General features: G+C 40.3%; 4 protein-coding genes and 1 non-coding gene across 9 annotated transcripts; 2 read left to right on the forward strand and 3 right to left on the reverse strand.

The window, feature by feature from the left end:
- Positions 1-19,547: 19,547 nt before the first annotated feature.
- Positions 19,548-23,044, reverse strand: LOC140554566 (hydroxycarboxylic acid receptor 3-like). Its single transcript, XM_072677705.1, has 2 exons — positions 22,697-23,044; positions 19,548-22,358 (listed from the first exon to the last, which is right to left on the reverse strand). Exon 2 carries the CDS (start codon positions 22,290-22,292, stop codon positions 21,318-21,320), a length of 975 nt encoding a protein of 324 aa, XP_072533806.1. The 5' UTR covers positions 22,293-22,358; positions 22,697-23,044; the 3' UTR covers positions 19,548-21,317.
- Positions 23,045-25,663: 2,619 nt separating this feature from the next.
- On the reverse strand, positions 25,664-32,386 carry LOC140554565 (hydroxycarboxylic acid receptor 3-like). 5 transcript variants are annotated; one of them, XM_072677704.1, is made up of 3 exons: positions 29,427-29,515; positions 26,798-27,662; positions 25,664-25,811 (listed from the first exon to the last, which is right to left on the reverse strand). In XM_072677704.1, the coding sequence occupies exons 2-3, from the start codon at positions 27,597-27,599 to the stop codon at positions 25,783-25,785; spliced, it is 831 nt and encodes a 276-aa protein (XP_072533805.1). In that variant the 5' UTR covers positions 27,600-27,662; positions 29,427-29,515; the 3' UTR covers positions 25,664-25,782. The 5 variants fall into 5 exon arrangements, with proteins under 5 accessions (XP_072533805.1, XP_072533804.1, XP_072533803.1 ...); XM_072677700.1 differs by lacking the exon at positions 25,664-25,811 and adding an exon at positions 31,905-32,386 and having other exon boundaries at positions 27,573-27,662; positions 29,427-30,545; XM_072677703.1 differs by lacking the exon at positions 25,664-25,811 and having other exon boundaries at positions 26,265-27,662; positions 28,796-29,443.
- A 7,747-nt stretch (positions 32,387-40,133) lies between these two features.
- LOC140554568 (transmembrane protein 229B-like) lies at positions 40,134-44,437 on the forward strand. The gene is made up of 2 exons (XM_072677707.1): positions 40,134-40,230; positions 42,345-44,437. The coding sequence occupies exons 1-2, from the start codon at positions 40,149-40,151 to the stop codon at positions 42,845-42,847; spliced, it is 585 nt and encodes a 194-aa protein (XP_072533808.1). The 5' UTR covers positions 40,134-40,148; the 3' UTR covers positions 42,848-44,437.
- Positions 43,824-57,955, reverse strand: haao (3-hydroxyanthranilate 3,4-dioxygenase). The gene is made up of 10 exons (XM_072677706.1): positions 57,809-57,955; positions 57,650-57,728; positions 54,639-54,722; positions 54,333-54,439; positions 50,292-50,381; positions 50,166-50,209; positions 49,572-49,717; positions 44,967-45,035; positions 44,760-44,842; positions 43,824-44,637 (listed from the first exon to the last, which is right to left on the reverse strand). Exons 1-10 carry the CDS (start codon positions 57,895-57,897, stop codon positions 44,562-44,564), a joined length of 867 nt encoding a protein of 288 aa, XP_072533807.1. The 5' UTR covers positions 57,898-57,955; the 3' UTR covers positions 43,824-44,561.
- Positions 57,956-58,874: 919 nt separating this feature from the next.
- On the forward strand, positions 58,875-58,968 carry trnai-uau (transfer RNA isoleucine (anticodon UAU)). The gene is made up of 2 exons: positions 58,875-58,912; positions 58,933-58,968. It is a non-coding gene; the product is annotated as a tRNA-Ile (tRNA).
- The last annotated feature ends 13,121 nt before the right edge of the window (positions 58,969-72,089 follow it).

Here is a 72,089-nt window from a genome sequence, read left to right on the forward strand (position 1 = left end):
GTTACCTGTGTAGATAATTGTACACAGCTCTCTCTTCCTGCCCTTTCACACACACTTCTACAACACGCAGGCCGACAGACACATACAGTGTGCGTTCATACGTATGTGTGTCTAGGTGTTTATGAAGCATTGCGGTAGCAGCTGTGTTTAGTGTTATCCGTGCAGCTGTAACCTCGAGGCAGGGAGGTTCACGATGCTCATTGTCTCTGACACTGTGTGCTTCCACGGATTTCTCGGGGAGGGGATGATTTCTGTGCACAAGGCCATTATCCGGGTTTCACAGTGCTGTTCTTGTCAAGAGCCATCACTGCGATTTCTCTCTCCGAGCACAGATAAGAAAGGCTCTTTCACAGCTAGCTTATTTCCACGCTTACGCTGAGGACAGACTTGCTGATAGTGTCCTGAAGAGAAGGGGATGAAACGAACCAGCCCCACTCACACACAGGCTGCCTGAGAAACCCACAAGCTGGTCATTCAAAGCTGTTCTAAAATTGTAGAATGGAGATTGCTATTGGTAGTGACTTGGTAGTGGTAGCTGCACAGAAGGCCTGTTTCAATTGCTTTGGTTATGTAGGATGAAGGCAAAACTATAGTAACATCATACGTTAAAACATTTTCATGCTATACTATATTTGACATTTTATTTTTGAGGTTTATTAATGGATCAATTAAATAATTATTATTGGATCAAGTTTAAAGCAATAGTCTGTAAGTTTAGGGGATTTGTGGGGATTTGGAGACCTCTCTGGTGAGAATGTGTAATTGCACAGCATTTGCAAGAGTACTTTTGAAATGTGCATTGTGGTGTGGTCTCCTTTCTGATGATTGTAAGTTCATTCATTCAGTCAGTGGAGTAGTTCGAAGTGGAGTGTTCAGAGAGAGCTCAAAATTAAAGGAAGGAAGAAAATGTCTTTAGAGGATGTTGAAGAATAATTTACGCTTGACATTCTGATCAGCATAATAGCTGTGTATAAACTGTATATCCACAATAGTAACATTTTAGTTTAAGGTAAAGGCATTTTTACTTTTAATGCAGGTTAAAGTAAAGAAATGTCCATGTGAAACTGCATTGTGGGTTTTTGATTATATTGTCTTGCTCATTTTTTTGAAATACTGTCACAAGGTTGAAAGTAATTACGTCTATTGGCATCTGAAAGCTTTCTTTGCTGTGTAGTCTAGTAGCTATGCAAGGCATCCATTCAGTCAGGTGTCTATTTGAGGGGCTGTATAGGTTCTGTTTACAAAACGACAGTAAGGATAGCACTTAAAATTGTCGGAGAATAGTGACTATCTCTGTTTTATCAAACAACAAAATCAATGTTTGTAAGCTAATCAGCTAAGTTGCCATACTGGTGATAAAAAAACAGTACTGTACTACACTGTAATGCAGGTCCACACAAAATCCACAGCGATGATAGCCTTGCAGCCTGTTTCAATAGATAGTCGTAAAAAAAAAAATCACACTGATTCAGCAAAAAAGGAACTGCATCACTCACAAAGTTCTCAGGTATGCTACTGCTTTCAATTTAAACAAACAAATCTCGAGAACTGTCATTTTAACAGTAATGGCACCTTTTAAAAATATCAGACTATGGGTAGGAAAGAGTAGGATAAGAGAACCCACTGGGTCTGGATCTAGGGATCAGTGCAGAGTTTGTACTGTTAGCATATACTTTTGCTTTAAGTAGACTGTAAATGTAAATGCCCCTAGGTTTTAAGACCTATATAGTACAATTTGATTACACATAAAGACCCTGTCCACAACTATCTAGATATTTTTGAAAAATTATTTCTCTCCCTCTGTTTTTGAAAATATTTTTGTTCATACAGAAACGACAAAGCTTTCATGAGCATGCCAGCTCTGCATGGAGCAATAGTATCTCATAAAGGGAGAAGAAAGAAGGCTGTGCCATAAACCACTGAACTATGCAAATCACTGAATTATGGAATCTGAAACTGTACTAAAACAGTGTTTAAAATGTTTCATATGCCAAATGATATATATAGGAAGTAAGGAGGTATTTGAGATTTAGCCAAAAAACATGCAGGCGTTATGACGTCAGCCTTTTTAAAAAAGCTCAGTTTTTAGTGACCAGAAACTATTTTATTTTAGTTTATTTATAAATATTTATTATATATTTTTAAACTATTTTGGAGATGTGTGGACGGGGCTACAGTGATTTACCCTACTGAAGTCTCAGAACCACTTAAGCAGAATGTGGTGGTGTTATGGCCTATTCCCTACAACATCATCAAAACTACAAAATCAATCAGAGGCTGTTTAAGTGGTCAAATGATCAAAACCCATACCAAGAGCACTATGCTATTCAAGCAGGGCTTGGCTTGGCCCACCATCCACCATCAAGATGTATGCATCTAGTGTTAGAAGTACAAGCATCTTGTCTTGTCAAAGTGGTGCAATTACTTCAACTGAGTGGTCAAACGGCAGAGTCGCTTCCTGTCTTCAATCGCTATCTCTTTCAAGAGCACTTGCATAACTTATTTAAGGCTTGTGCACTCAGTCAGACAGAGTGTAGTGTATGTATGCAGCTGTTAAGTATCGTGTATCTTTTGTATCTCGGTAACTATACTGACTTTTATATTTGCAAGTATATAAACAGAGATGTATCTTTGCACTCAAGCCTATTCACACTAGCTAGGGATGGTTTCTGAGTGGACAACTAAGCACTACTGTAAGTCACTCAGGATAGGAGTGTCTACTAAATGCTATAAATGCAAATGTAGGCTTTTTCTGATTCATTGGCTTGTGTTGTAAAAAATGGACCATGCTGGAACGGGGAGGCAAACTCCCCAGAGGCTATTTGGCTGGATTTCAGGGTGGCTTTGAGGTGGCTGCGTGAGGCCAAGCTTCCCCTTAGCTGAGGTGAGCAATGGAGAGGAAGAAGGGAGGAGATGGGAGGTGGTGTCACAGAGGTGGGGGGAGAGAGGAGGGTTTATATAGGGAAAAGGTGTTGGGGCATGGTCCATCTCTCAAAATGTAGTTGTGTCATAACTCCATGAAATCTATAAAAGCAAATAATTTCTAACTAGGGGCAAATGGAGACACAACATTGGCTCATATGACCCCACTGTGCCCTACCCTGATTTTATGAGTCACTTCATATGAATTAAATGTTTCATGTACTGCACTTAATTGCATCCACCTAAGCATGATGTATTCTGCAGTATGGACGCTCTGCATAATTGGGATTTGAACTTGTGACCTGCAGACAAATTACAATTTTTAAATCTCTGATTTCGTGCAGGTGGTCCAGTCTCTTTAGGTACAGACAATATGAAGAATATGCCTAGATACGCGTCTACTGGTAACCATGATAAATATGGCTGACAAATGTATCTACTAATCTACTTTTCAGTACGTTTCTTTCTAGTGTTGGTTCTGGATACATGGCCTGGCTTCAGTTCTCAGGAGCCACACTACTGTGAGACATGAGGTGTTCATGCCTTGCTAATTCTGGCTGTGTGCTCAGTCATGATGCCAGTCGCTTTAATCAAGTGCGAGCCCACTGGGCACGTCTCTGGCACAGGGAGTGGAACACCTTTCTCTCGCACTCTCTAACCGTGATTATTTTTACTCCTGTGTGCCATGGCTGGGGTAATGGCAGGGTGGTAATTAGTTACAGCAGATGAGATTAATCCAGTGCATTCAGAGCAATGGGAGAACGACACCCCGGAGCCACACTTGGAGACGTGCATTAACGCTCGCTACCCTGAAGCACACTTCCCCAAAAACATATACACACACCTCCCCAATTATCACATCTACTCCTACACCTGTCTGAGGCTGTGAACAATTAAGCAACGTCTAATCCACATTTATCATTAACAGGTTGACACCAATGATATGACAACTGGGAAATATCACCTCTATGCAGATGAACCAGTTTTTACTCTATTTCACTCTCAAAACCTTTATTATCCCTGAAAGCTAGACGCTGTTAAAAAAAGACAACTTCACTCTTTCGATTGGCCGTCTAATCTAGGCCACATTGTTCTACGAGTCAGATCTGTGTCAGAAATGGACAGATATTGGCATTCATTAGTCTGGCCTTCGCTGAGCGTGGTTGTTAAGTCGGCCACATATTCAGAAGTGACAGACTTTCTAGAGGTAGACACCCCAGCTCAAGGGCATGGATTTAATGAGCCACCGTAACTTCATGTCAGAGTGAGGTCAATGAAATAGTAGCACTGCTTAAGGAATTAAACAGGTTTGTTAATTGTGAGAAGCAGTTGCCTATTAGATGTTAATTCAGTACTGAGACTGATAAAACAGCCTTCTTAAGAACGTTTAGTGAATGAGGCCTATTGCTCATAAAGGTGCTCCATTGCCCACATACAGCTTGTCATCTAAAACAGAGGACAGACATGCTGATAGTGTCCTGAAGAGAAAGGGATGAAACGAGCTGCTCATTCAATGCTGTTTTAAAATTGTATATTTCATAAATCATATTTGTAAGCACATGAAGCTGGAAATGTCTGAAAATAAAGATGGGAATATAATAATGTGATACTTTGTGACATTAATGCCAAGTGATATTGGTCTTGACAGTTGTCTTTTGGTTTTCTGTAAGTTTTGTTAAATTGAGTCAATGCAGCAGTAAAAATATCAAACTATGAGTAGTAGAGAATGGGGTCCCAATGGGGCTGGAGCTAGGGATATGTGCATAAAATTGACTTTGTCAGCATATATTTATATGTGTATACACACAGCTGTTACAACAAAATTAGCTCTGATTGTCACCCTAGGCACTTTAACAGTAAACCCTAAAACGGTAGCTGTGGGATATAATAAGATAAATGTTATAGGGTAAATTGAGTGATATAACTTACCCCATGTTGACAGAATGAATCATGGTGCTCAAGAGAAGCTGTAATGCCACAAAACTATATGAGCAAAATCAGTCTGACCAGAAAACATCCATCCATCAAGGTCGCAAGGATATATGATGTTTGATGATATATGATGTGTTTCTCCTTCTGTGCATTTTTCCCCCTATTTTCTCCAATGAACCGTATGTAAATTCCCCTTGTACTATCAATGCTCCCGACAATAGGTGGGTAAGGACTTAACACATGTCTCCTCCAATTCAGCAAAGCCAGCCACTGCATCTTCTCAAAATGTTGCCAATGCAGCGTTGGTGGGCAGCCGACACACTCAGAGGAAAGCTCTGGGTCCCCAGCTCCACCGCAACAGATGCCTGTGCTGGCTAACACTGCTTAAGAGAGATGAGGGGCAAGAGCGCTATCTACCCACCCGGATAGAGTGAGACAAATTTTGCTCTTTCGCACCTGGCTTGGGATATGAAATCATAACCCCCGGGCCATAGTGGTACAGCATTAGACTGCTGAGCCACTCTGAACCCCTTCCTTGCAGTTTAAAGAAACCAAAAGAAAGTATTAGTAGTTGAACCAAACTGTATTTATTCATTTGGGTCAACAAGTAAAAACAGTACCCTAAAAATTTAACAGACAGTGCTTTCATCATTGAAAAAGGTCAGGTTAGGCACAGGTTAAAACGCCAGCAGTGAAATTGCAAAGAGTGCCCTCATAATCCGACTTTATCAAAAGTTGCATCATAAAACATGAAATCCTTCTTGATCCTGGCTTGTGTCAACTTTTTGAAAAGCAAGCAAACATCACAGACATGACCCATGGCTTCTTTCTTGCTAAAATAAATTGCTATTATAGTTTGACCCAAAATAAAATTAAGTAAATTGTTTATATTTTGTTCTGGTAGAAATTTAAAAGCAAATAATAAAACCCATCTAAACAAGAAAGAAAAACTTCTTCCCTTTTAAAACATAAAGGACACTCAGAGATCACTGCAGGATTTAAAACGGACACAAAAGCATTCACAGCGACCATCCCATTTAAAACTCTCCGCTGTAAATCCCCTGCTGGTTTGGTCAATTGTTTTTGTAAAGTGCTCTCCATGCTGGTTTTACCTCACTATTAAGATCGAAGTGCGCTTTCTAGGGAGTGCCTCCCATGCCAGCAAAACTGGCCTGTTTAAGCACCTACCCGCAACCCCTGTACAATGTCTCTGAAAACATCCAGCGTTAACAAGGAGCCCTATGTGTCCACAGCACTGAGATCAGGACTATTCTTTGCTGTCCAGCCAGCCCTCGTGTCCAAGACTCTGTTCCCCAGTGTTTAACTTCTCCCGAACACCATGCAACAGCTGACAGTCAACTCTGATGGACCTCATGCCCAGTCTTTGAGATAGAGCCTCCACTTCATCCAGAGCCACTTCTGCAGTCTCCACCAGATGCCCCACAGTGATCAGGTCTGCCTTCAACCTCAATGAGAAACCGTGAGGTCCACTCTACGTAAGAGGCACTCAAGCACCATGGACTATTGACTCCCGCAGCAACCAATATAGACAGCCACTTGGGGCCTGCTCCACCCTGTACAGCTGTCATGCCTTTAAAACCTTTGGCATGGCTTGTCAGTCCATTATAAAAACATATACTCCTCCAGGTCCAGACCCACTGTCCTGCGCAAAATAAAACCACCAAACCACCAAACGTCTCAACAGAACATTTAAAGAATCATACAAGAACCTTTTAAATCTTGTAACCTAAAAGCTGCCCTCCTTTTTTTAAGATGAATAAGATCCTGAATATTATCCTGAAAAAGATCCTCCCCCCCCCCCGTCCCTTGATTAAAAAAAAAAAAAAAAAAACCTGAACCCAGTGAACCGCCCTAAAAAAATTGACAACAACAGCCAAGATACCAGTAAAAATACCTTGTGGGGGGATCAAAAACAGCCAACCTTGGCCAGAGGGAAGATCCAATTCAATTATTCACAATTAATGTTCTACCCCTTAAAAGACATCTTGGGTAAAAGCCATCGCCATTTTCCTAAGCGTACTTCAAACCTCCCTTAGACCACTGTAGACCTTCTGGCAACATTGGCTCTTTTCCACCTCATTCCCCTATCAGTAGTACTCTTAGCCTAGTTTGCATTTACAGTAGACACTGTATTAAAATCAATATAATATCAGTTAACATCTTCATGTATTAGATTAATTATTAGAGTAAGGGAACATAAAAACATTTAATTTGTGCTTGTAAAATGAGTGTAAAAAAGTTGTTACTATAAGCTAAGCATGGTGTTATTGGGTCTAAATATTTGTACATTTGCTTTTAAAATTGAAAAGAAAATTCATAATATCCTTGGAGATTAGTCTAGAAACATTATTAACATTATAAACATTATTCTAAATGTATTTTAAAGGACATAAACATATTACTTACTAAGGGTCAAAATGTAAAAAAATACCAAACATCATAGAATGTTATATAATACACTTTTTACTGTTATTTCTTAAAATGGCATATTTTATTTAATAACACTGTTAGATTTGAATTTCTCCTCTCTTTGAAGTTTCATGGGTCAGACTGGTCCAGTCTCACCCCCACTACCCAGAGTAAAGTTAGCCAATGTGGATAAACATCATGCCTGTGTTCTGGCTACAGAATCCAGAAGACCAGAGATATCTAAAATAGACACAAAGCATTCAAAATACGGACAAAACAACAAAACACAGAGAACAATTCAAGGAACCTAAACCACATCAAACATACACCTACAACATCAACATCAACAATGCTCGACAAGCAACAGCGCAAACACAGGGGTTTAAGAGAACAAGACACAAACAGGAACACCTGGGGAGGATGGCAAAAGGGCAGGGCTACAAAGGAGACACAGGTGGGATGACTAATGATTGGGCGGGGTTAGGGCGGAGGCAAGAACACACGTGCTATAGAGAACATGAAGAGAAAACAAAGGCAAGACCACGCCACCTATTTTGATGTACAAAATCAGGTATTCGTCAGAGTTTGGATTTCCCAGCCAACACACTCATGCGGGGCTCACATGGGTGGAATAGGTGGCTAGGTGGCTTCCAGGTGGGCATGGGCTCTGAATGGGTTTGTACATGCATTGTTCCAGTACAATAGGTACAGCCCATCAAGGCCCTGATATGCCTGTACACCCCAGATAGGGTTGACCCCTGCTGCTCTCATCACTGACCTTGGTGGGCAGCCATGTGTGGGGCCAACATGGAACTCGTGGACAAAACTTTCTAGTTCCCAGTTGGGCGACCCATATAGGCCCCACATGTTATCTGAGATATAATGACTGTCAACGTGCATTACGGAAACTAACTAAACTAACTAACTAACTAACTAACTAAAATAAATATATAATTGAATATTTGAATCATATAATGATGTGCATTGAGCTGTACAGAGCTGACTTTCCAGTGGTATATTGTGTGAGCATATGGAGTGAACATATGTCTGTTCAAGCAAAGCAGAATGTTGGTACTGGTTCGGGATTGGTACAACCCATAGGCAAACCTGTGAAGTTGCGCAGGAGAGTTTCCATAGAAAAGCACTGACAGACAAAATGGGACAATCTGGAGTAGTCACACATCACCGGGCCCAATGCCAAGCATTATTTAGGCGGCTATAAAGAAATCCTGCATTGGGCTTTGGAACAGGGGAACTGTGTTCTCCGGAATGATGGAGCTCCATCCATTACCTTTTGAATAAGTCATATGTGATGCTTGTGATCTAGAACTAATCATCCAACATATCCTGTAGAGTACCTGATCTCACTAATGCTCTTCTGGCCCAATATAATCAAGATCTCACAACAATGTCCTAACATCTAGTGTAAAGCTTTCCCACAAGTGGAGTAACTGTTATTGCTGTAATGGGGGACAAATCTCTCTTTAAAAAAAAAAAGACTTTGATAACAGGATGTCTGGAAAGGTTTGGATATCTTATCAAGCTAGAATTTTTTACAGATTTTTAACAGATGTTCTAGCATAAATCATTAATTATATGCTGTGTCATGGTTGTGTCCATCCACACAATTGGTAATGATTCAATGAATCATTAAAACTACGTTCCATTTTGATAGAAAGTGAAAAGAGGTTGGACAGATGTTTGTGAGAACTCATTTCTTAAGTATAAGCACTGCAGTGAAGTGATGTGGGGAAAGAGTGCTGTCTACCCACCCAGGAGAGAGCAAGGCCAACTGTGCTCTTTCTGGGCCTCGGCTGCCGATGGCAAGCAGCATGACCGGGATTCGAACCAGCGATCCTCTGATCATAGTGACAGCACCTTGGTCGGCCGAACCACTTACGGCCCTCCTAAGTATAGTTTTGATAGAAAGTAAAAGTAGAAAAGACGTCTTTTGTACACGGTTGAAAAGGGGTTTATTACCACTTGAAAAATACATACAGTGGATATAAAAAGTCTACACACCCCTGTTCAAATGCCAGTTTTTTGTGATGTAAAAAAATGACAGCAAGACAAATAACTTCACAACTGTTTCCACTTTTAATGTGACCTATAACCTGTACAATGCAATTGAGGGAGGTGAAGTAAAAATAAACAACTGAGATAATGTGGTTGCATAAGTGTGCACACCCTTTTATAACTGGGGGTGTGGCTGTGTTCAGATCTAACCAATTACATTCAAACTCATGTTCAATTGGAGTCAGCACACACCTGTCGCCAATTAAAGTGCCTCTGATCAACCCCAAATAAAGTTCACGTGTTCTAGCAGGCTTGTCCTGACATTTTTGTAGTCACATCTTCCAGCACAAGCCATGGTCCGCAAAGAGCTGCCAGCGCATCAGAGGGATCCCAGTATTCAAAGATATCAGTCAGGTGAAGGCTACAAAAGAATTTCCAAGTCATTAAATGTACCATGGAACACAGTGAAGACTGTCATCATCAAGTGGAGAAAACATGGCACAACAGTGACATTACCAAGAACAGGACGTCTGTCCAAATTTGATGATGAGACAAGAAGAAAACTGGTCAGGGAGGCTGGCAAGATGCCAACAGCAACACTGAAGGAGCTGCAAGAATTTCTGGCAAGTACTGGCTGTGCAGTACATGTGACAACAATCTCCTATCTTCTACATATGTCTGGGCTATGGGGTAGGGTGGCAAGACGGAAGCCTTATCTTTCAAAGAAAAACATCCAAGCCCGGCTTAATTTTGCAAAAAGACATCTGAAATCTCCCAAACGCATGTGGGAAAATGTGTTTTGGTCTGATGAAACCAAGGTTGAACTTTTTGGACATAATTCCAAAAGGTATTTTTGGCACAAAAACAACACTGCTCATCACCAAAAGAACACCATACAGTGAAGCATGGTGGTGGCAGCATCATTCTTTGGGGCTGTTTTTCTTCAGCTGGAACTGGGGCCTTAGTCAGGGTGGACGGAATTATGAACAGTTCCAAATACCAGTCAGTGTTGGCACAAAACCTCCAGCCTTCTGTTAGAAAGATGAAGATGAAGAGGAACTTCATCTTTTAGCATGACAATGACCCAAAGCACACATCTAAATCAACAAAAGAATGACTTCACCAGAATAAGATTAAGGCTTTGGAATGGCCCAGCCAGAGTCCAGACCTGAATCCCATCAAACCTCTGTGGGGTGATCTGAAGAGGGCTGTGCACAGGAGATGCCCTCACAATCTGTCAGATTTGGAGCGGTTTTGCAAAGAAGAGCGGGCAAATATTACCACGCTGATAGGCTCCTACCCAAAAAGACTGAGTGCTGTAATAAAAGCCAAATGAGCTGCAACAAAGTATTAGTTTAAGGGTGCGCATATTTATGCAACCAGGTTATTTTAAGTTTTTATTTATATTTTGTTTATATTTGTCCGCTGTAAAGTGTTTCTGTCTGTGTGTTTTGCAATTGCATTGTACAGGTTATAGGTCACATTAAAGGTGGAAAAAGTTGTGAAATTATTTGTCTTGCTATAATTTTTTTTACATCACAAAAACCTGGCATTTGAACAGGGGTGTGTAGACTTTTTATATCCACTGTACTTTTACCTTTCATTTTTAACCAAAATGGGATGTAGTTTCAACAAACAGCACTGACTGTTTTTATCGACGTCTTTTTAACTACACAGTGCTGGGTGGGTTTGTACTTTTCCTCATGTATAGGAGCGGTGTACCTTTGCCACCACTGGTAATACGTACTTTAGAACAAGGTAAGGAGTGCGTTTCCAAAATAAAAGCATGTATTTCCTGAGATAAAAGTAGTAAATGTGCAGCTCTCCAAGAATAACGCTTAAGAATAATAACAGTTCAGTAACAGTACAGTTACCTCAGCATTTACCTCTCCTGGTCCTTTTTCTTTTTTTTGATATGCTGCCATTTCTTTTATTATGTCAAGCAACAAGTGGCGTTCTCATATTTTTAGTCCACTTAGTAGCTGTTTGCTTAAGAATTACATGTAAGAAAAGTAGACCATGAGTATCAACTAGTAAACAGGAAGAATTTTTGTACCTGTCTTGCACTTCTTTAAATGTATTAAAATGGAGCAATTTTGTTCTTGTTGTATGAACGGTGTTTTCGCCCGTGTTGATTCAGTCTGACATTTTTCCTGACACCTCCATCACTCTGTGTCCTTACAGCTCCATCATCTTCTCCCCAACACACACACACCTACATCACCATGTCTGTTTCACAAACTGACAACTCTGTTTGAGTCACATACTGCCAAGCTGAAGCTGTAAGTGCAGCTGTGGCTACATGTCTTCTTGCCTCTTGTTTTTTAAACTGCATATTTCAGTCCCTTTGCATCTGATTAAGGAACAAACAACGTCTGTGCAAAGCAAAACACCTGGTCCTGACTGAAGATTTGTCTTCACCTGTTAATGGAAATGCATTACCCTATCAGTAATTAGCATGGGCAGCTAGCTGAATATGGATAGTATGATTTTAATTATCATGAGAAAAATGTAGGTGAAATTACGCTACAATAATATCTGACTTGTGTTTATATATATATATATATATATATATATATATATATATATATATATATATATATATATATATATATATATAAAAGACCCAGCCCAGCCCTATACGTATTCTCCCCCTATCACATGCAATGCCCCAGATACCATTGAAGGTGGAGACCAACACACTCCCCAACACATGTGCAGCCAGCCTCTTTTTCGAACGGCCAGTAGACGTCAGTAGTAGCCAACACCGCCCTAGAGTGATGTAGGAAGAGAGCGCAATCTACCCACAGTGCAATCTACCCATCCTGGAGGGAGCAAAGCCAATTGTGCTTTCTCTGGGCCCCGGCTGCTGATGGCTAGCAGCACAACCTGGCCTCGAACCACTCGACCTGGACCACTCTGGCTTTGCTTTTTAATAGTGATTATTTTTTTGCCTTGAATGTGCTATAGGCTCTGCTATCCACCAGATTGCTTAGGTGGAACAGATCCTCAGACAAGTGCTGCACCTGCTGATTTGGAACATGAACTGAGGGCATGAACATTTAATATAGGGGAGAGTGAAGAACAACATCATGCAGGGTAAAATATACTATGGGTTTTTCATGTAGTTTAGCATGTGATTGTGATTTTGATCATATTTAATCCTCTTAGTTCTGTACGTTTTCCCAAGGTTCATATTTGCACCATAAAAGTAACTTAAATATAGGGAGAGACGTTCATAGCAAAAATGTATGCAAAAAATGTATGTATTTATTTATACAATTTAATTTATGCATAGAAATGTATGTTATATATGAATATATGTTGCTGTGCATAAAGCAGGGTAAGGGTATTTCACTGCAGTAACAGGGTTTTAAATGGTTTAAAGATGACTGAAGAATTGTTGTTATTCTGTTGTTTTTATTATATCAATTTTGCTTTAATATTAATTAATTGCAAAGGTGATAATTAATTTACATCATGTTGAAGTGTTGATTCAATGAAAATTATGTCAGTTAAAATGTCAGTTAAACATTGATTTAACATCTGTTAACATTCTAACATCTATTTAACATCTATTTTACATGGCAGATTGAATGTCTCCTTGAGCAACAAATAAAGATCAAATTTAATATCAATTGATATTAATCGATTTTCTGAGTTGACAGCTCTACTAATTCTCTAGTACCTGTATGGAAAATCTGCTTTTACGCTGGCTTCCGTTCTGCAAGCTTCATTAGCATCTCTCCTCTGACGAGAGTTGGCCTGAGGTCATACCCAGGCTCTCTAAATTATCTTGTTAATTTGTGTCTCTAGGAGACGTTCATTGTGATTCGAAGGAGCTTTGAGAGGAACTACATGGCTTATATGTTTTCATAATGACAGCAGCTAGCGGAATCTTAATTGAAACTTAATGGTAGCCACAGGTCAAAAGAGCCATCTTGTGTCAGCTTACAGGTCATATGAAAACATGTCATTAGCATGCTTGGATGAATTCTTGGCCTTTTTGTCATCCAGTATGTTTAATACACACTGTGTTCCAAAATGCAGATCTTTTCTCAGAGTCCTGGAGACCATTGAAAGCCCATCCTACAGTCCTAAAACACATTTGTATGCATATGAGCTCAAGCCAAACTTGCAAACGTATTACTTCCATTAGACATTAGAAATATATCATGATGTATGATGATATATGACTTTTGCAGTTACTGTGAAAGGTTATATGTGGTATTGGCATTATGCATACAAGGTTACAGTGGGATAAAGGGGGCCAAATAGCTGTAATGCTACTGAAAATTCTACAGTATTGTGCAAAAGTTACAAACCACATGTTTTTCATTTAATTGTCAGATAGGTCAGTCAAAAGAACCATTAGGTACAACTGATTCATTTTCAGCATCTGAAATAAAAGCAGAAAAGCTTTTCTTTTACAGAAATCTATGTACACAGATTCACATGTTTCAGTAAACAGAGACTTGCTTTCAGTTTTTTTTTATAGAAATCTGCATTTTTTGCTTTTCGCCATCCAAGTAATCCCAAATACATTCAGTGATGTTGACATCTGGAGGGTGGAAGTCCATTGTTTGGAGAACAGCAGCACCTTTCTACACATCCAGACTCACATGGTTAATTTGTCTTCTCATGGTGGAAGTGCATGACTTCAGATCTGCAGCAAGAGTGAAGCTTGATTTTCTCTTTTCTCTCCAAAGGATGCCCAGATGGGATCTATTTACAACCCAGTAAATTTACCTTAGATTGAAATATGAGGACAAAATGACAAGCTCTGCTTATATTGACTGGTTTACGTCACCATCACAGCCACATAGCACAGCAAAGCCTCACATAGCATAGCACATCTTTGTTTTTAGCACTGTAACGTACCAGACTTACCAGAGGTGCTGCTGTCCCCTCTGTGTTCTCTTGGTGTCCAAGCATTCCCTGGGCTTACCTTTCTCACATGCTTTGGAGTTACCTTCTGATGTGTAATTAGCCCTACTCTGAGGCAGTCCAATTTGTTTGCACTAGATCACCAATGTTTACTGCCCCCTGGGTTCATATGTCACTCTCTCTCTTGCTCTCTCTTCTTGGGCTGTAGTCTGCTGGACCTTTCGGTCTGTCCTCAGATTTCCAGTTCCTCAAATCAGGCTTGATATACAGTCTAATTGTTTAGCCACTTCCCATGACCAGACAGTTCGGACCGGCGGATAACTTTTGCAGGTCTTAGATAGGGGCGGTATAATTCTAATAGGATGGATTGTTGATGTAGGATATTGAAACAAATCTGAGCATTATGTTGAACGCCCTGTTTTCTTTTTAAAACTGCCAGGGTTGTCTTATGTTACAGTTTGTGTGTTGGCACACACCCAAAAACATTTGCACAAGCACTGAAAAAGGCAAGGTTTATTAAATGCCCCTGCAGTGGTTTTCATTTAACTTCATTTGTCACAGGCAGCACCCATTAAAACACAGTATCGGAACTGTAAATGAGCCAGCTGTTAGGAGGCACCCTACAGTAAAACACAGTAGTAACACAAGTAAACACTCCTCATGGAGTAGAATTCTATTAAACATTCACACAACAGCACAGACTACACATATAACACACTAAACAAACAAACACACATACAATCAAATGACATACAAGCTTCATAATCAAAATACACACATGTGTAACCATACAAACGGAAACTCCTTCAAAAACCAATTCAGGAAACATTTGAATTAGAGGTTACTCCTTTTTAACCTTACGAAGCCTTCTTAGGCCTTTCTTAGAGTGACCCAGCCAGCCTTCCTCATTCAGACAGAAAGGGATTTGCAGTATTTCAAGACAGGCTTACGTCTTGCTACCTAATAAAGACATTGCAGGAATTCAGTACATGAGCAGGCTGGCTGTGAGTGTGTGGGAGCTTTTTGAAGTGCAATCATCTCCAGTGGCAGTTAAGAGAAACCTCCTCTGCTCTTACTGCTGCTTGCTGTTCAAGCCCTGACAGCATGACTGGAGCACAGTTGTCTATAAACTGGGCTCATAACAGTGTTATGTGTGTTTGTCTGCCATTAAACAATGCACACAGTGCTGAAGTGAAAAGTATGAAATTAGCTTATATTCCTGATCTTTTGAATGAAAACTAAACACAATTACTACTGACATGCATTGCCTTGCAATAGCATTTACCCCCCACCCCCACCCCCCTTACCAACCATATAGATCTCTATGCCAATGTTTTTGACATTTTTGACATTTTGGTCCATTACAATAACACAACATAACAACATTGGAAAACATTTAAAGAACCAATTTAAGCCAATTTAAGCTTTCTAAAATACTTATTTAAACACTGAACTTTTAAGAGTATATTTAATATAATTTACCTTCTCTGCCACTTAAATGGGTAAACTGTAAACAGAACCTCCCACTGGATCGACTGGAATTTGGGTACAAAGGTAGCACAGGGGTAATGGAGGCTACGTTAATGCTTAATTTTTATCTGTAAACATCTAGACAAAGAAAGTACTCATGCTCATTTACTTCATATAGATTTTTCTTCAACCTTTAACAAAGTTCTACCACATAGCTGAACATTTACTAATCCACCAAATGACTGCATCAGTGGCGATTTTTCGAAGATTGCAAGGGAAGCCCAGCTTCCCCTAAAACATAAAAAATTAAATGGTCAAATATGTACAGTTGTGTTAACATTTCATTGACTACAAATACGTTAGAACGCGTTCATCTCGAAGACGAGATTTGTGATTAGTCAACGGGACTGCATGTAACTTTTTTTTTCATTGCTTCAAAACTTGCCAGTCATTAGATTTTGTCCCACCGTGAAAGCTGAGCATCCCATTGCAGATTTCGCAGAAGTCGAAAGACAAACTGCAACCCATTTATTTGTATATGCTTGGTAAAATTACTTGATCATTTCCATTGTTCCTTGTTTCAGTTTTACATAATTTTCACATTTCATAAAATTTCATAATTTCCTTGTTCGAGTTTAATATTTAATATTAATATTTGTTTCATAAGTTTGTTCAATCAATCATTCATACTGTCGTAGAGAACTAGCCAGCTAGCAAGGTGCATATTATGGCAGACAATGCTGATATTTTTTACCGGATTTTGACAAATTTTATGATGAGCTTCCCCAACAATAAGCTTCCCCTCTTTGAAAGACCAGCAGCCGCCACTGAACTGCATAAAACAACACAAACATAGCCATTTTATTAATTATCCAAAACTAACAGTGATCCTACTTAAATGTACTGATAATAATAACAAAACAGTGGCAAATGACTATGGTATTAATAGTTTGTAATATGGTAAATTATAAGTAAAAATATATGACATATATTATTAAAATGAAAAAAAAGACTAAATTATCTAAACAGTCAATCTTTTTAAAAGCTTATACAAGTAAACCTTTCTGAAAGGCTTTATATTTGTGTGTGTGTGTGTCTATATGTCACTGTCAGGAGGTGTTTTTATGTTTATGCTATTACTGGCTATGTGTATTGCTATCTAAATGTACTGGGACACCTCACACTCCTGACATTTTCTGAGTGTTTCCAGCTTTGTTGTCGATAGTACTAGCAGTACTTCAGCAGCCATGTTGAAGAAAATCTTGCTTTTATAAAGTCTGTACAGTGAAATACCTTTTAGGCTGGAATGTGCTTGTCTGCCATCTGCAGATACGCTCCAAACACAACCAAGTCAGTGAGAGAGGGTCTCTGAAGAGAAATGCCTGCTTTTACTGGATCTGCTAGATGCATATAATTATTTGCTACCAAGCGATGACAACCAACAAAACATGAAACGGTGACTGAATCTAATGGGAGGCAACACAGAATAATCTGCAGAAGCAATGTAGGTCAGGCCTGAGATTTTGCTGCTCTCAGAAGTGACGCCACATCACGTCTCTCCCTCCTTCCTCCCCACCACCACCAGTTTGTTTCTGACGGCTGGATTGGCAGGATCTGCGCAAGTCCTGATGTTGTAAGACCTGGGCTGATGATGGGGCCTACGCCAAAGATTTTACTTATCAACATACAGTTTAACTTGCTAATATTGTTCCCATTTCATCATTTGTCAAGATAACATTTATGTATTACTGCACTCATGTCTCCACCTCTACACAGCAATGCAACTGAAGTTGGAGTAGCTGGCTTCATAAAGTTACTGCAAGGCCAGCATGGTGAAAGCAGTCAATACATTACCATAATATCCATTTAAGGTGATCACAGATTTGAATGGTTCAGCAAGCACTATGCCTGGATTCTAAAGCGGTGGCAGACCTTTTACAGGCCCTATGATTAAATCAACATAGCTCATATTACTAACTAAAAAAAAAAGCCAATGAAATGATGCACCTTTCAGCAAACATGTCAGTGATCATGTTGTGTGTGTGTTCAGCTGATGGTATGGTTTACCACACAGACATTTGTGTTTATCTGTATGGAAAATCATCATCTTTCTCACTGCCAGGCTATTGCTTTTTGGAGGAATACGGTCTGATAATTCCCTGAAAAGGGATTGGGCAAGTCATTGCAAACAATGTGTTGAGGATGAAAATGAGGTGCAAGGGGAAAGGTGATTCATTGTGTAGGAATGGTACACAACCTGGCCCCAACTTGCACAGTTACAGTAATTAAAATACAGCGTTAGACCTATCCAACATGTTTCTGTACTCATAAAGTTGTAGCTTCATAGCAACTACTAGCTTTCTAGCAGCAGGCCAAAGAAATCATACACATAAAGAGTATCTTCACTGCAAGTGAACCTCTCTCCTTGAAGTTATTGATGATTCTATAAATGGTTCTATACATTTAGATGTTGATTCAGATCTTACAAGCAGCATTGTCCTTGCCTGTGAAGCCCTTTTTATGCAATGAAATGATGACTGTGTGTGTTTCCTTGGAGGTAACCATGGTTAACAGAAGAAAACTTCAAGCACTACTGCCCTTTTAAAGCAACCAGTCTGCTCTTCTAATCAGCATGATATCAGCTGCCCTGTCCTCGTTTACACTTCCTCCTCAGCTACTGAGAAGACCACTGAAATGATGTTAGCAGGCCATTTTGTGGCAGGGCTGAAATGCAGTGGTTGGAATGCAAATTTTTTGTTCTTTTTCATGGCAAGGAATGACTTTGCGATTAATCACCCTTCACAATTCACAGTCTTCATAAAAGCTGAAACTGCAAAGTTTCTGTGAAATCCTATATTTGTGACCTTTTGCCACAACTGTATTAATTGAGTATTTTGGCAGAATTGTTGGAGTTGCGGGGCACAGTGTAATATTTTTTCATGGGGCCCAAGATTCCTACTACTGCCATATGACAGTCATCATATTCTTTTGGATTTCAAACAATCCAGATTTCTCTCATTTAATTTTAGTATGGAGAAAAGTGCAGAAAATAGTGAAAAGCTCATTTTACTTGCAACATGCTAACTACAGTAGCAAAGGACTCCATTAGGGGAGAGTGAGGTAAGATAAACCCCCAGCTTTACCAAGGAAGAAGAATGTGGATGAAGCTCTGCTTTGCTAGACTAAGCCCACAATGGTTGCAATGTGGGAAAATGAGCCAGAGCCTGGGGTTCAATCAATGGTTCATCTTACCCACTGATGTCTACATGAGGTAAAGGCAACTGTGTAGTGTTAGAATTAGTGTTGCATCCTATTATCGAATAACTGACATTTTTTAGATATACACTCAAAGTGTAGCTATCAATTAATGCACCAACAATCTAACCAGCCAACCAGTCTTGTATCACCAAAGCTTTGAATCAATGTGTGTGAGTGAGTCACAAGCCTTGTTCATGAGGTTGTGGGCACCTCTAAAAACTTGTATATGGCACTCCTACATAAATAGGTCTTCAGGCTCTGAGAGCAAGGCTTGAGCCAGGCTGGGTCCTATTAAATACATAATACATACCAGATGTCATATTTGACACCACAGCACCTTTTTGGAAACAATGAGCATTGTTCATTGTTCAAGTCCAAATGTTGTCTCAAGGACATTTAATAATAAGAAACATATATATTTTGGTCCCAAACTTCGTTATTGAAATAACATAAGATAAGATAATCCTTTATTAGTCCCACATTGGGTAAATTTGCAATGTCACAGCAGAAAAGGGATAGCAAGACACTCAATTACAAAAACGTACATAAATTACAGTATATACACAAAATAAATAATAGAAGTAAAAAAGTAATAACAGTATAACTGTTTACAGATAATTGCAAATGACTCTTAATTGCACATGTGGGGGGGGGGGGTTGCACATTGTATTTTTACTTTGAGGGATCTCTGTTCCCTGAACATGTGTGTGTAGTTTAAGTGTGTGTGTATGTGGTCCGCTGGGAGCAGTGTTGGTTGTGTAGTCTGACGGCAGCAGGAAGGAAGGACCTGCGATACCACTCCTTCACACACTTGGGGTGAAGCAGTCTGTCACTAAAGGAGCTGCCCAGTGCTGCCAGAGTCTCATGCATGGGGTGGGAGCTGTTCTTCAGCATGGATGCCAGCTTGGCTGTCATCCTCCTGTCTCCCACCACCTGCATTGGGTCTAAGTCTAAGCATTCCAGGACAGAGCCGGCCCTTTTATTCAGTTTATTCAGTTAAATACCAGTGACGACAGCCAGTGGTGGTCTGACAAAACTAGGCTTGCCTTGACTATGAGGGAAGATCTGACTGAACCAACCACGTACATTTCGCACTGGCCTAAGAACAAAACAGTAAAAACGGTCAAATTCTAATGTAATAGCATTTCTTCAAATGCTGATGAGAGATTATTGTTAAACAGCCAATAGACCGCTGGCAGGCCGAACGTGTTATGACAAACTTCGATTTCCAAAGAATAGCCCCACCAGTTTCTACAGAAGTGTGTAGTAGGTTGAGTACAATGAGCCTTTAAGCTGAAGGCTTAAAAAAGAAATACAGCTCAGCTGTTTTAACATTTATGAGGGTTTTTGCGTTTTATACATGCAAACTTGAGCCTGCGGAACTGCTAACATGGCAAGGCTTATTAAACACTAAGGTGCATTACTCAGTAACCACAGAGACTTCTGTACAAACTGGTGGGGCTATTCTCTGGTGATAGAAGTTCAGTCCATAGGCTGTTTTAAGGGTTAATTAGAATGCAGGTACAATGTAAATAACACACAGCTCAGGTTCTGAATCAAGCTTTTATTATGAATATTATACTGAATATGAACTCTAAGCAAGCATATTGTTATTTATTTGTTGTTAAATGCTGTATGTTGTATCTTAACAGTGCTACAAACTAATTACGTTATGAGACAACAATAACAAATGTACTGGTTAAAACATAGATTTCCTATCTGCAGTGATTTGGAAAAGAAGAGGTTTTATTAGGCTTGCTGGATCTTCTATGAACACAACAGAGTCTGTTCATCAGTGTAATGTAAATGTCCTATAATAGTTGTGTTTATCTGGACCTTGTGTTTTTCCTTCCAGGTCTGTGTCTACTGTCTTGTCCCCCGTCATGTTCCCAGTCCGGTCTCACCTCCCATCTCCTATTGGTCTATCTAATCAGCCATTTGTTCAGTCTCTCCAGTCCTGCCTTGTGTCCAGTCTCCAGTCCATTCTGTGTACATGTCCCATCATGTCCAGTCTCCAGGTCTCCCCAGCCAGTCTCTTTTCTGGCCCCCAGTTCAGTCTTTTGTCCATATCTCTGTTTGCTCTCTTGTCTGTTTCCCAGTCCACTAGCAATTCTTAGTATTATGTTTAGTTTTATGAGGTAGCACAAACAGTAGTCAGGTTTTGCTTAGGCCCTGGCAAACCTAGGGTGTCTTAAACTTCCAATTGCAGAAGGCAGTGAATGCTGAAGGGCAAGGTCACCAGGAGCAGGAAATCAGCCAGGGAAGGGCCTCCAGGTGGCAGCTGAAGAGCCATTGTCATTAGATTCCCTATTAGGCCCAGCAGTCAGTCATTTTCATTAGTTAAGTTATGAACCACACATTTAACAGCCCTCACAAAAGAAAGCTCATCTGTCATGCCTGTGTTAACCTTCCCTTTCAGTGTTTGTGGCACGCCTACTCGGTGTTAGTTTTAACCCTACAAGTCGATAAGCTGACCGCTTTAAGGCATCACGGAACATGGAGCTGCAAAAGCCATAGATTACTGGGTCCAGCACACTATTCAGGTAGGTGAATCCAAGGGCCAAAACAAACAACTGACTGCTTAGTTCTATGACTTCACACTCCTTTCTCAGTGACGTCAGATAGAGTACATTCACTCCAGTGGCAACACCAGGAAAGAAGCATAGGATGAAAATACCAACAATTACCAGAACAATCCGAATGGCCTGAGCAAATTTTTTCTTTTTCTCAGTCTGATGCTGACGTAGGATACAGTAGATCCTGAGGGAGCAGAACAGCAGGACCATAAGAGAGAGGAAGAACTCAGATAGATAAACAACATAATGGACCAAGATCCCTTTTGGTAGCACCGAATAGTTGTTGAAGCTCCGGCAAAAAGTTATATTGTTTTTCTTGTTTAGGAGATCATTAGTCAGAAGAGGGAGCCGCAATGAGATCACCACAGTCCAGATGAAGCAAGCGATCCCAGCGACTTTCAATGAGCTGATGAAGTTTATTTCATGGTGTGGATGGACTACTTTAAAGTAGCGATTCACAGCCACTGCAGTCATGAAGCCAATGCTTGCCGAACGGTTGACAGCAAGCATGAAAAGGTTGATCCGGCACCAAGCGTTCCCAAACACCCAGTTTTCCGATCGCAGATTGTAGTGAATGCGGAAAGGCAAGCTCACCAGGAGCAGGAAATCAGATACGGCCAGGTTGAAGAGAAACACCACATTGGGCCTCCAGGACCGAAGGTGATGGCAGAAGACCCACAGTGCCATCAGATTCCCTGGCAGGCCCACGAGGAGCTCAACGATGAGCACAGGAGGCAGGATGGCCGCTACCAGGGTCTGAGCGGTCAGGTTACAGTGAGTCTCAGTGTCTCCAGAAGCCATTGTGCTCTTGATGCTGTTTGTACAACAAGCAGTGAATCTCAGACCCTAGATTCCTCTTTCGTCCTCCTGTTAGGATAGAAATAGCAAAACAGGTTGAAATGTACAAAACAACTAAGGCTTGCGTGCTTTGAGAGAAAATTAATGCAGAAGCTATCTGGAAGTGAATAGCAAAGAGCTTCCTGTCCTTTACAATGACTCAAATAAATGTGTTTCATGGAAAAACAAAGACATCATCAAAGGCTACACAGTCGTATTCTGCATATCAGAGTGTGAAATCTGATCTGCCTTACTGAATAGAAAAGGCTGAAGATGCTATCACAATCTAGGTGTATCTATGTTTTATGTTAATAACTGTAAATGTTCAAAAATAAAATGCAGATAGTTGATATACAAGGGTGACTTACCAGAGGTGATCGGTTGTTGAAACCCAAGGTTTTTTAGAGTTTCAGGATAAAATAGGTCTGCCTAGCCAGCATGCACTCAACACCTCTGGAGGAACTGAGGCAGAGTGAGCCCTTCTAATCTGATTTCCTCTTGACATTATAGCAGAGCAAAACGCTGTAGCTAGTTCTGTGGCCCTTCTGACGGAAACCCTGAGTCGATACGACACAGAGCTCTGTTCCTCTTTCTTTCAGAATGATTTCTTTTACGCTGAAAAGACACATATTTGTCTCAACAGGCTCATAAGCGGTTAGCTTTGCTCATAGATGGATCTCAGAGTGGGTTATGGGTTTCTCTGTTCTACCGACACACCTTTCTTTTTTGTTGTTGTTTTGTGTCTTTGTTTACAAGTCATCAACCATCACAATAATTAAATAATATCCTAGACCATTGCCTGGTCCCTTTTTGCAGTGCTTGGTCCTGTAGGTGCCGCCTCAGAGGCCTGATCCCTGAAAACATTCCCATTTTTCGCCCTTCTGGGCAGCCCTGCTTATGTCAAGCCGGAGGGACTACTTTCCCTAATGACTAATGGTTAAAACGAATTAAGCTGTGTTGGTGGTTGTTGTTGTCAGTACAGCTGTACATGCCTCTTAAAACTAATTCAACTTCATCACTAGTCCTCCAACTTGAACCCAGGGCTTCCTGTAATTTGATTCTGGCTGTACATGCCACAGCCTGCTGCCCGTTCTACTGAAGGCACTGATTGCCAAAGAAGCCTTTTTTTCCACCTAAACCTGTTTAGGCATGTGCTGGTATTTTGGATCATGAACAGTCGATTTTAGATACCAGACACTTTTTTGTGTGTTTGTTTTTTTTTTTTAACATAGAAAAACTGTACAGTAATGCAAAGTGTATTCATTTATTTGTACAAAGAATGTTGTTTGTTCATTGCCTAGACAAAAAAGCTAACTATGATGCAATTCTCTTGAGCTTTTCAGTGTGCCAAAGCTAGGGTGTGACTGTATGTGTGTGTGTGTGTGTGTGTGTGTTTTCTTTAAACAATGCTATATAAAAACAACTTTTGGTTCAATAAAGAACCTTTCAGTTCATTATGTTTAACAAACATCCCCCAGAAGAGGATCTTCAGAGAAATTGTTCCAAAAAGAAACTTTAATTATAATACATAATAATCAACAAATCATTCTATCTTAAAGGTGTCATATAATGCAGATCACTGCTGACCACAAAAAAAAACATGTATCTTCATTTTTGTCCATTTCCAGGTTTCCCCATCGTTTGAACCCTGTAGATGCTCTGTACACTGTGTGAATCATTTTGGATAAATGGACCAAGAGAAATGCTCTTAATGACTTGGAATTAACTTAATTAGAATCCATTCAGAGTTAAGAACGTATTTTCATTCTCTTTTTTAAAAATATATATATTTTTATTGTTTTATTTATGGCATTTTAGTTGACGCTTTTATCCAGAGCGACTTACTAGGTTACTCATATTACAGAGGTGGGCCAATTTAGTGTTAGGAGTCTTGCCCAAGGACTCTTATTGGTGTAGCACAGCACAGTCACCCAGACCAGGAATCGAACCCCAATCTCCCACGTGGTGTGGTAGCTCACTAGCAGGTAGTGTGGCTATCCGGTGCTCCACACCAACAGATAAATACAGGCCAGATATTCTACCAAAAGATATTCTACCAAAAGTTACATGGTTTTCATTGGACAGTGATAATATATATATATTCTGTAATATTCGGTTGCAACTGTAACAACTGCAATTTCCCTCCTGGGATTAATATCAAGTATTTCTGATTTTAAGTTCTTCCTTGATGTATAAATTAAAAGTATTTACTTCTGATTGCTGCACAAAATCTCCAGTTATTTATTTTATGTAACCCATCTTACTTTTGACTGGTTTACAACCTTGTGACAGTTTACAGGAGCCATATAGCTTAGTATATTATAGCACAGCATAGTTTTGTGTTTAGTACTGTGACAAGAGATTGTCTGTGTGTCCTTTCAGCATGCTGTACGATTAGCTAACATAAGAGATTGCAGCCTCTCAGTTTGCATTAGCTTTGAGCCTAGCACAAGGCTCTTGGTTTCTTTACTTGCTAAGTTTGAGCTGCTCTTTGTTCAAAACTGGCGCGACCCTGAGGTCTGGTTCATGTATTAACCCATTTTCCTGTATCTAGCGGAGTCTGGAGGTGATATGCTGCCTGTCTCTGAAAACTCAGTAAAAATATCAAGAACAACCATTTTCTCCTGAAGTGGTCATTGTGTTTTACCACATCACAGCTTTACATGTTGAAAGGCTTTGCTAGTGGGCTGTGTGTATGTAAGTTGTGGGGGTGTAATTATAATGAGTCAAGACTGTTTTAGGGTTTTAAAGTTTACTCGTTTTAAAGTTGTGTTTTACGTGGTATTTTCTTTTAAATGAAAAGACATCAGTGTTTGAGGTTCACGGTATTTCACTCCCATGTGCCAAACTTTGCCGAATTTTTCAACTATGCCAGGGTAAGTACATTTTCTTTAATTCTAGGGTCCCTTCAAGAGAATATCTGGCCTGACTGCTATTTAGCTAACCAGATTAGTATATCACACTGTACTGTTATCTGTTATCATATTAGCTACTAAAACTCGGTTACACAGTTAACATGAGGGAGTTGAGGTTAAGGTGAGCAATAGAGTGCAAGTTAGGTTTAGTGCTAGGGAAACACTAAAGTGAATTAAGTGAAGTTGAGCATCTATAAATCAGCTAGAGTAGACCATTATAAAAAAACTTCATTTACTGAACTGAGGTCAGCTACCTAATGCAGGGCATTTACCTTCGACTTTATTGATAAGAAATTCATGCATTTTCATCATAGCTTGCATGAAAGAGCAGGTTTTAGAATGTGTACCCAGCCAGGCACCAATTAACACAACTAAACATGACCGTATCAGTAGTGGAAGCGTTCCTAGAACTTACCAGAACTAAACAGTTAGAAGCGAACGTTCTGTGAAGTTGGTGTTGGTTAAAATATCCTTAAAGTTGGTTATAGTCTCCTACTTCTGAGGGCCATCAGCACTTCTGAGGAAGCGTAGTAGATAGATCACTTTTCAACTGCAGTCCTGTAATTATCTAAAGACACGGATAATGTTACAGAAGAGCATGAAGACTTAGCTGGTTCTGGAAACAGTCCTCAAACTACAACTCCTTTCAACTTCTTTCTCTCTCTCTCTCTCTCTCTCTCTCTCTCCCTCTCACACACACGCACATAAACACACACACACACAGAATTGATCCACTCTAATGTAAATGAAGCTGCAAGAGCTGCGAGGTAAACAGCTAAATATATATTTCATTGAATGAAGAGCTCAATATTTCATATGTTTTTCAGCCCTTCGTGTTGTTCACCAATTCACTAAAACCACAACAGACAGTTCAAGTTTTGCCTATCAGGTTATGTGTTTCTTTGACTGATGTTTACTGTATATGATCTATTAAACAATACAGCTACAGTGTCACAAAATTGCAGTTCAGAATGTGAAAGTACAATAATTTAAGCATTAAAAATATGACATTAAAAAAAAACAGTTGCAATGCAATTTATTCAATGGCAAACAATACAAACGTCAGAAACTCAATATGACTAATAAATGTAAAAGCCAAAAACCTCCAGCTTTTGGTTCAAACAAGCATAAGAACATATAAAACAGACACTTAAAGTAAAGATAGGTAAAAACTAACAAACTTTGCTTGGTTGGCATATTTACAAAACTGCATAAAAGCTGTTGTTTTTTTTATTACTATGATACAAACGTCATTCAAGAACAATATTTTAATATAATACATGCGTAATAATAAAAATGCGTCACTGAGGCAGTGGTGGTCATGGATGTATATAAGGAGCTGTCAAATCCAGCTAATCTTTGAGGAGCTGTGACCTTTTTAGCTATCACTTGCACAAGTCCTACCATTGGGACTGGGCTTGAGCTTCAACAGTCTAAACTGAGTGATGGCTATCTTTACAGCGTCACGAAACATGGAGCTGCAAAAGCCATAGATTAACGGGTCCAGCACACTATTCAGGTAGGTAAATCCAATGGCTAAAACAAACAACTGACCGTTAAATCTGAAGCCTTCACAGTAGTCTTTCCCAAGCGTCTTCAGGTAGAGTGCAGACAGTCCTGTGGCAACACCAGGTAAAAAGCATAGGATAAAAATTCCAACGATTACCAGAACAATACGAATGGCCTGACGCGTCGTTTTCTTTTTCTCGGGCTGACGACGACGTAGGATACAGTAGATCCTGAGGGAGCAGAACAGCAGGACCATCAGAGAGAGGAAGAACTCACATAGGTACACTGCGTAATGGAGCTTGATAGCTGTCGGTGGGTTTGTATAGGGGTTGAAGCTTCGACAGAAGGAGTTATTGTTCCTCGTGATCAGGAGATTGCAATTTAACAGAGGAAATCGCAGTAAGACCACCACTATCCAGACAAAGCAAGCAATCCCAGCAGCTTGCTGTGAAGTGATGAAGTTCACTGCATTGTATGGATGGACTACTTTAAAGTAACGATCCAAGGCCACAATGGTCATGAAGCCAATGCTTGCTGACCGGTTGATTGCCAGCATGAAGAGGTTGATGCGACACCAAATGTCACCGAAAACCCAGTTTTCGCCTCGGAGTAGAGTGTCGATGCGAAAGGGCAAGCTCACCAGGAGAAAGAAATCAGCCAGGACGAGGTTCAAGAGAAACACCACAGTGGGCCTCCAGGGCCGAAGGTGGCGGCAGAAGACCCACAGTGCCAACACATTCCCTGGCAGGCCCACCAAAAGCTCGACAATGAGCACAGGAGGCAGGATGGCAGCTACCAGGGTTTGAGCGGTCAGGTTACAGTGAGTATCAGTGTCTTTACAAGCCATCGTGCTTTTGATGCAGTTTGTACAACAAGTGAATCTCAGACCCTAGATTCCTTTTTCGTCCTCCTGTTAGGATAGAAATAGCAAAACAGGTTGAAATGTACAAAACATACAAACGTAGAAGATATCTGGAAGTGAATAGCAAAGAGCTTCTCGTCTTTTACAATGTACTCAAATTAATCTGTGTCTTAAGGAAAAAAAAGACATCATCAAAGGCTACACATAGGCTGCATATCAGAATGTGAAATCTGATCTGCCTTACTGAATAGAAAAGGCTGAAGATGCTATCACAGTCTAGGTGTATCTATGTTTTATGTAAACTGTAAATGTTCAAAAGATAGTTGATGTACAAGGGTAACTTACCAGAGGTGATCGGTTGTTGAAACCCAAGGTTTTTTAAGGGGTTTCAGGATAAAATAGGTCTGCCTAGCCAGCATGCACTCAACACCTCTGGAGGAACTGAGGCAGAGTGAGCCCTTCTAATCTGATTTCCTGTTGTCTAATGACTTGACATCATAGCAGAGCAAAACGCTGTAGCTAGCTCTGTGGCCCTTTTGACGGAAACCCTGAGTCGATATGACACAGAGCTCTGTTCCTCTTTCTTTCAGAATGATTTCTTTTAGCAGTATGTGACAGTTGTCACATACTGCTGCTTTAGTATGTGAAGTTTAGTCTGTTGCCTTTGGCAACTGGACAGTGATTGGCCCTCTAGAGCTTAAAACACCACACAAAAACAAACAAAAAATGGCAATACTGTTGGTGGTTTTAATGGTTTCTCTTATGCTAATGTGTGCAATAAAATAGGGAACCTGGTTCAGCTGTGTTGTACCAAAAGAATATGGTGGCCTGTAGAGTGTACCTGATGTTCAGGCAGTTCAGTCCTTTTTACTATTGGCTGCTGATTATCTGTGTGCAGACTGGGTTTGTCTTTAAATGTTTGAATGTGGTCCTATGCTTCCTGAATGCCACAGTAACCCTGTCAACCCATGTCAATGTGGGATTAAACCATCAGTATTTAATGTCCCATAATTTCCATTGGTTACATTTGTTTAATCGTAAATGAGTACAACTATTACATGAGTCCAAAATAGTCCAGAATACTCATCATCATCATTTCAAATTCAACACAATGATGTTTGTACAATTCAAATAATTTACATATTCATACACCGATCATTAACAGCATTAACACCACCTGCCTAATATCGAGTAGGTTCCCCGTGTGTATGAACTCCACAAAAGTAGGATCTGGCACCAATGTGTTAGCAGCAGATCCTTTAGCCCTGTAAGTGTTTAGTCCGGTGAGGTCTCCATGGTTCGCATCATGACACTGTAGGTGGTTCCTTTCTTGAACCGCTTTCGTAGGCACTGATCATTGCATAACGGGACGCCTGATGTTTTGGATGTTCTGACCCAGTCCAGTGGCCCTTGTCAAGGTGGCTCAGACCCTTACACTTGACCACTTTTACTACTTTCAACACATCAACATCAAGAACGGACTGTTTATGTACTTGCTGCCTAAAATAGCTATCCCACCCTTTGACAGATGCTAATCATTGTTTTTCACTTCACCTATCAGTGGTGTTAATGTTATGGCTGATAGTGTATACCTAATATGAGTAATGAGTGCATTGTTTGTACAAGTTTTTATATATATACAGGTGAATTTTTTTTAGATGTAAATTTGTTGTTTACATCATCAGGTTACAGTTAGCATTCAGTACCTAGATCTGATCGATCCTTCATTAAATGAAATCAGGTGAGCAAGTCAGCAAACCTGTGTTCTTTTAACCAACATGGACTTGTATATATGTACAGTTTCTTCCTTACTTCTTCCTGGAGCATGCAGCTTCTCAGCCGACACGTCTGTTCACTGCACTGTCACGGTGACTAAGCTGCAGTTTCACCAGTCCAAGCCAATTCAGTGCTCTCGTAACCTCATTCCTGAACAAGGAGCTAGAGAAGCAGTAGATGAAAGGATCCAGGGTGCTGTTCAAGTATGTGAACCCAATGGACAAGCTGAACAGTTGACCGTTTAGTCTGTAAACATTGCAGTATTTAGTCCCCAGTTTCTGTAGATAGAGTCCGGTCAGTGCTGTGGCAATTCCAGGGAAGAAGCAAATGTTGAAGATAACAACAATGACCAGGACAGTGCGAATGGCCCGCCTCACCTTCTTCTTGTCCATCTGGCAATGGTACAGGATACCAGAGATTCCAATGGAGCAGACAACTAACAGCACCAGAGGGAGGAAGAACTCAGCAATATAGACCACATAGTGGATCTGTATGGCCATCGAGAGCTTCTTGTATGAGCTGAAGCTCCGACACAGAGAAACATTGTTTATCTTGTTCAGGAGAGCGTTCGTCAGTAGGGGGAGCCGCAGTGAGATGACCGCAATCCAGATGAAGCAAGCAATGCAAGCAGCTCTTCGCAAGCTAATGAAGTTCACTTTGTGGTGCGGATGGACTACCTTAAAGTATCGATCCACAGCCACTGTAGTCATGAAGCCAATGCTTGCAGATCGATTAACTGAAAGCATGAAGTGGTTGACACGACACCAAGCGTCACCAAACTCCCAGTTTTCACCACGGCGCAGACTGTCAATACGGAAGGGCAAGCTCACCAAGAGCAGGAAATCAGCCAGGACCAGGTTCAAGAGAAACACAATGTTGGGTGTCCAGGACTGAAGGTGACGGCAGAAGACCCACAGTGCTATTAGATTCCCTGGCAGGCCCAGCAAGAGCTCAATGATGAGCACAGGAGGCAGGATGGAGGATGCCAGGGGCTGAGTAGTCAGGTTACAGTGATGATCAGTGTCATTGGAATCCATGATATTGTGGGATTCTTAAAAAGTTAAGGCTGACACTTTGTTTAAACAGGAAAATATTTTCCCAAAAGTGTGCACCCGTGTCTAGCTTCTTCTTTAAGAGCACAGCTGAGGTGTTGATCTGTCATAAAAAGGGGAAATGGTAAAGTTGTTAGTGCTCAGTGAAAATATTTTGAAACACAGTGTTGGCCTGGGGTCTGAGGCATATGCTGTTGTCATATCTCACATGTTTGTGTTGCAAAATGAATTTCACCATTTTTGTACATCTTCTTGTTTTGTTTGTGGAATAAATTGTATTATATTTATAATTTTATATAAAGTGGATTATAAAATCCACTAATTATAAAACTGCTGGATATCTCCAACTGCTGGATATCTATCTTCAGTTGTTGAGATGTAAATTGGACCTGTTTACACCTGGCATGAACACATGCTTTGCATCAGTACAGTAACTGGACATATTTTGACCGGATTGTTACTGGATTCTTGCCATTAATATGCATCCCTAGCCTGACCAGATGATATCCAATTTTACTTTCCAATGTAAAAAAACACGATCTACAGTAATAATGACTCATATTACCTGACAGAATCCGATCACAGAGAACACTTTTTTTAATGTAAACAAGATCTTGAGTGATCTGATCGTTCTCCGATCACCATGCGTCTTGGGGGTGTGAAATACGAACGTGATCTCATTACCATTCAAAAACGCATGCTGATGCCAGGTGTAAACAGGACCATTATGTCCACAATGTATGTGATCATTCACATAATTTACATATTTATACACTGATCAGTGTATGAATATGTATCAGCATTAACACCACGTCTAAGTTTAAGTGCATTGTTTGTACAAGTTAACTCAATAATAAATTGAATAATAATAAACTGAATAATAATACATAATGATAAAATAATAATGCATTGAATGAACTAAATAATAAAGTGAGAAACATTTCAAATAGAGCTCATGTTTTTAATATGGTATTTGACATAAACATATATATTAAAATAATATGTAAAATCTCAACAGGGTGTTTTTAGACAAAACAAATCAAATAAGAACTATTAATAAACTAACATTAATTAAAAATACATTCTAACAGCATGCTATCATTACTGAAATTTAAACAACATATGCTCATTGTTCTTCAATATAATATATAATAAATAATACAAAAAAAATCTTTAAAAAAAAAAACCTTATCAGCCTTTAAGCTGCCATCCCAGTTTTACATTTAACATTTAACATTTTTCTTCTAGCAGATATGAATGGATATGCTGAAGTATCTAAGGAAAGTGTTATTGGCTTTTGCTACACCCTGAAAAGTCATTAACATGAAGTATGCAGATCAAGTGCAAGGATGTGTTCCTGGCATAGATTCAATTTTCAAATTCAGCCAAGCAGACCCCAAGCAGGCCCCATAAATAATGCATTATGACTTTTCCTTCTCATGCAAACATTCACCCAACTTACCGGAGCTGAATGGTTGCTAGTTTTGTCCAGTGTTGAGAGTTTAGAGTGTAGACTCCTCAGACAGAGTGCTGTTAAGATATGGGGGAACCACTGTGCTCTTGTAATGTAAAGGAAGAGGAAACTGGCACAATGACAACAGATAACTGAAGGTCAACAAGTCCTAAAAAAAAAAAAAAACTAAAGACCTTCAATCATAAGAGTAATGAAAGTAATGATGGTGAATGTAATAATAATGGTAATAATAATAATAATAATAATAGTGGCAGATAGTTCATGTAAAGAGCCCACGTAAACTTCAAGATAGTTGTTAGGCAGATAGCAGTGGCAGAAGGGTGGGCAGCTGGTCTGACATGGGTGGCAGGGGAGCCTGGTGGTTATTCTGGTGGGTGGGCAGCTGGTCTGCTGCAGGTGCAGAAGAGTCTATCAGTCAGGCTTTTATAAGGTCAGGCCAGATAAGTGGGCAGTCATTAACTAGTGTGAAGCTCCCCTGGGGAAAGGGGAACAGAGTAGAGACAACAACTACTCACCTTACAGCAGGAATTAACCCCCCTTAGACGTTTTTGCTCTTTTGGAAGCAACCTTTTAGATGTTAAAACACATTTCCTGGACTGAAAGGATTTTTGACACTGAACCAATTTCTCTGAAATGTTTATTTTCAAATTGCATGCACAATTTGTTCTCCTTAGGGTTCTATCACAGATGGACTAGGAGAGAGCAGCTTAATTCATTCTTCATTTTGGAAATGTACTGGCAAAGTTACAATATTTTAGAGGAAGCAGGTGCTTTCTCTCCTGACTGCTGATAAGTGGAGTGACTGCTCTTCCCATAGCTCTTGTTTAATGGAACTATCCACTTGACAGCAATTGTAAAGTGGACAACTCCAGATGCAAACTGAGATGAAGCTTGAAGTTCTCCATTGGCTTCTGTTATCATTGTGCTTCAAAATTCATGAAGGCCGACTTTGTCTTACAGCAGAAAAAAAGTGACCAAAACTTGCTGCCATGACAAACCAAGCAGGGTTTCAAAGCCACAACAAAATTATAAAACTTTACTTTGACCAAGCAAACCTTCTCTTAACCGGTACATGAAACTGCAGACTTGCTGAAACTCTTCAGAGGAGATGCCTGTCTGTTTCAGGATGTTACATGCAAGGCCAGTGCAGTCAAGCAGGACATGACTAACATGGCTCATTGTTTACATTTTTAGCATTTAGCAGATGCTCTTACCGAGAGCGACTTACAAAAGTGCTTCGCTACTTACTCAAGAATAACCAAATAACCTCAGAATAGACTAGAATAGACTAGAATTCAAAGATACCTCTAATCTTAGATACTACTAAACACAAGTCAGTATGAAGACCATAGTACTCTACTCTTCACCCAAGTACTCTCAGAGGAGATGGGTCTTCAGTCTGTGTTTGAAGACAGGGAGCAACTCTGCCGTTCGGACACCCAAGGGAAGTTTGTTCCACCACTTGGGTCCCAGGACAGAAAAAACCCCAAAAACGTTTAGATGCGTTTTTAATAAAGGAAGGATTTTTTTTATAAATCGTGTCACATCTCAAAATTCAGTGTATGCAGAGATAGCAGTGCACTAGGTGCTGCTTCAGTTCGAATCAAGTGAACCGATGAAGCAGTTAAACTAACTCATACTGTTTCTAGTATCTTGTTCACTGCAACTACATGATCCTGTTCGGTGCAGTGAGAATGTGGACTGTGGTGGATGTGTTTGTTCAGTAGTTTCTATGTCACACACACAAAATTGTGCTTTTTTAAAAATCTGTTGATTATCTGAGTAGTAAATGCTGTAGTAAAGTTGATGAGTTGGGCCTAGGACTGCCACCTCCACACTGTAAAATACCTGGGCAATTATAATTTGAATTATTATCAATTCTGTAGATTGACAGCTACATAAACTGAAATCCAATATAAATAGATATTCAATTTGTAGCGTTGCCTACAGTGCCTCAAAACACTATGTGTCCAAATGTTTGTGGACATTCCTTCTAATGAATGAATTCAGCTACTGTAAGTTGCACCCATTGCTGACACTGATATGCAAATGCACGCACACACACATAGCTTGTCTAGTCTCTGTAGAGATGTATTGCCAATAGAATAGGACTCTCTATAGCAGATAAACATGAACCTGTTAGCATCATGCCTTAATGCCAGACATGGGCTAGAAGGCTTAAAAGCCCACCAGTATTGAACTGTGGAGCAGTAGAGCTGTGTTCTCTGCAATGATGGTTGATGGTGCTCCATCCAATACTTTTGGATGAGTTGGGGACTTGGGGATTAAGCGATCATCCAACATCCTGACCCCATAATGCTCCTGTCACTGAATGCAATCGAATCCTCCCAGCAATGCTCCGATTTATTATTTGTATTAATAAATTTTTTTCTGCAGGCCAGAGTGTAACAGTGTAGTTGGATAATGTTTATATCAAAGAGTAATGGGCTTTAAGCTAATCTGTAATACTGTGGCTGCTGCCCTAAATAAGAACCTATAGATGTGTCTTACACTATCTGATAAGGCCTAAACGCCACCAACTTTGAATGATGCAAGCATACAGACAATGACTTGTTAAAGAACTTGTTTTTTCCACCTAACTGATTAGTCATACTCCGACTGCTAAGGGGTTACAGATCACATCAACTGTGCCTGAGTAACACTCTGTACTTTTGTCTCACCTTTTTGTTTTATGTTTTATTTTTGACTATGATAATCGTTGTTCAAAAATGATTGTATTCAGTTAGAACTTATTTTAATAAGACTTAATTAGATTAAGGAGTTGTGCTGGCATAAACTAGTATTTACTGTGTCGTCACATGTAGTATTCTGTAGCTCACGACTGTAGCACACAAACAGAATACATAACTTTGTATTGCTCTCATGTCATGCATTACACAAAATGACCTGCAATCATTGGGAATCCCACAGCAGTCTGGAAATGTGGACTACTAGCTTGCCTAGCCACTTATCTAGAGGTTATTAAATACATGCAAAGGTGTTAGATATCATTAGAGTTTATGGCAGCCTGTCATTGAGTGTGGTGTGCGGAGTGTGGTGTACACTGGTGTGGAAAAAAAGAGTGGCATACTAAAGCTAAAGCACTTGCCTATTGTAGACGAGGGTTCTATCACCCTTCTAGGGGCAGCAACTAAACAGTGAATATGTTGAATGTTAAATATGTTAAAATATGGTCAGGCTATTGGACAGCATTTTAATATTCCACAGAACAGCAGCAGTCACGTTAGCTATCTGACTGCCTTCATAGAGGTGTCACTAGGCTGGCTTTTTGGCTGGCTCCCCTAACTAAATGCATATTACTATTATTGTACGTACAGTTTGTCATTACTCAGTAGTACTATCACATCTCTAAATTGAATGTATGCAGAGATAACAGGGCGCTAGAACCTGGAGACGCTGCATCAGGTTCTTATCTGTTCTGCTTCAGGCTGCTGTGAGTAGTGATGCTAGCCTGGGTTTTCTGGAGTTGATGTAAACCCTGTGATGTCCCTGCTTCTACATCTAACATAACTGCATTGTGGGAGCACCTACATTAAAAGAATGGTAATATTTACAATTAGTGAAGAGCGAATCTAACTTTTAAAACTACTTGTCCAAAATGAACAGTTTGTGACCCAAATGCTGCTACGTGACCATGCATGTTAAAGGACTGAAGCACACAGGTCCCTTCGATGCCAGCAAGCTGTGCCAACAAATTCTCCAGTATGCAGAGAAAGTGGTAGAGAACTACACAGAAAGCTTGGAATTGACTTGAGGATAGACTGTCATTAATTAAGCCTTTGGTGAACGTGGTGAATCACTATTGGAAATTCCATTTAGTCAAGGCTTAGGCTTAATCTGGGTCTGTAAAACTAACCCTTTATGTCCTAAAGGATTTAGCTATACCCTATTCTAATTAGTCAAATACTTTAAGGTACATCCACTGTTGACACAGTTTGGAAAATCTGCCAATGGAATGGGATGCTGTGGAGTGTAAATAATGTAATATCATGGATGACCATATGTAGCAATAGCAATTAGTCACAGAAGAAATACACCAATAGACAAAAGCTCATCCATTGTTTCTTCTAAAAACAAAGGTATTAATAAGAGGTTATCCTGCTTCTGGTGGAGTACATGTTTTTGCTGTCCATAGAAGACTGTCTAGTAGATTTTGAGCATTGAGCAGATTTGAATGGAGCACCAGCTTTCCAGCTTTTCCAGTTCCACTACTCCACAGCTCAATGTGACCGCTCAAGGGGGACTTTATACTCCACTAGCCCATGCTTGACATTAGATTTAGTGCCAATAGGTTCATGTTTATCTGCTCAAGAGAGCCCTATTTTATTGGCTATACTTCTCTACAGGAACTGGACAAGCTGTGTGTGTGTGCATTTGCACATCTGTGCTACTTAAAGTTGCTGAATACATTCATTAGAAGGGGTGTCCACAAAAATTTACACATATAGGAGCTGCTAATTTGGTTAACTTGGGAGGTAGCCGATTGTGTTGCATGTTGATTTGCTATTGAATCGCTTTGCATAACTGTCAGATTTCAAGGACAGTACAAGTCATGCACATCACATTATGCAACTAGCTGAATGGAAGACACTGTATAAACCCATAGCTATAGGGTTATAAAGCCCCGAACACTGACTGTAGAGCAGTGCAACTACGTTCTGTGGAGTGATTGGATCTTCACCTAATACCTTCACGACCTTCAATACCTTGGTGATATTGCTGAATGGGATTGTTTCTTTACAGAAGAGTAAAGGCTGTTAGTGCAGTAATAAGGGTACACACTCCCTGTTGATACCCTTGAAGATCCATCCACCCATCCATGAAGATCATTTTACACATAGCTAGTATATTTGCTGATAGATTTGCTTCAGCCACAGACACTGTCCCTGGCCATAAGCATTGTAGAATTAGCTTAGGCTAATGCTAACATTGTTGAAAGGAACCACAAGATGCTACAAACAAGATGAATCACTGAAGTAGCGTTTACATTGCACATTGAGTAATTTTGGTAATGAAACTTGCTGATAATATGCCGTACATGCAGGAATGCCCCACTGATCTTCAAAACTGATTAAGCAAAAAACAACCAAACTCGACAGCTAGCTAAATCTTTGTCTTTGTGGATTAATGTATTATATACATACATTTGCAATCAATCAAACAAATAAACCAAAAACACAGAAATACTTTTTGCCAGTAGGTAAAAATCATTGGGTAGCATGGTGGACAACACCACTTCTTTGCATACACAAAGGATCGATTCCTCATTTTGGGAGGAAGAGCACTAAGACAGTATAACAGTTCTGTCCTACACTCTTTATTTAAAACTAAAGGTGCTACAAATGGTTCCTTTAGTGATGGTTCCTTTTAGTGATGCCATAGAAGAACCGCCTTTGGTTCCATAAAGAACCATGTTTGTCATAGAAATGTGTGAATGTGAAGACCCCAAAACTTTCTCTTGATGCAAAAGGTCACATCTTTTATAGAACTAAGTCATTAGTTCTAAGTAACCTTTTTGTAGCACATGTTTTTAATGTTTTTAATGTTTTTAGAGTGTATAGAACTGTGCTATATAAATATAAGGAAACTTAATGTATGGCAGGGGGAAAGTGAGGGAAAAGGGTGGGCTAAAAATGTTAATCTGCCTCCCAGATAATGTCCTTCTCTAACAGCAGCCCAGGGTTCAGGTCCCCAGTGAGGCAAGCATGACCCTGGGCTATATTCTTAACGTCTACCTGTGTTATTTGATCAAACTCTAAGTGAATAAGAGTTTGCTATACATGTCATTTATCTACTTAGAAATATGTTGGTATAGCTTGGTGGTTTTGTTGCCATTCAAGACATAAGATTGGGGTCTGATTTCCGGGCAGGAAGACCACACCAGACCAACATTTGGGCAAGACGTCGATTGCCACATTCACCACATCACTAACGGGTATGTACTTCTGCATAATATTGCCTGACAAATGCTGTAAATGCAAAGTATGTTTATGAGTTAAATGAAAATTGATCTATATTTTGTATTTAGTCATTAATTCCTTTTGGGTTTAATTGCATTAAGCTACTTAGGCTCTGCTTTGTGATTGGTCACGCCTCTGAGTTTTGAGGTTTACTAGCTTAGGTGCAAGGTTTATGGTTTGTTTATGGTTTGCTGTTTTGGAAAAGTACTTTTCCATCAGACATTTCTATAGTTTGCTCTCTGTGTAAAATGAAGTACATCCAATAAGAAAAAGATAAGGACTGCCACCTTTTTACAGCAAACAATGAAGAGAAAGTTACTTTCACTAAACTGTTAGAGAAGAGGCCTTCAAAGTATGTTTGTGGGTGTGTGTGTGTATGACTAAGTTCACTGGACTCTGAACCTTAATGAAGATTTATTCCACTTCTTTATTGCAGAGCATAGAAAGGCAAACATAAGAGGACTAATAATGGCACCATGTAAAATTCCCCTTATCAAAAGCAGCCTTGATATCGGGATATTTACTCAGAACTTGGTTTTGCATGAGATGTCCATGTGTCTTCTGTGCATTGTGGAGTATCTATCTTACTCCAAGGCTTATTATATGCTGAGGTGTATTCTTCAGTAACTACAGGGACGTCTGTACAAACTGGTGGGGCTATTCTTTGGTCATAGAAGTTTGTAATAACACTTCTGACCTCCCTGGCAGGCGATAGGCTTTTTAAGGGTTTAACACACACGTCAAACAGATTACAGATTAATCCTATTTGTTTGCAGATCAATGTTTAATGTTTAATGTTATGCACTAAGGTGTATTGGTCAGAACCTACAGGGACTTCTGTACAAACTGGTGGGGCTATTCTTTGCTAAGAGAAGTTTGGAATAACACTTTGAACCTGTCAGCGGTCCATAGGCTGATTAGAATATAGGAGTCTTGTGTACCTACACAAGTTTTAAATAACTTGTTTGGGTGGAGTAAGAAAATAACACAGAAATGTTAGACGTTTCCAGAATGATGAAGAGAATAGGCTTAAATGACTGAGAAATCTGTAGGCTGTTAAGAATAAATGATGAATGGCTATTCAGAATGTACTGTGTTTCAAAATTTTGACCAACTATAGATGAAGACCTGGACAGAACATGTTTCTCCAAATATAATACCTTTGATTATTTATGATTTTATCATTGTTCCCAAAAAGCATTCAATTACCTTCTGTTCAATACAAAATAATACCTTTTCTGACAAAATTCTAGACATTTTCCAAAAATTCCAAAAGGATTCCAGTTTTGGATCCAAGATAATAGTAATTCCTCAAAAATGTGTGATGTTGTAGGTGATAGTGGGTGATACAGTGGGTGTGGTGGTGTTGGTGATGCAATCATGTTACCATTGACCAGACTTGCTGTCAAATCTTGTGGAAACCATGCCATGGGTATCTGAGCATTGGATTCCGCACTGTTGGATCCAAACTCTCCAGAATGACAGATCTATAGCACCAGGACTGCATATCTCCGATGGCACCCCTGCCGAAGATAAAACACTTTTGGTCTTCTATAAAAAAGCTTTCAGTGGATGATGCTAAATGATGATTAAAAAAAAAACTCCATGAAATCCAAAGATTTCATACCAACTAACTACAGGGACTTCTGTAGAAACTGGTGGGGCTATTCTCTAGTAACAGAAGTTTGCAATAACTCTTGTGTAAGTGTTATTATGACATTTACACATGGCTATTTAAGGTTTGCTGGAGGTTAGCAGGCTAAAGAGGAAGCAGATCAAGTAGAAAAGCTGAAGTTGAAGAAAGGCAGTGACAGATGCAGTGACAGAGTAGTCTTAGGCTGTAAAAAACTAAAGGATTACAAATGACAGGATACTTGTACAATTACTTGTATTCATCAGATATCTACATCCAGCTTTCTCTATGCTCTTCCACAGCCTGATAAAGCAGACAGGGCTCCAGTCATATCTCTTAATGACAATGACTTTACACACACACACACACACACACACACACACACACACACACACACACGCAAGAAAGTCTTGCACACCCACACACATACATGCACAATCTAGAGAATGACATAACCAGAACTTTCAAATTCTTCTATGTGTGCCCCATCATCCATAGGGCAATTCCTAAACGGAGGATGGGATGTCACTGGCATACTCTAGCTTAATGTTTAGCTTAGGCAAACTAAGGGCTGGAGATCGAACTGGCCAACAGGGAAATGGTATAAAGCTGAGAACCATGACACAGGACTCAGCTGCACTGGCACCAAAGATGGAGTTCAGAACACTGCTGGTGAGGAGGGGGGACACAAAGAATGACAGTAAGTGTTAGATTGTGTGTGGGCATATTTTTTTTTTAAGGTACATTATTCCTAAAGTTGAGATTTAGCTGCCATGTGCATGAATAATAGGGTTTTTCTTTTTGAACTAGTTTGCATACTGCATGCATCTTTTCACTGGCTTTATATTTGTGACAAAACCATTCAACTGTTACTGATAAAATCTTAAAACCAGTTACTGTTGTGTAATTTGTAACAGTAAGAGGTCTAAATAGTTTAAGCATCTCTATGAAAGCTTCTCTGAACAGTCACAAAGAGATGTTTGATCAAGTGCTGCACACTAAATTAACCAGCAGGAAGTTGACAGCATCGAAAATGTCATATCAATGCTGTGCATCAAAACTTGGTTATGTTACAAGCAGCAAGCAGCAAGAATTACACAGAGGCAAGACTCTGGGGGGAACTACAAAGGAGGAATTTACATCACAAAGAGAAAACAGATCATTTGCATGAGCAGATTCTGGGCGCACTGCCTGGATAACATGCTGGGAAGTTTGATCATTTGCATTAGTCCATGTGCAGAGTTAACTGATGCAACCTCCACCACACAAGTATTATTTCATGTATTAGTACTATTATTATATTATGGTCATCATTCAGCCAACATGAGGCTCACATGGGTGGAACATGGACTAAGTGGGTTCCAGGTGGGTATGAGCTCTGAGTGGGTTTGTACATATGTTGTTACTGGGAACCATTTGGGAAGCCCAACTATCATTACAGTCTACCTTAATCTTACATGGCTTCCACCCAGGCTCTAATTTGCAGTGTACAACCCAGATGGAGCCCATGCTTAACCCCTCCTGGTCCCATCACTGACCATGGTGGGCACCCATATGTGGGACCAACATGGAACCCGAGGACAAAACCTTCTGGTTCCCAGCTGGGCTAGCCATACGGGCCTCACATGGACATATTAGCTGGGGACTTTCTGGGGAGTTCTAAATTTTTCGGAGGACCAGATCTATGATTTAACTCATAGGCAAAAAACTAAGCATTTGCAAACCTCTGAAAAAGAACCGCAGCTTGTAAGATACTTTCTCCCTATGGTGGAGTAAATAACTCGCCCTTATTAGACATGTTGCCCATCAGTTCAGTTCTGGTTAGCTAAACACATGTGCTGTTCAGCCTTGTCAGTATGGCCTCCCTTAAGTATTAAACCAGCTTGATTCCACAAAATGCACCTTCACGCTGCAAATCTCCTGTTCTTAAGGACACTGAACTCATTGTCATCTACATGAAACCAGATTGAACTCATGAGCTGGTTCAGAATGGTGCAAAACAAGGAAAAATATCCAGTGAGCTGCAAGTCTGCATACAGAAGCGCCTTGTTGAAGAAAGAGGTCAACGGAGAATGGCTAGACTGCTTCAAGCTGACAGAAAGGCTATGGAAAGAACGGAAAGCTGAGGGTGCAGTGGAGTCAGTTTTACCAAAACTGCACAGTTAATGAAAGGAAAATTGTAGCCTGGTCTGACCAATCTCTGGTTCAGTGTTCTTCAGTGGCCTTTGCAGACATCAATTCTGAACTCTTTGTAATGTGGTAGTTAATGGTGGGTGATTCAATGGGTGTGGTGGTGTTGGTGATGCAATGAGTTCATGTCAAAGCAATGTTTCCAGCATCTTGTGGAAACCATGCCATGGGATTGAGGCTGCCTTGAGGGCAGTAGGAAAGGCCTAGCTGGTATTGGTATAGTGATGCTAAATAGTTCTGGGGGAGTGTGTGTGTATATATACACAGGGGTGCCCAATGCTGGCCCTCTACTAGCCTGCAGAACACAATGATGATCTCGGGGGGATCTGGGGATCAGCACCATAATTGCAACCCCTCTATGGCAACCCAGCCAACGCAGAACCACTTGGTCTTCTCCAAAGAAGCTTTCAGTGGATGATGCTTGATAAAACAGTGCCAATTAAAGAACCTCCGTGAAATGTAAAGGTTCCATACTAATTACCAACATCCAAGCCAAAATAAACCTTTATTTTAAGGAGCATATTTGCTATTCAGTTCATCAAGAACAGTATCATCAATAAAGAATGTTTCTAAAGATAGCCAAACGTGTGCTAACAGTGCCGTGTCCTTTCTTTTCTGGAACAGGTCCTGGAGCTGACATAAAGGCACCTCCTGATCTTTCTGATCAGGCAGTCTTTGTGCCCCTCTCTCCCCTCGCCCGTCTCTATATCTACGCCCTGCATGGGTGTGTGTGTGAAGTGGTGTTCACCGCTGCCTTGAACTGGTACTACACTCATGACCATAGGCTACCTGGCCAATCCAGTCTGTGGGCACTCTTCATCTATAGCTTTGCCATCTTTGCTATGGAGTTTATAAGTGCAGGGCTACACCACAGACATTGCCCCCTGATGCTCCGGTTGATTGTTTACACCCTCTTCATATACCTGTGGGAGTTCAGCTGGGGGTTCCTGCTGAGGCTGTTGCAGGCATGTCCCTGGGACTACTCCGATTTCAGGTATAATCTCAAAGGACTGGTGACGCTGGAGTATGCTGTGCCTTGGGCGCTGGCCGCTCTTCTAGCAGAGAAACATGTTATCAAGAACACTCTGAAGATACGACTGGATGGGGAGTCAATGCTCTCTAGATGATGAAGTGCTCTGGACAGAAAGCCAGGGCAGTCGTGGTATTTGTTCTACTGTTGGAAGTATCACAGCGATGATATCTGTACTGTTTACATTAAGGTCGCCCAATGCTGGTTCCTGATGATGTACCACCTTGCAGTTCCACCAGTTTAGCTCCACTCCTAATTGAACAGTCCCTGGTGCAAGTAATAAAAGCTTTCTGAGGAACTCTTCAAGGTGGTCAATCTTGCATGAGGGGCTGCTGCTAGGGTTAGCCAACCAACTTTCGAAGGGCTGTTTCAGTTAATACTACAATACCCTACACTCAATAACTCAATCTCACATCAATCAACCAACAAATCTGACTGTCTTTCAACCCTTGTAGCTGTCACAATCTTTGGACAACCACTTTGGATCATGCTGCATCATGACATTCCTGATATATATATATATATATATATATATATATATATATATATATATATATATATATATATATATATATATATATATATATACGATTGATTTCAGTAGGACTTGAGGGGGGTAATGCCCCCAGCATTGAGCTGAGGAGCAGTGCAACTGTGTTCTCTGGAATGATGGATGGTGCTCCTTTCAATTTGTCTAGGTTGGGGAGTTGGAGATGGGGTGGTGATCATCCAACACCCTGACCTCACTAATACTCTTGTCCCTAAATGCTATCAAATCCTCACAGCATCCTCACAGGATGAACTCTTTTTTTTAAATACCCTTGATTACCCTTGAAAAAACAATGAATACGTAGGTGTCTCAATACTTTTTTTTCATTTAGCATACTTAACCAATGATGACATGGGTCACAGACTCCTTGGAAAAATGTGGAAAGTGCTGCACAGCACTTTGTCCTTCACTTTAACTCATGAAGACTCATAAGTGACATACATTCCACATCCTGTATGCGTCACAGGGCAGTTGGTGAATGTGTGTACGTGTGACCTTATTTACAAAATGCCAGTGTGCTTGGTTAGTGCTTTAGACAAAACCCTTTAATAAAATGCCATGTCACATATAATCAGTTCTGACCCCATTTCTCGAAGAAAATGATGAAATACTAATCATGAAATTGTTGTTATATGTGTTACATATGGATTTTATCCTTAAATTATTTACAGAGTCATGAGACCTTTTTAGAACTATACGAAAAAACACTAATGAGCTGCTCAATTCATTGAACTGATTCAGTGGTTTTGGGCTCTTATGGGTTAAGAAATTAAGTGAATGAATAAAGCGAATAAAGGCTGTTAATTAAGCTTTAAAAGAGTATGTTTTACAGGTGTTAGCATGGCGGTTGTAGATTTACCATGTGCATATGTTTGTTTGTACTCTATTGTAAGATTACACTTTCTGCTTCTTAGATGGCTACTATATTGAAGATGCTCTCTTGGTAAATACAAAAACTTCTATGTTCAGAACCAGTTTTGGGAACCACAGTCTCGCTAAATACTGCTTATGTGAAATCTGACAGCAGACCTAACAATGATCTCCATCTGTCCTACATTACTGTTTTTACATGGACTAAAGCTGTTGGTTTTAAAAAACGTGCTGACACCCACCTTCAGTAATAAAGTCATAAAGCCACCTTCAAATAAAATGCATGATATTTTTCTTCCACTCCAATTACAGTCCAGTGTATTTATAGAGACTATGGCCCATAGTTTCAGAGGGCTTTAAAGCTAAGGGGGATTCTTTGTCTTGCCACTGTTTAGTACGGCCTCTTCCTCTCTGGGTCCTGAGTAACATATAAAGCAACACAATCTTTAGGCCTGTTCCAGTGATATCTGAGGAACACACAAACACAGAGAAGGAGAAACACACAGATATTAAGATTACATGAAGTTCCAGTGAAGCCTGCAGAAGACAAATGCGTCACAGCTAACCTCACTCTACAACACCCACTTACTCAGTCTGTCCAAGTATTAGAAGACAGTCTCCCGCGGAGAGATTGTACTCTCGGCCATTCATAGTGACACTTGAGGATCCCTCCTACAGTGCAGGGCAGAGAAGCAAATAAAATTCTATCCCACCGACTACACACAAATAAAAACCTTCAATACTCAATGCAAGAAATATATAACAGAGGGGTGCAGAGGGAGCTTGAGAAAGATACCAGCTGCCAGATCCAGACATCGGTGGCTCTTTTGGAAGGCTCAGACTCTCCAGGTCCATACAGTAATGTCTGAAAATAGAGTGATAAATGAGGTTATTATTATTATTATTATTATTATTATTATCACACTGTTCTATAAAACAGGTCACCAGGATCATCATTCCTGAAGGGCCAGTGTCCAGTACAGTTTCAACTAATCAGTTACTGGGTTGATTAATTAGTGGGTGTGTTTAAGTAGGGAAATCAAGAAAATATGCTGGACTGTGCATTCTCCAGGGCCAACACTGAACCACATTCTTGCCTTTTTAGAAGGCATTTGTGAGTTTTGAGGTATAGTTTGGATGGGTGTAGGCAGGGTGGTGTAGGTAGGGATGGGGGTGTTATTTTAAAAATGATTATGCATTCGAATACAGATTACTGGTCAAAAAGGCTACTTCAAGGTTTTTTGTAAGGGCAATGAGTTTTACCATTGTGATGTTTAAATGGTTATATGCCTGTTTAAAGGGCTCTTCAGTTTGGTGGATGGATCTCTATAGAATCTTTAAAAAAATAGGGCTATAAAGCACCAAAAAAATACATATAACATGTTTTGCTATGAGTGTTTCTAGTCTGACGGATTACTGCATTCTAGTAATGTCATCTAGTACTTTTGGGTTGATTACTATTTAAGAAAGGTATGTTTAAACAGTACAGGTGGGTACACCATGCTTTAATACAGGGATCTTAAACTAAGCACATATTATAATCAAAGGATCTGAAGCTTATCTACAAATATTATACATTTAATAAAATCTAGTGCTGTTATTATGTGGCATGGATATCTAGCAGTTTACTTACCGTTTTGGAAAAGCAAAATCAGGCGGGGAGACAGTCAGCACAGCTCAAATGTATTATAAGCTGCTTTTGGAGATGCAGCGCCTTTTGTGATAACTCTTTGGAGGTGCTTGATGATCTGCAAGCCATGTTCCAACCCTGTTTCCTACAGGAATATCCCCGACACGCACTGTCTCCCCCTTGCCACCTGCTTGTGTCAACACTCAGCGCAGCACATTCACAACCCAGCCTCTGTTTCGATTTCCTGATTGATCACATGAGTTTAATTTCCCCTGACTGATTCACAGGAGCGTAGCATCCACTTTTAAAGGGAGGGGAACACTGTTGGTACACAAGCACGCTCTGCAGCCTAACCCCAAACCCCTCCTCGGTGCCTCACCACTACAAGGTTAATATACTTATAGTTTTAAAAACCCGTTGTGTGTATAAGAACAGATTTATAGTCAGTAAATGAGGCCATATTTGAGAAGGCTAATCAGTGGACAGATCTGATAAAATAGTAGAATTAAAGCTGACTGTTCTGTCATGTTTAAAGATATACCCTACACTACACTACGCTACACTACACTACACTACACTAAACATTCAATTCCCACTGGTGGTACCATACAAACCATGGGCCAACCATGGCAAATTCCTCCGTTGTGACCTTACTTGTAAAAGGTTAAATACACTGAGCCTGTGTGTGTAGCAGAAAAGTACACTATATATATATTTTAAGCTGCACCCACTGCTGACACACATGTGCAGAGAGGTATTGTCAATAGAATAGGACTATGGAGAGGATAATCATGATCCAATTGGCACCATGCCCAATACCAAGCATTAGGCTAGAGGGGTATAAAGGCCACCAGTATTGAGCTGTGGAGCAATGGAACTGTGTTCTCTGGAATGATGGATGGTGCTCCAATCAACACTTTTGGAATGAGTTGAGGAGTTGGAGATGAGGTAGGCTGATGATCATTATCCACCATCCTGACCTCACTAACGCTCTTGTTGCTGAATGCACACAAATCCTTGCAGAAATGCTCCAAAATCTAGTATAAAGTCTTCTTCCCTGGACAGCAGAAACAGTTAGTCCAACAAAAGGAGGATAAACGTTTTTTTTATGTTTGTTTTTTTAATACCCTTGATTCGGATGAAACAATGAATGAGCAGGTGTCCCAATACTTTTGTCCATATAGTCTAGTTCTTGTCTGTTTTCTCACTATAAAACGATTCAAAACAGCTGAGCTTCAACATCTAATCTTTATCACTGCAGTGTACAGAGCTGCTTCTAAGTGAACATGTGTGTAAGCGTGGGTGGACACTGTCATCTTCAGGGTCGACTTCATACATCAATTTTCAGCATATTAGCATATTAGCATGCTCAGCATATTAGCATAATTAGATGTTTAGAGTCAGCAGTCCCAGGTGGAACACAAGAAAAATTCCAGATTTTACAAAAACTAATAAACATAACTACCAAATCTGCCAGAGCTCTAAGCAAAATGACCTGACATACACGCATGTACCTGTGCACAGCTTAGATTGAGTTTGCAAACGTCACTGAAACCTCTGTAGACAGCCGCTTTGCCTCAGTAAACACATATATATTTAATCAAGTGATACTGTACGCTTAGCTATCTCAGTAATGAATGACTTTTTTTTTCATGAATGCTCACCAATAAACGTTTCGCTTGTACCCTGCGCATGTTTATGCAAACCTGGGGAAACTCCAGGTAAGGGTTAGCGGGGGGGGGGGGGGGGGGGGGTCCCTGATACAGTTTTCATGTGCTGGTCCTGCAGTATGTTCTGTAAATGCGTGTTACACTCTCAGTTATGCTCTTATTGTGCACTCGCACGTAGGCACACACATTTTGGGACTCATACCATGAATGGGAAACCAGTGGTGGTTAGTGGCTTTGTTGCATGGCATATGTGTTAGTCATGCTCTGGTAAAAACTGCTCAAAGAATCAGCTGAACTCTGTTAATTCATATGTCTCTCTCTCTCTCTCTTTCATACATTTCTCACTGTCTGACAAGAATTTAGAATAAACTTTTCCCATTTTAGGTCAACTAGGATTACCAAAATTACCAAACTCAAAAGTTTAAATACACTACGATTACTATGCCTTTAAACAATTTAGGACAGCCCATGTGATGATGTCATGTCTTTGGAAGCTTCCGAAAGGTTTATTGGCAACATCTGAGTTAATTAGAGACACACCTGCCCTGATCTCAATCCTATTGAAAATTTATGGACACAGCTGAAAAGGCATGTGCGAGCGAGGTGGCCTACAAACATGGCTCAGTTACACCAGTTCTGTCAGGAGGAATGGGCCAAATTTCCTACCAAAATATTGTGAGAACCTTATGGAAGGATATATAAAAGTCATACAGTTTAAGATCAATGGTACCAAATACAAATGAAATGTATTAAAACATTTGACTTTGAGGAAAGTAATAAAGATTGCCTTAAAAAATAGTGAGAAAAAAATGAATATGTGTTTTTATATAGTGTATGTAAACTTTTGGTTTTAACTGTATGTATATATATATATATATATATATATATATATATATATATATATATACCCATCAAATATTTGCCAGAAAATATGAATTCTGTAAAGCTGAATTGTCCTTTTGACCAATTACTACAAAAAAAAACTTTGCATATAGGACATTTTTTATATATCATATTTGACTTGTCTTTATAGGCAAGAGTGGTCATTTGGCGACTATCTTTGCCATGCCACCGGGCAGTTATTTCCAGTCATGCTAGACCAGGTTTCTATCTCTGTGAATGAGAAGAAACCAAAATACTCTAAACTGAAGGCCAAATTACCGTTTCGAAAACACATTTTAAATCTCTGATAAAAACTGACAAAAAAAAATACACACAAAAAAAATTCTAAGAAGTACAAACTACAGAAAACTCCCAAACTACAAAACAGAGGTATGTAAGAAACAAGTGGTCCAACTCTTGCCCAGACAAGTCCAGCTATTTAGCCTGTTAAATATCTTTCAGGCATCTGCAAGCCATTAGCAGGCTGTCGGCAAGCTCTATGATCTCGCTATAAACAGTTAGTGATTAACAAATATAAACAAATAGTGAGTAAGCCAACACCAAGCGAACTGATCTGCCTCTGATCTGGAGCCTTTGTCTGCAATCTCCATAAACTGTGGAAAATCAGGGCTAATATTGTGCAGTGTGAGTAGTGTCACTCACCAAATCTCCTTGGCTAATTTAATACAGCGCCCCAAACCAGATACTTAGATACTTTACATGCTACACAAATAGCCCACTCTAATGACGGTGTACTGTATGATGGTGGTGTGTGGTTTGGGATGCAGTATCAGTAACACGGCAGAGAAAGCTAAAGCTATTTAGATTTAATGTGTTCAGAATTATCACTACAGCAACAAACCAAATCACATCAAGGCAATACACTCAATTCTACTCATTATTAATAATAATTGAGTTTAAACCTGAGATTTGTGCAATGCGTGTGATTTGAAAGATTTGCTATGAGACAGGAAATCTTGTCCTAGTAAGTGTCAATTCAAGGCACGTGCAATGTGTGCAATGCAATGTGAAAAAGTGCATGGGGTCCCTATACTTGCTGATTCCCTACGGAAAAGGAAGTCTGATTGGTTGACCCTCAGACGCACTTTGTTTGGTCGGTCCCTGCAATCTCAAGTCACCGCTTATTTTCCAGTCCCAACCACAACAATAGTAACTTTTCGAAATGGACCACTGGAACCCTGCAATGCTGCCTTCTTACCTCAGTCTCAAACTGAGCTCCAAACATGTCCAGAGGACGTCCATTGGTCAGCTTAGGCTTCTGCTTCTCTAGCCAGTCTTTGAAGTAGAACGGGGTCATTACATTCATCGTGTTGAGTGAGAAGGGTGCCGGCTTGATGGGGTCATCTACAAATGTTCACACAGCATATATTAATGCATCGTACAATTGTTATAATGCTACAGACATACAGAAAGTGTGCATAAGAAGATATACAGTACAAGTATTAGAAAAGTAATGGTATTACAGTTACTACTGTACATCTGCCATTAAACTATATGGACAAAAGTATTGGGACACACGCTGATTCATTGTTTCTTCTGAAATCAAGGGTTTATCCTGCTTTTGTTGGAGTTAACTGTCTTTGCTGTCCAGGGGAGCCTTTCCACTAGACTTTGTTAGTTCTAGTTCTGTGAACTGACAAACAAATAAGAGCTAAAAGTGAGTTAAAAATGAGTCTATGAGTGGTGCTGTTAAATGTAACCTTATTATTTAAGGTTTCTTGACTGAGCCCAGGTGACCTTAAGGTGGCTCTATAACTGTGTAAGAACCCAGAAAAGTGTACAGCAAATTTACCTGGGTCAGGTTTCCCAGTCTTATGCTGCTTTGAGGCCATAAACCTGACAGCAAGAAAAAAAGTTTTATATGCAAACACATGGCTGTGTCAAAACCCATAGCCTGATTTACATTACCATTACTTACTCCTTAATAACTGGAACTAGCTGGGTGCCCAGGTTCTCACAGTAAAACCAGCGTTCAAACAGGATGTCTGTGCTGTTATCCACATAGTACCTAGAAGAAAAAACAGCCTTGTGAGCAGACTGTTACCTAATATTACTGTGCACTAATAAATTGTACAGTAAATTAAATAATTTACTAATTAAAATGTACAGTAATACTCCACCCCCTCATTCACTGGACTCGGTGTAGTCTTTACTATCCTGAGTCTAATAACTGTATTCATTACAGTACAGACAGTACAGTGTCTTTTTTAAATCAATTGCCTTTATCCATGTACAGTCAGGTTTCAAAATGTAGTACACCCCAGGAATACCTTTGTCTTTTGTAAAATATTTTAAAACACACATTTGATCTTCATTTCAATATTACTAAAACATCAAACTGATGAAATGTCTCTAAATAGCTGGTAGTTTCCACTTTGGCTGAATTAACCCCAGTTAGATATTTTCTATAACTATCTGCTAGTCTCACAGATAAACTAGGAGAAAGTTTATCCCACTCCTCCATGCAGACTTCTTTTAGCTCTGTGGTGTTTGAGGGGTTTCTTGCATGCAAAGCTTGTTTCAAACTACCCCACAGAATCTCAATATGATTAAGGTTTGGTCTCTGCCATTCCTCTCTCTCTCTCTATTTCTGTCTTTTAAGTCATTCATAAGTGGATTTTCTGGAATGTTTAGGTCATTGTCATGTTGCATGGTCTACCTTCGCTTCAGTTTTTTTCCAGAAGTTGCTAGGGACTTGCTAGGACAGCCAGAACTGACCATGTTGGCAGTTTGGAATGGCTGATTTTAATCGAGATCTTTTTAAATCCCTTCCTGGATCCACACTCTCAGCTTCAGCTCTATGGATGTTGCCATGGTGATAGCACTCACTTCAACAATCCAAGTAAGCCATATTAAATGTCTGAGGTGAAAACAGCATTATGTGAGAATTGACATTTCTTACTCCTGGGTTCCCTCCACAGTCAGTAAGAGAAATTTGCACTTTTAGACAACTGTAAAGGACTTGTTTTACACATGCATTTTACATTCCTTTCTTATCCTCTCTAGCAGTGTTATCCTGCATGGTTTACCAACAGTGCAGTTAGCAGCGCACTGAGCCCGGAGTACCAATGCTAGTTGAGCTACTGTCCCTATTTACAATTCAGTGGATTTTACTGCTGTTATTTTAAGGTACAAATGTTACATAATGTTGCTTTAAATACAACAAAAATTATGTTTTAATAACCAGCTGATGTGCTGAAACTGTTACTAATTTAAGACATCTGGAGTAGAAATAAAGGTAATAAATGGGGTGTCTTAAAATTTTCACCAAAAAATGTATTTCTATTAATTATATTTTGCAAATAATTATGTATTATATTATACATTTATTTAGTTATATTACATATATATATATATATATATATTACATCTATCTCACAGTATTGTTAAAATAAGGTAAAGGTTTATATATATATATATATATATATATATATATATATATATAATGTAGTCAGTCAGTCATTCAATAAATAAATACAATGTTCAATAAATACATGTTCATGTAGTTACTGAGTAACAGACCTAGTCACGTACACAGAGGTTACATGGGTTGAGTCAATAATTCTAGGTAAAAGAGAAGTGATTTTAATATTCTCTCGGGGGTTTGGGATGATATGTGGTTTAGTAGAGAGGGAAGTAGGGCTATGCTCGGGGGGACAGTTGCTAACATTGAAGACGTGCATGCTTGTGTGTTATACTAGCTACATCAGCAGCTGCATTGAAAACATTTACCCTTCAAAGCGCTGCATAAAGTACCCCAACCAAAAACCATGGATAAATGGTGAAGTTCGGTCCATGCTACGTGCTCGCCAGACTGCATTTCTCTCTGGCAACGCTGATGACTACAAAAGGTCTAGATACGACCTGCGTAGATCTATCAGAGAAGCCAAGAGACAGTACAGGCTGAAGCTGGAGGGCTACTACACCACAGCAGACTCCCGGAGCATGTGGCGGGGACTGCAGCACATCACTAATCATCAACAAACAAGCAGGGCGCTCACAACCAGCCACTCTGCACTACCTGATGAGCTGAATGAGTTCTATGCTCGCTTTGATGTCCTCAACCTTGGCCAACTGAAGGAAATTGCGGCCAAGGAGAGCATACAGAACTCATCACTCATTGTAACACCAGTGGATGTGCGCAGGAACCTGATGAGAAAAAACCCACGCAGAGCAGCAGGCCCAGACAACATCCTCAGGCGTGCGCTCAAGGTTTGTTCATCAGAACTGGCTGATGTGTTTGTAGACATATTCAATCTGTCACTCACACAAGCTTTTGTGCCATCCTGTTTCAAGACCACCACCATCGTGCCTCTCCCAAAGAAAAGTAATGTGAGCTGCCTAAATGACTATCGCCCTGTTGCACTCACTTCAATCGTGATGAAGTGCTTCGAGAGGATAGTCATGACTCACATCCAGAAGACCATTCCCAACACTATAGACCCTCTACAGTTCGCGTACCATCGGAACCGGTCCACAGACGACGCAGTCAACGCTGCTCTTCACAAAGCCCTCACACACCTGGAGGGCAAGGACACATATGTTAGAATGCTCTTTATTGATTACAGTTCAGCATTCAACACGGTCATCCCACACAGACTTTCAGAAAAGCTCCTCACCATCGGACTGACACCAGCCCTCTGCAACTGGGTGCTGAATTTTCTAACAGACAGACCCCAGTCAGTCAGAGTGGGCAGCCGCACATCCAGCACAAGAACAGTAAGCACAGGGGTCCCTCAAGGCTGTGTGCTGAGCCCCCTTCTGTACACGCTCTTCACATACGACTGTGTGGCCTCCCAGAACAACACCAGCATCATCAAATTTGCTGATGATACTACAGTCATTGGACTGATCACTGGTGGGGAAGAAACAGCGTACAGGAAGGAGGTGGCTGAGCTGGTGGCCTGGTGTCATGACAACAGTCTTTCCTTGAATGCAGACAAGACCAAGGAAATGATTGTCGATGCAAGGAGGAAGCGAGAGCTGCACACACCCCTGTACATAGGGGAGACTGAGGTGGAGAGGGTGAAAACCTTCAAATTCCTTGGCATCCACATCAGTGAGGATCTCAGCTGGTCCCACAACACTCAGATCATCATCAGGAAGTCCCAGCAGAGACTGTACTTTCTGAGAAGGCTGAGAAAATTTGGCATGCCAGCCAAAATTCTCAGCACCTTCTACAGGAGTATGATTGAGAGTGTTCTTACCAGCTCCATCATCGTCTGGTATGGAAACTCTACTGCCCAGGACAGAAAGGCTCTCCAGCGTGTGATCAAAACCGCACAGTCCATCTCAGGAGCAGCCTTCCCCTCACTGCAGAACATCTACCATAACAGAGTCACCAGGAGAGCCCACAACATAATCAGGGACAGTACACACCCCCAGCACACACTCTTCACACTTTTACCTTCAGGCAGACGCTACAGGAGTGTGAAGTCCAGGACCACAAGACTCACAAACAGTTTCTACTCACAGGCCATCAGGCTTGTGAACACCTCACGCACTACCTCTCCAACCCTTCCTATCTGAACTGGTTTTAAACTCTAATCTGATTTTAACTGCACCTTACACTCACTGTACTGCTGCTGTCAGAACACTGTTTACATTCGCTACTTGCACACTATTGTTTACATTTCTTACTTGCAACCTGCACTTTATAGCTGCTGCTCTTCATACTTGCTCATACTTGCACATAAAAGCACATGTAACTTTTATTTTCATTTTTTAATTGTAAAAAGGGAAAAAGTTTACTTTAATATTATTTACTTCAACTTATATTATTATACTTTATTTATTTTGTATATATTTTTTATTATTAATTTCTTTTTTGTTATCTTTATCTATTGGTGAATGGAGGGACAGCAAAGTAAGAATTTCATTGTACAGCGTAACTGTCTGTTTCTGCTGTGCATATGACAATAAAACTCTTGAATCTTGAATCTATACTAATCGCTGTTACCGGAGGCAGTCCGTCTCTGAGTGCAGTCTCCTCCTCTCCACCACCAGACCCACCGTGTTGGCCTGCCTCTGAGGAGAGTGGGGGATCCGTGCTGGCAGCAGAAACATCTGGCAACAACAGCAGGGCCGCAGTACATTGGTTAGACAGACGTATCCAAACACCCACAAGTATGACAAGATTGGCAATGGGACAGAAATGAAAGACAGGAAATGAAAGGTGTGAAACAGCACCACAGCCTATGCAGAGAGAGCAACAGGCTCTACACAATACACCCATTTGTGTGACAGTCGCAGCCAGGATCCCCACCTCTCCTTCACGGATGTGGACATCTTTGTGTTTGCCATTCTCTACCACTTTCAGGACCATGTCCCCTCGAATCTGGTAAAATAGCTGAGACACAAAGCAGAAGAGTGAATGAAGTCAGTGCCCAGAATATACCAATATGACTGCTGTTTCATAGCATGCTGGTCATATGTAATTAACAGCAAAGCTAATTAGTGTGAGATTGCGAAGGCAAGCATTCCATTAGGCATTAAGCAGTTCAGTGAATCATTTGAAGAATCAATTGCTGAAATCCTCAAATCAAAGACAGTAATGCAACACTGTGGAGTTGCCATAAAAACGTAGTTGCCTCGAGTATTCCGGTGAGCCAGTGAAGGCTCACAGCACCTCTGCTTCCATGGGTTTGTGCTGACCTCTAGTGACCAAGATCAAAACACCAGTGGTGACTTATTCCGAACATTTACACAACCAACTGTAATAAAAAAAAAATTGAAGACTACTGACTGAACATTATTGCATTATATATGTGCACATATATACATACAGTTTCTGTAGTACAAAGAAGACCTGTGTTGCAAGATATTTGCATTTGAATCTGGCAGATGATTTTTACATTGTATCTGAATTGTATCGTGAATGGACCAATGGAAATGCTCCAATATGACTTGAAAAACATTTTTTGACACTGACTTCCATCACCAAGAGTCTCCAGAGTTCCCTAATTTCCTCATACATTACATATGAGTACTAATAGCATGATCTGCAATTTTGTCTAAAAGCCAGCATGGTGTAAGCAACATGCAGTAAGTCATGCTGTTGTTGAGTAACAGGGAAACCATGAAATGGGAAGTTACAAGTTCAGTGAGTGAATTTTTTTCAGTTTTTACCATTTTATGACAAAGTTTCTTTGTTAAAACTGTGTGTGGAAACACTTATGTAAGCACTTGTGTAAAGTACCTATTCTACCTATATGTAAATTTAGTATATTAATTTAATTTAATTAATTTAATATTAGTAATTTAATTTTCTATCTTGATCAGTCTTAAAACAGTTCACGCATGGTCTTCTGGTCTTCTTTTTATATTACCATATGCCTTTGTTTGCTTGGCATGGTTGCTTCATTTACTGAAGCATTCCATGAATGTGGACAAAGCAATAAACCCACTTGGCTAATTGTTTTTGGGCTCTGTTTAAATGTAATATAACTGCAGTAATATACAGTATTAAAGTATATAACATTAACACTGATTCCTACCATGCATCTTGGAAAAGTACTGAAACATTCCCCTAACGTGTTTGGGTGAAAGGGGTTAGACTAGTGGTTTTCAGCCTCAGGCAAGTCAGCCCCAGGGACCTAATCCACCATTTACCACTGAGTTAGTCCTATGGGCTTAGAGGACTAAGAATTAACTATTAAATTAAACAATGGGGGGAAATGACTCCAACCCAAATCTAACATCTAATCATGGACTTCTGATTATTAACAGTAATTAGCTGAATCGGGTGGGGTGGATTAGAGTTGGAAGGTAGCTCCCCAGAAGCAGGGTTGGAGACCACTAATAGCTTCAATAGTTTCTTCAATGTACGATATGTTCTAGATAGATAATAAGTGTATTATGTAGTTTCCAGTGCTGATGCTAGTGATAAGAGCCCGGTTTTAACAGTGCCATGATGATGCATTGTAAATGTGAACACTTCTGTCTAAGGAGAGAGGTGTGTGCGAGGTAGTGTACATGGCAAGGATGTTTTGGTTAACAGCACATTCCTACTGTAAGCCATGCAAAGTGGTATGAGCAGTGTATCTTCCCAAAAAATTTTTATTTGTTGGAAGCTGAAGTTAAAACTGACGTCACTGGCAGAAAAAGGAAGTAGTGGATTGCAGAAGTGAAAGGATTTGTTCTGATTGTGAACAATTATGTGAAAGCCAAGTGCAGATTCAAAAGTCAAGTCCAAAAGCTCTGGAATAACAATCATTAACCCGGACAGATCACTGCCATTACTGAGTAGCTTATTCCAGTGGTATGCTTATCCAGTACGCTGAAATGAATCATTTATTTACCAATTAGATTCTCTATCGAATACTACTGAAACAAGACATTCAACTGTAAAGGTACAACGATGTGATATGACAAAGGAACAAAGTGCCTACTGTAAATAACAGGGATTTAATTACAGTACTTCAACTACAATGCTACTGTCCCTCTGCATGGAACAGCAAACTCAAACTTCATTTTTTACAGACCACGCTGTAAAAAATGAATAGTTCTGTGAAGAGCCACTAGGTCACTCCAAAAACCTAGGAGTTCCTCAATGCTCTTAGAGGAGCCTGCAAGAACTTTTGGGATTCATCAGTATGAAATCTGCTTTCTCAAAGAACCCATTTAAATAAAGTTCCCACTGAGATCTTTTGCTTACCATATTTGGATCTAACTGTTTGGATCTAAATGTTTTGAATTATGCTGATTAAAATTTAAAACACTGATAAAAGGACAAGATCCTTAAGGAACCATTGGAGGTTCTTCCATTTGAAACCGTGGAAGAAGCTCTAGGTTCTTAGAAGAGATTTAAGACATTCATCATAGTTGGATCCAAATGTGGAAGCCAAATGTGGATCCTCTAGGAGCCTTAATCCAAATAGGTTCTTTGAGGATCCAGATTTTCTTGCAAAGGCCTTTTATCCTTAAGAAGGTGGCTTAAGGAAATGCCTCCACAGTTTCAAACTGAAGAACCTCCAAAGGTTCCTCAAGGATCTTGTTTTTTAACAGTGCACAACTGCAAGGACACATGTGTTCAAGTCCTTTACTACTGTGTGTCCTTGCAGCTTCCCTGGAGTTAGAATGAGAGGAATCAGAGTAATACCTGAGGCTGTGCTGTCATTAGTAAGCGTGAGATATCAGAAAGAAGCCAAATATCTTCTGAAGTGAAGATCAACATGTGTTAAAAGATGATCAAAGCCTGATTTGCCTTCATTTGAAAACAAAAATCCATTTGGATCGCAGCCCCCCAATTTAGCCCCCTCAAAACTCATACTTCACCTCTTCACCCTCCTCGATATGGTAATCTTTCCGTATGTTGGGACCTCCAACAAACATGATGTTTAGCTGATAGAAGAACCTGAAAAAATGATGGTTCACCTCCTAAGTCTCGTGTAAGGGACTTCAGTAAGGATACGGTGTGCACGTTGCGATACTTACATTAATTTGTTGCACACAGGCGGTAAGAAGGAGCTCTCATTGTCCGCGATCCACTTATCTATGTTGATATGAAAAGCCTGGTTGGTCATTTTTCTGACGGATCCTGAACGACAGCAGTCTGATGGATCTCTGCCTGTCAGCAGCTGGTCAGTCAGTACTTCTGCTGGGTGGAAAGGGGGCGGGCGGAACCTGGAAGCCACGTGTGTGACAACGAGGTCCGGACTGAGGCTGTTTACAGTTCACTCAGTGTCGAGAGTGCAGGCATGGACTATGAACTCAGACTTTGACTTGAGTCGCTCCAGTTTTGGGTTTTGGACGACCTAAATTAGCTGTAAATGTCTAACTAGATTTTCGTGTTTGTTAACTTTCCTTAGAGTCTGTGATTTTTACACGTTTGGAAGTTTGTGGTGGAATCTGAGTGGACAGGCGTCGTGTTGTCAATAATTGCACATAAACACATCATCAGTATAAACTGATCTTTCTTTTTTTTCAGTTTCAAGTTCATGTTTGAGTTTAAATTCCCTATGAATATTTATTTTTGCTAATATACTAGATATTAAACACGCACTGTATGTCGAGCAAATATAGCGTTAGCACTAGCTAGCTAGTTAGCTTGAGTTATACAGTAGTTGTAGGACGCTAGCTACTTTAACGCAGTGAACAAGATTCAGGGTTTACTAAAAATCAAACCCAATAAAAAATAACGTAAGATATGCAGCCCTAGCTCTACCATTAGCATTTATAGTATAATTAGCACTAGCTAGCCAATAAGTCCTGTCGTGAGATTCATCATCAGCATCCGCCAGTGTAGAGCTAGAGAGCGGCTGTTTGGCTAGCTAGCTAACAAGCTAGCTACCTAGTGCTAGCTAACGAACTATTTGTGTTTGTGTGAGTCTTTTTTGTTAGACATAGCACTGAATAATCGACTCGACTCGTTCTGTCAGAGCACTGGAGTGTCGAGAACACTCACAAATGCCGCAAAAGTAGGGAATTAGCTATCTACTCCTAAACGTGCTTGTGAGTATTGCCATCATTATAAGCCGTGCAGGGAGGCCGGGTGGATGGAGCTCCAGTGGCGCAATCGGTTAGCGCGCGGTACTTATACAGCAGTACGTTGCAGAGCCATGCCGAGGTTGTGAGTTCGAGCCTCACCTGGAGCAGATCTTTTGGTTGCCAGACATGTGTTCAGAGAGTACAGCAACATGAGAACTACAACAGTGAGTTGTAGAAAGATGCATTTTAATGTGAGTGCAGTGGAAGAGTGGAATTACAGGCTGTACGGATAGTTAGCTAACTATGTACACCAGCCAACCATGCAAACATGTTTCTTGTAAGGTAGCTAGAGAGCTACAAAACACACGGCCAGTGTGGCTAATGTTAGCAAGCTACGTTATCTTTCAAACTAAGCTTTGCTGTGATGTCCTCTTCAGAAACTGTGAGCTTGTGACTGTTGTCAACTGCATCACATCACACTTAGTTTTTAATGGGGGATGATTTGCGTTCACATTTCAAAATAAATGTAGCTATAATTTATGTAGCTGTTTATTAATGAAAGATTACATATTTATGAGCTTTACTTTCAAAAAGCTGGGTCTCTCTTTTTTTGTGAACCTATAATCCTAAAATTGTGAACCTGTAATCTTTCTTTCTGTATCTAATCTGTATAGGGCCGACAGGGGGCGCTATAGGATAAACGATCAGACCCAGCCTCTTTAAAATTCTCGGCTGATGGTGGCAGTGTTGTTCAATAGTTGTCTTTGTCGACAGCATGTGGATTTTTACATGACCCCTAATTCTCTCTCTCTCTCTCTCTCTCTCTCTCTCTCTCTCTCTCTCTCTCTCTCTCTCTCTCTCTCTCTCACACACACACACACACACAGCTGAACTCCTGTAAGTGCTCCTTCAAGTTATCATGTAAGCTGTGCTCTGCTCAGACTGTTTAGAGGTGGCTTCAGAATGGTGTAATGGGAACAGAGAAAGTGAAAGGAAATATGCAGGATGGTTATATCCCACTATTTGTGGATACAGGGACTATATGCTTTATGTTTCCACAACAAAATCATCACACAAAAAAATTACACATGCACTAAAACATAGTAACAAGTTTCATATGTGTCCCACACTGGCAGCTGTGTTGAGTCCTGATTTGGAGAGTCTTCTGTTTCACATTAAACTGTGCAGTCATTTTTTGGTAAAACCTTGCCAATGTTACATACACCTTCACTCTTTTGTGCCTTAATGGGAACCAATTAATGAATAAATTTCACTAACGGTCAGATCTAGTGGCACTTGCCTGATGGTCCATTTTTGATGGTCTTGTCAGTGCTGAGTCGGATACTGACTCTTTGTTGAGTAGTTTATAACTTACACTTAGCGAACTTTGGATCTAAGTCGCATGTTAAGTCTGTGTCAAATAACTGGAGGAAATCCTGTATATTTCTTTCTATAGGAGTGATGCACTGGTTCCTGATTTTACATCCCAGCTGATCATGGTGAGTGAACTGCTGGGCTGTGCAGACCTGCGGACTGTGAACCGATGCTGTAATAAATCAGATAAAGCATCAGGTTGCAAACTGAGTCAACAAATCCTGGCTGGAGTGCTCAGAAAACCGGAGGAGACTACTTGAGGTAAGAGTTCTTCAGAGGTTGCTTAGTAGGCAATCGTCCTCTGAGAACTTTTCGGATGCTGAAATAGTTCCTTGGATTGGTGGAAAACCTTTTGCAGATATTTTATGTAGAACCTTTTTAGAAATGCTTCTATATTGCACCAAAATGTGTTTTGTCGTTATGAGTCCTGTTTGAGGACTACACAGTCATATCACAATATAATGTATATATCCACACACACACACCCAGTATGGAATGAACTCTGCCAATTATATCAGCTTCACTTAGCATATAGGAGCACTCTGTAGGTCTGTAATTACAGACTGTAGTCCATCTGTTTCTCTGCATGCTTTGTTAGCCTCCTTTCACCCTGTTCTTCAGTTGTCAGGACCCCACTGGACCACCACAGAGCAGGTGTTATTTGGGTGGACTGTGCAGACTGTGCAGCAACAGATCAGAGAGCTTCTGCCTCTGACTTTGCATCTACAAGGTGGACCAACTACGTAGGAGTGTCTAATATAGGTGCAGTGAGTAGACAGAGTGTTTAAAAACTCCAGCAGCACTGCTGTGTCTGATCCACTTCTACCAGCGCAACACACACTACTAACACACTCCACCCTGTCAGTGTCACTGCAGTGCTGAATATGACCCACCACCCAAGTAATACTTGCTCTGTGGTGGTCCTGTGGGGTCCTGATCATTGAAGAACAGGGTGAAAGGAGGCCAGCAAAGTATGCAGAGAAACAGATGGACTACAGTCTGTAACATTAGAACTGCACAGTTCTCCTAGATGGTCAGTGGAGCTGATAGTGCGGGCCAAGTTCATTCCAATCCATGGGTGGTCATAATATTCTAATATGGCTGTGATAAATAGTTTAAAATGTTTAATCAGCACAGAGCATTTTCAATAGGTAAGGTTCCTCTACTTAAAAAGAGACAGATCTGATTTACAGAACCAGGAAATGGTTGGTGTGTGGCATTGCTCCAAAGAACGCTGCATTTTTAAGAGTGAGTGGAAAACAAGATCAGTGCCGGGGAAGAACCCATCCCTTTATGTGTCCTTTGAGCAGGAATCTGGTGCAGTGTTGTTGGGTTTTTTTCAGCTGTCTCTCCCTCATGAACACATCACATCATCTCATCTAGGATTGCTTGATTAGGCGCTGGTGAAGGTGTGTGAAACAAAGTGCGCTCATTTGTAACAGCAGTTAGTGAATAAAAAAGGGGTGGGCCAATACCTAAAGAGAGGAGTAGAGTCAGTATACAGGCCAATGGTTACCTCTGCCCTGTAGGTCATGGCCCTGCACACAGCACGCTCGGGGTGTGCTCTTGTGAAATCAGTGCCCTGCCTATACAGGCCCTCTATCAATGAGAAGTCAGCAGCATCCATCATCACTGTGTTCTGTCTGCACTTGTGGTGTGTCAAGGGGGGGGGGGGGGCATATGCCAACTTGTCTTTGGAGCACAGACAAGACTATACACAGAGTGATCACTGTAATGCCCTGTAATGACATTGGTGGGAATGCTTGTCTGTATTGCTATTTGAATAGGGTTGGTTAAGTTTTGTGAAGGCTGAGTGATGTAATTAGCACAGGCGTTATTCATGAATTGTACAAATCTATCATGTTATTACTTTGACTGCACGCTTCCTCATAAGTAAGACCTTGCTCTTTATACCTGCCTTTAAAAAGACTGTAGTAGCAACTTAAGAGATCACCCGTTTGACCACCAGTGACTCCATAGCCATCTATGGCCCAGAGTAACAGAGTTCTACATCTGTTAGCTGGTATAGCAGAACTAGCGGTTGGTGTTCTCCTCCAAGAGCTGTTACCTGTCCAATAATATTGCATTTGCGTCAGATTGCAAAGATGCAGTGACACTTTATGTGACTTGGAGGGGGCACATGCTAACCCTCACAGTCCCAGCAATAGTGATAGCTTGTGATGGGTGGATGTCCTTTCTACAAATTGGGGCAGGAATTGTGTTAAAACAAATCTGACATACTCTATATGGACAAAAGTATTGGGACACCTGCTCATTTATTCTTTCTTCCGAAATCAAGGGTATTAAAAAGAGTTGCTTTTGTTGGAGTAACTGTCTCTACTGTCCAGGGAAGAAGGCGACTTTCTACTAGATTTGAGAGCATTGCTGTGAGGATTTCTGAAGAGCGTTACTGAGGTCAGGATGTTGGGTGATCACCACCCCACCTCATCCCCAAATCCACAACACATCCAGAAGTATTGGATGGAGCACCATTCATCATTCTAGAGAACACAGTTCCACTGCTCCACAGCTCAAAGATGGGGGGCTTTATACCCCTCTAGCCCACGCCTGGCATTAAGCATGGTGCCAACGGGTTCATGTTTATCCTCCAGGGAGTGCCATTCTATTGACATTAGTTCTCTACAGGGACTAGACAAGCTGTAGGTGCTCATCTGTGTCAGCAATGGGTGCAATTTCAAGGAGCTGAATGCATTAGAAGGGGTGTCCACAAACATTTGGCATACTACATATATCGTTTTAAAGTGCATTGTGGCACTGGAATATATATTTCATCTTATAGTCATCTTATTTGCTGTGTAAAGTTACATAGCAAAGTTAGTTGTGATGTGTGATACAGCTAAACTAGGTTTGAACATTTCTAAATAAGCAGTCACTTCAACAGTGGTTGGACCTGCTGACTTATCCCTTGCTTCATCTGCCCTACAGGTCTGCCAGGTTTCCTAGGAGAAAACAAATCTCTCTCATTAACAAACTGTCTAACCTTTGTTTACAATCAAAACATGGCAGTGAGCCAAGACTTGCAAATCAATCTCATACTGTCATAACCGCTCACATTGAGCAGAAGCATAACATCTCGTCTCCATACTATATTCAAAATGATGTAGTATTTAATGGAATAAATGTTTAACTTTGTACTTTTCTGTTTATGCATTTTTTGTTTTAAGCCAAAAAAAAAAACATGGTAAAAATGCTACAACAATGCTAAACTACATGATGACTGGTCCAACAAGAAACATGGTCTGTAAGTTTATGTACGTTTGTGGTACAATTTGGAGCAAATTGACAAATGTATTTGGAGCAAATGTTCCTTTCTTTCTTTCCTTCCTTGCCTTTTACAGTATGTGAATATTTAATGTTGGGAAGATTTAGTTTTTTTAAGTTTTAAGTAACTTTAGATAATCACTGTGATGTAAACAGGCCAATAAAAGCAGAGCTCATAATTTTTTCCCCACCAGCCCACTGTAAAAAAAAAATAATAATAATGTTTTTTATTCTGAGAAAAAAAAATAACAGGGTTGAAGAGCATTTTTTACTACTAGGGATGCCCTAATCATATTATTTTGCCCCAATCAAATCCGAACATCCTAAAGCTGAGTATCAGCCGATACCAATCCGACTTTGTGCTTGTTTAATTCATGCAGCCACACCATTAATGGCACCAAGATGCAACTGAATTGGGATTAAAGTTGCCTACACCCGATCCATTAAAAATAGCCACTGGATTGGATTGGGACGTCCCTATAAGGTACTGAATACATTCTTTCTTTATCACCTTTAAGAATATTTAATTCTATAAAGAAAACCTTTAAGTACAAGCTGTAAGTAAGCTGTGAACCTGTAAGTACAAGATTTAGTATCATTTCTGTGATGGCCTATTGTAGATGCCTTTTAGATGCTTACCTGACATTTAACTAGCATTCAACTGAAGTACAATTGAATTTGAATATAAATGTAAATGACTCTCTAATAAATGTAACCTTACATCCAACCCTAACCCTAACCTTAATCAGATCCTTTTAGGGTTAGATTTTAGCTTTAGGGGTTAAGGTTATGGTTACGGTTAGGATTTAGAGTTGATTCAAGGGTAAGGTTGGGCTTAGGATTTAGGGGTTAAGGTTAAGGTTGGGGTTAGGATTTAGGATTGATTCAAGGGTAAGGTTAGGGTTAGGATTTAAGGTTGATTCAAGGGTAAGGTTAGGGTTAGTATTTAGGGGTTAAGGTTGGGGTTAGGATTTAGGGTTGATTTAAGGGTAAGGTTAGGGTTAGGATTTAGGGGTTAAGGTTGGGGTTAGGATTTAGGGTTGATTTAAGGGTAAGGTTAGGGTTAGGATTTAGGGTTGATTTAAGGGTAAGGTTAGGGTTAGGATTTAGGGTTTATGGTTAAGGTTGGGGTTAGGATTTAGGGTTGATTCAAGGGTAAGGTTAAGGTTAGTATTTAGGGGTTAAGGTTGGGGTAAGGATTTAGGGTTGATTCAAGGGTAAGGTTAAGGTTAGTATTTAGGGTTTAAGGTTGGGGTAAGGATTTAGGGTTGATTCAAGGGTAAGTTTAGGGTTGAGTTAAGGTTAAGGTTAGTATTTAGGGTTTAAGGAAAAGGTTGGGTTAGGATTTAGGGTTGATTCAAGGGTAAGATTAAAGTTAGGGTTTAGGGTTGATTCAAGGGTAAGATTAAGGTTAGGTTAGTATTTGTTTGGGATTCAAGGGTAAGGTAAGAGTTAGGCGCAGGCTTACATTCAATAGACATTCAGTTTAGAGTTCAGTTGCATTTAAGAGACAATCAGTTGAATGGTGAGCATCTACGAGGAATATATAATGGACCATCCAAGTAAAGTGATGTCCAAGATTGTGGGTGATGTCTTCACCCCTTAATTGCTTCTAATTGCAGCTACATTTCTTTGTGTTTTCTAGCGACATCTTTTTTATTGGTGCACAGCTTATTTGAACGTTTTATGATCCTTATTTATCTATCTGCGAAGCACTGTCAGCTGCATTCAATGTGCACGGCTTACTGTTAAGCCTGTTGTCATTATTACACATACCATTAGATAAGTCAAAGACTCCCAGACAGACCAGATCAGCTATTACAGGAGACATTGTAATGCTCGGAGACATGTTCGGCTGCATGTGTTGCGGCTCAACATACACGCAGTATCATCACAGACATATTGTCAAACTTGGCAGTGAAAAAGCTGTCGAATCTCGTCATGCTACACAAATTTCTAATACTGCCAGAATGTTTGTCAAGGCGCCTCGTAAATCAAGCAGACGTTCCTGTAGCATTACCCAGTGTGAGCAACAGATTGCCACTCTCAATTTGTGTAATATCCTTCAATTTAAGAGGATCTCAATCATCTCTGTTTTGATGTCTGTCATTATGTTTAGTATTCTTCACTACAGCAGTGACCTTGGTAAATCTCACCTCCGCGTGTCTAATAACAGGGGACTGTGCCATGGGTTATAATTCACATGTAGCTCTGGTTGATCGTCATTGCAGTTTTGTGTGTGTTGCGACAGGTCATTGTCATGGCGCTTAGGGTGGGACCATTAACATCACTCCACCCCCCCGGTTTATTTTGCTCCAGGCGGATCAATGCTGAAGCATTTTTATGTCTCTCAAAGGGAAGTGATGTCACCTCGCTTGGCATGTGGAACAACAAATCAATACTCTGAGGTCAGGCACTGTCAAAAGCATAATTTCTTACTTGCTGTAATCTGGGTGATGAATAATTATTAAACCAAATCCTGTTGTACTTTCTTGTGGCTTCAGTCCTGAGTAATGTCTCTGGTAAGCAATAATTAATTAGTAACTCTGGAATGGAATCCACTCCAAAAATATCAATGTGAAAAACAGGCTTTTCGGGAATTGATTGGGGAGAAAAATCCGTCATCGTTTTCCCCAACACTTCTGCTGCTCCTCCTAACTACAAGCTAATTTACAACCGTACACCGTTCAAAACGTTCCCAGGTTCTTGTAATAGCCAAAGCCTTTTTTATGTTTTGGAGTGTCCTCATGTCTGTATTTGAAGTATGCTTAGGTTTCTTGATTCACACAAAACCTTTTGGAATGAAAAAACAGAAGGTTTAGAGCTTGTGCTAACTGGCAGATTGGAAGTGTGGGAAGAGTGAGTTAGCTATACAGGAGGGGGGATGGATTTCCAAAGGCTTTTGAGTTCCTACATGGAACGCTGGAATCTCTTTAGCCTAATTAAATATCACTCAAGCTCACTGCGTCTTTGCTCCTTCCCTCAACACACTGCATAGATCTGTTTTGCTGGAAACTGGACTGGCTTTAAAGAACCTAAATCCACCCCACTCTTCCTCCCATAGGAGAGTAGGTCATGATGACTACTTTTTAGAGCAGTTTCTTCCTTGTACATCAGCACATACTGACTGTGAGACTCTGAACTGAAGCCTTTTGATATTTAGTATCTTTTAGCATTCCAGGATAAGAGCTTCCGCTTTACAAACGGCTCTTGTTCAGAGACCAGAGCTGTCTGCAAATGAATAGGGCTGTTTTCCACTGCGATTGCATACGTGGATTAGTTTGCTGGAACTGCTGATGTATGGTTTAACACATCTGGTACATATGTGTAAAGTTTTTTTTTCAGTCTGAAAATCATTCGTTCTGATTGTCTCAGCATGGACGGTTCTTTTGAAAATGTGCTCCCCCTTTAAGACTTCCTGGACGACTTTTTCTTTTCTCCTCTGTAGGTTTTCCCAGCCGTTTTATCAGTGTAAAGACTGCTTTGGGCATTTTCCCTTTGTTTTATCAGGCAGTCCGTAGACACTCTATGCTCCATCCTTCCTCCTCCCTTCTGGCTTCAGCATTTAAACAGGACGCCGCAAGAACCACATCCTCTGGACCCGTTACCCACAACCAGATACCATGAATAATGGATGCTCACTGAAAGAACTGTGCTTCCTTCATGTGTGTTCAAGGTGCCACCCAGTGGCAATGTGTTTATCGTCCTCGTAGAACAGCTTTCCATGCCAGGACTCTTAAGCTCATCTGAGGGTTAGTTTAAAAGGGTGGTCTGAACTTTAAAGCCAAAAAGCATAAACTGCTCATCAAGTAAAATGGGGTAAAGAGGGCTGGATTCAAGCTCTCTGTTAAACAGGAATGGCAGCAAACCTCCGAAGGTGGTGTGGCAAAATGTATTGGTTCTAAAAATAATTTTAAAAATAATAATAATTTAAAAATAAAAATTTAAATGATAAAGCATGTTAGAGGAACCTCAACTGACTACACAAATTACACCCTTTTTTTACCTGTTAAAAGAAAACTGGACCGCTGAAGACCAACTAAAACTAACTGTGTAGCCTCTGTCACATTTGTCATTACCCTGTAAACCTTTGTTTAACAGGTTCACAGAATAGTGATGGTTCACACAGTGATCAAAGAACTATTACAGAACTGTGTTTCTATATCATTTTATTTCAAATGTACCCAATATTTACCCAATTTGGAAGGTCAATTACCTAATCCCCATTCACAAGAACTCCTCTCACTAGCAATGCCCCTAACACTAGGACACATGTGAAACCAGTCACTCACACATCTCTATTATAAACATGGTTATGTATGGATCCAGAAGTGGGTCTTCTATGGCATTGCTGAAAATGGTTGTTGATTTACTTACCTCTACATTTTCCACAGTCCTGCACCATTTTATTTGAGCAAAGGGCTGTATTTGATCCAGTGGTGAAGTGTGAAGATATCTCTTTTCATGGCTTTGTGAGGCATTGGGAGATTGACTCTATTCTGCTCTTTAAGGAGATCCTGACTACAGTAGTTCTACTGCCATCTGGTTAATGAATGAATCATTTTATTTTCAATGTAACTCACTCAGTCAAACCAGTTAGATGTGCTGGTTTCTGCCAAGTTAGACTAAAAATAAACCAAAAACTCAACAGAGCGAAACCCATAGACCACTGCGACCTCATAAAAGCTCTTAGACTGATAGCAGAATCATGTAAACAGGAATTACGTTTAGGATATGCTTATCATGTAATTTACTTTGTACATCCAATGGTATGTTTACAGTAGTGAAAACTTAACCTGTGTTTATATGTTACTTGCTGGCTTAGTGTACTAGTATATAAGCTGACCTACACAGCTAATTTTAATAAGTCCAGTTACAGATAAAAAATATATAGTAAAATATAATTAAAATGAATTTAAATGTTACTGTCCTGGTGGCTGTTTTGTGAAATACACACAAGGTTAAGGTTAGGGTAAGAGTTAGGTTAAGTTTAGGTTATGGTTAATGTTAGGGTAAGAGTTAGGTTAAGGTTACGTTATGGTTAAGGTCAGGGTAAGAGTTAGGTTAAGTTTAGGTTATGGTTAAGGTCAGGGTAAGAGTTAGGTTAAGTTTAGGTTATGGTTAAGGTAATGGTTAAGTGTAGAGTAAGAGTTAGGTTAAGTTTAGGTTATGGTTAAGGTCAGGGTAAGAGTTAGGTTATGATTAATGTTAGGGTAAGAGTTAGGTTAAGTGTAGGTTATGGTTAAGGTCAGGGTAAGAGTTAGGTTATGATTAATGTTAGGGTAAGAGTTAGGTTAAGTGTAGGTTATGGTTAAGGTAATGGTTAAGTGTAGGGTAAGAGTTGGGTATGGTTAAAGTTAGGGTAAGAGTTAGGTTAGGTTTAGGTTAAGTTAGGTTATGGTTAATGTTAGGGTAAGAGTTAGGTTATGGTTAAGGTAAGGGTAAGAGTTAGGTTATGGTAAATGTTAGGGTCAGAGTTAGGTTACGTTTAGGTTATGGTTAGTGTTAGGGTAAGAGTTAGGTTATGGTAAATGTTAGGGTCAGAGTTAGGTTACGTTTAGGTTATGGTTAGTGTTAGGTTAAGTGTAGGTTATGGTTAATGTCAGGGTTAGGCTAAGAGTTATGTTAGTTTAAGGTTAAGGTTAGGGTTAGAGTTAAGTTAAGTTTAGGTTATGGTTAGTGTTAGGGTAAGAGTTAGGTTACGTTTAGGTTATGGTTAATGTTAGGGTAAGAGTTAGGTACATTTTAGGCTATGGTTAGGGTCAGGGTTAGAGTTAGGTTAAGTTTAGGTTATGGTTAACGTCAGGGTAAGGGTAAGATGTACGAGGGTCAATCTATAATATTTTTCTGTTTTTCACTTCTTGACATAATTTGAATTAGTCAAATTAATAAATGGACTAATAGAAATGTTACATTGAGTTCCATTGAAAATAAGAGGTTTTTATCCTTCTCCTGTAAAGTTGCCATTTTGGAGATATGAGGTTTCTGCATGGCAAGCCTATTTTTACAATGTCTTAGAACTTTCTGTAGTAACAAAATATGGTCATAAGACTAGAATAAAGTTTTCATTTTGGCCTGCCTGCGGTCAAGTGGCTACTTTCAAATGAGGCACCCCGCTATTTGGCTGCTGATTGGTTTGTGGTGTCTCGTTTCGTTATGTGAATGCCAATAAAACACACCACAGTTCTTCAAAGCTGTTAACCCTTTCACCCGCAGTACAGTTTACATCCACCTGGATTCTTTTTACAATTGTTTTAGTCTAGTACCTCAGTGAATTTCCAGTAGTGTCCCCGTGTCAAACATAATGTATTTACCACGTTACATTATTAATGGTGTGCTAAGAAGGGAGGAGGGGGGGAAAGCATGAATGGCCTATTCAGTTTGTTCACTTATGCCTTTACTTTACAGGGGAATAAGCCCACTGTATGCGATTTTGACAGTGGGTAAAGCCTGCCCCCCTTCTAGTCCCTTCAGTCCGTGCCAGGCTCTGATCCCCCCAACGCAAGACGTCTGACATCATTCCTTCCAGACTCTGGGGCTTGTTATTGCTGCCATTCCAGGACTTGGACTTGCTGGAGCTGAGCAAACATTTCAGAGGACTTCACAGGGGCTCTGTCATTCCAGCAACAGAAGCATTGCAGTGGGGCAGCACGCTAGCGTGCGCCAGGCTGGGAGGCCTTGTGACTTCTTTAATAACATAGCATAGAGATCTACTGCATTAGCACCTACAGTGAGGCTGTCATTTATAGGCCTAGCAGCTTATGAGCTGTAAAGCTGCGCATCTTAGGGAGCCTGTTGAATTACCAGCAACCACAAAAGACATCTGAAGAGCAAGTGTTTATGCTATTTCTATGACTTAAACATAAACAAATGCTCGGCAAATGTTTGTTCAGGTGCTTTTTACCTCTATTCTTGCAATGAAAGGCGTACATAGAGAGGCAGTGTGCCATTCAGTAAGGCCCTTTTAATGTCGCTAATCTGAGCCTGTCAAGCAAGCCACCACATCTTCAGTTCCTTCATGTACGGCAGCTCAGCGAACAAGATGTAGGTCTTCTACTGAACCGATCTGAACGAAGAGATGACTGCAAGCCAGTGTAACATATGCACATTGCTCAGTGACGCAGGAAAGATGTGCTTCCATCTCCTGAAAACTGGTCCAATGTTGTCTCTCTTGCTCTGTGTACTTAGTGCTCATGGCCAAGATTAACAGAGAGCTTTATAGGGGCTGCTCAGACTTTCGGCCCCCTCCTCCCTCACATTCTTTTGTTCCTGTACACACGTAGCGTAGCTCACTCTGCTAATACGGGACAGCCCCCGAGCCACCCCGCATCCTCCTCTCGTCAGAGGCGGCCGCGATGGCCAGCTTTGAACTCATATGGGGCTTACCCGTATCCGTTGCCCATCTCTCTAGCTTTGAGAGTTCAAGGTGCCTCAGGGCACCTCTCTTGACCCCATATATTTTCTCCAGACCACTAAAACCAACATGTCTCTCGGCCTATTGTGCTGTAGCTCCTGCATGAGGCTGGCTGTTGATTTGGTACCACTAAATGGTTTGGACAGCATTTGATCCAGCCTAATCCCAGCGAGCGAGACCGGACTGAACTGGTGTTCCCTTCTAATGGAAGAACCACTTCTGACACATGGTTCAACACCTGTGTTTGAATACACACTCACACACACTCTTGAAAATCAAGGTTCCTAAACGGTTCTTGGCTTAGATGTCTGCTTCTATATGGGAAATAAAATAGCGTAGAACCTTTGTTAATCTTTGAAAAGGTTCTTGACACAGGTCCTTAGCACATTTATAAAGATTCGAGGAATCAAAAAGACAGAATGAATCAAGGAATCTTTCTTTAAAAGACTCTTTAAGTGAACCAGAAGTGAGTGTACTGAATTCTTACAGGTCAATCTGATCAAATAATAATATGGTCACATGGCACTGTGTGCAGTTAACCACTTGCAGTTAACCAAGTGCTGTTTAACACCTTACATATTCATCATTCTTTCCTGGAGTTCAGCTTAGCTATTAGCTTGATTTAGAATTACAGTTGTGATTTAGTGAAGCTGGTTCTTGTCAAGCCTAGTGCAGGTTGCAGGGGCGCTGCCAGGGATTTTGGGCCCCATGAGAAGATATTACACTGGGCCCCACAACCAACAGTTTTGCCAAAATACTCAATTAATACGTTTTGTAGGGCCCCTGTCAGTCACAGGCCCTTTTAACTCCCATCCACCCCCCATACAACGCCCCTGGCAGGTTGTCTAGGGAGGTATCTATGTCTTTGTCAGCAGAACAAGTTGTGTATTAGCACATATTTGGATCATATCATGCTACTCTGTGGAAGGCAGAACAGTGAGAACGTCTATATTTCTTGGTGCTCTTCCACCGCTGTGGAAAGATCCAATAAAACTAAGATAAAATATGTTACAAATGTATTCCAGCAGCCTTTTGACAGGTGTAGTTTAAAAGTACTTACTTGAAGGATTTGATAAGGCTGTGGACAGAAAAACAGAAGAATTTAAACACACAGGATGTCAAAAAGCTCAGATGTACATATGTCATACACAGATGTTTAGCATGACTTCAGTGTTTGGATGAGTTTGAATGGAACTGTACTTTCTTTTTTAGTGGATA

Source organism: Salminus brasiliensis, chromosome 4 (genome assembly GCF_030463535.1).
Source record: "Salminus brasiliensis chromosome 4, fSalBra1.hap2, whole genome shotgun sequence".
Taxonomy (NCBI): domain Eukaryota; kingdom Metazoa; phylum Chordata; class Actinopteri; order Characiformes; family Bryconidae; genus Salminus; species Salminus brasiliensis.

Coding starts and splice junctions, on each gene's coding strand:
- LOC140554566 (XM_072677705.1), bottom strand. CDS start 22,292: ATGGCTTCTGGAGACACTGAGACTCACTGTAACCTGACCGCTCAGACC.
- LOC140554565 (XM_072677703.1), bottom strand. CDS start 27,599: ATGGCTTGTAAAGACACTGATACTCACTGTAACCTGACCGCTCAAACC.
- LOC140554568 (XM_072677707.1), top strand. CDS start 40,149: ATGACACAGGACTCAGCTGCACTGGCACCAAAGATGGAGTTCAGAACA. Junction 40,231..42,344: donor GGGGGACACAAAGAATGACA/GTAAGTGTTAGA, acceptor TTTCTGGAACAG/GTCCTGGAGCTGACATAAAG.
- haao (XM_072677706.1), bottom strand. CDS start 57,897: ATGACCAACCAGGCTTTTCATATCAACATAGATAAGTGGATCGCGGAC. Junction 57,729..57,808: donor CCTGTGTGCAACAAATTAAT/GTAAGTATCGCA, acceptor TCATTTTTTCAG/GTTCTTCTATCAGCTAAACA. Junction 50,382..54,332: donor TCAGAGACGGACTGCCTCCG/GTAACAGCGATT, acceptor TTTTTCTTCTAG/GTACTATGTGGATAACAGCA.